Source organism: Aptenodytes patagonicus, chromosome 23, assembly GCF_965638725.1.
Source record: "Aptenodytes patagonicus chromosome 23, bAptPat1.pri.cur, whole genome shotgun sequence".
NCBI classification, from domain to species: Eukaryota; Metazoa; Chordata; class Aves; order Sphenisciformes; family Spheniscidae; genus Aptenodytes; species Aptenodytes patagonicus.
In genome coordinates this window covers 3358924-3430379 of record NC_134971.1, presented here as the reverse complement: position 1 = coordinate 3430379, position 71456 = coordinate 3358924, and the positions used below count along the sequence as shown (strand labels likewise).

Genomic DNA, 71456 nt, shown 5'->3' with positions numbered 1-71456 from the left:
GGAATGAGCGTAATCCCCTGCACGGCTGAACCCACTCATCTGACTCTATTGGACCTGACGCAGCAATGGGGACTGGGAGAGTCAGACCCATGTTGAGGGTCGACTCTCAAAGCAGTTACGAGAGATCGGAATCAATTTAAGCCCGAAGCAAAAGGTTAGGCACGTTAGCCATACTTTGCAGGGTGCGGTGATGCTGGGTGCACAGTGCCAGCAGCGGTGGGGCCAACACTCCGGAGCCATTAGTGTACGGGAAGGACGAGCTGTCGGGCAGTTAGTGGCTCCCCCCTCTCCCCTAACCTCCAGAGGGGTCCAGCTCCCCCACAGACAAGGGGACAAGAACAGAGGCAGCCAGCACAGTCCTGTCTGAAATTTCTTCCCCAGGGAGGCGCGTGTCCATTTCAAACTTTTCTGTATACAGTGAAGAAACAAAAAGAAAATGAAGTGTTTGGGGATTTTTTCCACTTCAGTCATGAGCAATGAACCCCTCCTTCCCCCTTCGCCTCCCATGTTTAAAGGCAGAACTGTCCCAAATCTTGCGTGTTTGCAGAGGGAGACAGCGGTTAATATTTTTCTCTTAAACTGGAAAAATCTCATTGGTAGTTTCCATTTTCATCCACTTTCACATAAAATAAATGCCTAAGGATCTTTCGGTTTTCACTTAAGTGATTTAATAATTGACCTAATATGACCACAATACAAATAATTAATAAGGCTGTTGCTTGCCTTTGGGAAAAAAAATCAATCTCAGAAATAGTCAGATCTGCTCAAAATTCTGTCTTCCTTTAGCTAAAAGAAAGCTCTTTCTTTTCATTCTGAATAATAAAATGTCCTCAGTTCAGCTTTACAATTGAGCTTTTCCCTCCCAATCCTATTCCAAAGCAAAGTGCCATATGTTTTATACTTACAATTTCAAAATTTTTTCGTGCTTGAAAGTCATTTGGCATTTGAGCATCTGCAGTGGCCTGAATTTCATTTGTCCAGAGTAAAGAAAAATATCTATTTTGTGAAAACTTACTGAAAAGCAGCAACCCCCTCCCAAAACCCCCAACCCCAACAATCTAGGTTAGAAATCAGCCTGGAGGGAAATGCAAATATTTTTCTTGCAGATTTAGCTGGAAATGTTTCCTATGCTTTCCTGGAACATTAATGCAAAATTAGGCAGTCTGTTGGACTGACGGGCCCACCGAATCAAATAGCTTTAAAAAAAAACCCAAGTTAACCAAAATGTCTATTTGTTTCATCTATGGACAAATGCTTTGCATTCTGTGCCACCTAATCTTATATGGTCTTAAAGCTCATTAGAAGTAGTCTTGTAAACTATTATATTATATTATATTCTTCTCATCAAAGCCGGGGGGGGGGGGGGGGGCGGTGTGTCTAACCATGGGGATCGGCTTGAAACTGGGTTAAACTGCTGGGGATGACCAGGGGAGAGTGACTGAACAAGCCACCCTTACCAGAGCTGTTTGTACCACACCTCTGTTTTAAGGTGCCTCCAGCAAAACCTCACAGAGCTCGTTACCTGGAATCGAGGAGGTGGGCAGACATTCAGCATCACCGAAATTCAAGCCTGATTTAGCCCAAGCTGAAAGGAATGAGATGTGACACTTGGAATTAACGAATGAGCTGGAAATTGGAAAACAGGTCTGGTGACTAACAGCTAGAAGTTACACACAAATCCAGAATGAACTCCCGAGAGCCCTGGTTCCCACAGCGGCACATCAATGCCTCCTGCTTTCCTCTGGCTGTCGGCAACCCTTCCAATTATTTGAAAACAGCAATAAGCCTCAGCTACAGATTATCATGAGGGAGTAAATCATACAGGTCGCTAGAGTTATCCTTCTGTGCTAGACTTGTATAATTTTACACTGAGGAGGATTTTGCCTCAGCGATTAGTCCTACCCTGAAATCAGTTGTGAGGGACAGTGCTAGACCCTGTGAGCACGGGGGCCAGGATCTGGCTCTGGGGATTTCACATAGTGCAAATGCAAGCTGGATCCAGCCCTGGGACTTAGTGGAGATTCACGACCAGGCTGTTTCTCATCCTGTTCTTTTGCTGAGGTGGTTGCAATCAGTATTGAATACAGACGCTGAAATAATCGTGGTGATACAATCAGCAAACAAAAGCCCCAAAGCCACGAAACACTCACACTGTACTGTCACTAAAACTTTTCCAGTGGCTACAGGAGGACGAGCGCTGTCCAGACCAGCCTGAAAGACGGTGAAGGTGCATCATACGCCACGTGTGCAGACATGAAAAAGCCTATGATAACCTAGCATGCTTTGAAAAATGATGGAGACCAATTTAGGGTAGGGAACATCACCAGTTATTATAGCAGGGTAGAAGATGGGGTTGCGATGACATTTGAAGAAGGACAAACAAGATTTTACTGATGGTCGAGTACTTCTGGGGTTGAGGCTCTGTCTTTGTGCTGCCTGTTGACAGCACCTGGCCAGTGAGATCCCGGCACTTACCTGAGAAGCCCAGGTCTTGCTGCAATAAATGTAGTAAGTGATGAAATTATTATCCAACCTGGAGAGATGTATTTAACAAGGTAAGGTTAAAGCAGAGAAACTTGGTAGCCTGTCAAGAAATGAAACCAAAACTCGAACGCCAAGCTTGATGAATCTAGAGTGGACTAGTTACAAGGTCCAAGCCAGGAGCCTGTTCCTATGAAGGGCCTGCAGTGGCGGCTGGCTTTTGGAGCCAGAGTAGCAGAGCTTATACAGGCACCTCTTGAACTCAGAGGTGAGTGAGACAGTCAAAAAAAGGGAACAGAGGACCTTGGCCACACAAGGAGTCTGGCAGTGATATCTATCACCTTTAAAAGGGTGGGAACCTCCTTTGGGTGACATCTTCTGCCTGCACAGCCTGTGCTGCTTGTGGTGAAAAGGCTCTGCAGCCTCCCTGCTTCCAGCCCAGCATGGCAAAGGACTCCCTCCTCAAGCCACACTGTTCACCTCTGAGTCTGGGGACGACACGACCGTTGAGTGTAAGTTAAAGCAATGCAGAGGCTGCTCTACCTTACACAGGGGTGAGGGGCTGCTCCACGTCTGCTTGGGAAGGCAGGTAAAGATGAACATTACCTTTCCTTCCTTCCCAGGGAAGGCTGCAAGCTCCTGTGCAGCAGGGCTGCGGTGACGGGCTTGCCAGTGCCCAGGAGGGGTGTCACCTCCCCCCAGTTTTCTGAAGTGAAGCTGGTGGCAGTCACCCCACACTGTGCACTTCAGTGGAGGAGAGGGAGGGGTAGAGCTGGTTCAGGTCCAGGTCATGGTGCTAGCTTCACCAATTCATCACAGTTCTTGACTAATGCTTGTTGTAAATCTTTGCTGGGTGTTGCCAACAAGCCATCAAACTAGAGATGATAGAAAGAAATCCCCCCGTGCCAGTTCCCGCAGTCCCTCCTGTAGCTCCCAAACCCTGCTGCTGCTTTGGCTCCAGCTCCCGGGTGCTGTTATCCCAATGTGTAACTCCTAGAAACAGTCCGCCCTCCCTTGTCTCTATCTTCCTAGCTCAAGGTCCTCCTTGCCTGATGTCCCCGCAGGCAGCGAGATGGAGGCAGGCCAAGGGACAATCTGTTCCTCATTGAGGTCATCCTGCAGCTTGCAGCTTGCTGCTGATGTGGCATTTGGGGGATGGAGCAAAAAAAAAAAAAAAGAAAAAAAAAAATCTCTCTTCCTTGCCTGGCCTCAGTTCCAGCGCTGCTGGGGGACTGATAAAGCGTGAGAAGCACAAGGCCAGCAAAGGAAACATAACTCTTCTAGGTAACCCTTTACACCCTCCACCATCCTGCTCCCAGACCAGTGGCTAAAAACCATAGCACCTCACCAGCTGGGCACAGTACCAGGACTTAGAGAAATATTTTCCATCTCCCTAGGAGGTCTTTCCAAGGTCCTTTTCTGTTTTTGTCTCTCCCCCAGCTATTTCAGAGAAGGGGCTTCCCCCCACCCCTGCTCCCAGAGGCCCCCCCATGCTGGAAAGCTCTCCTTCCCTACAGCCCAGCCGAGCTGCTGTGTCATTTTAATGACCCAGCTCTAAGTGCAGCTGCCGAGCTCAGGCAGTTTCTTGGATTCTGGTGAAAAATCACAGCTATCTGAGAGTTTCCTGTTGCTTTGCCTCCCCGCGTTTGCCCTCCCATTAAGGAGGTGGGGAAAGCAGGAATGCAAAAGCTGAGAAGCCTTCAGAGCTGGGAAGTTTTTTCTTCCCTCCAGTCCATCAAAGGCAAGATGCTTCTGCCTTCTCTTCCTGTAGCATGTGGGAGAAATCAACAGCACCTTTTGAGAAGCTACCTGTTCCCAAATCCCAGAGCTCCCAACCCTCCCTCATGAAAGAACTGGGCTCTGAATTTAAAATACCCCAAAGTCTGAAGAGGTTTGGGTCAAACTGTTACTCTGGGGTTCGGTATGTGTCTCGTAGTCACGCTGTGGAGTCAAACCAGAGCCCAGCCTATTAGATAGTGCTTCATGGAAGCAGAAAAGCGTGAAAGAAAACAGAAAGGGGGCACGAGAGCTGGAGTAAGGCAGAGCTACTGCTGGGACGACTGGGAAATTCCCTTTGTTTGCCCAATGCACTGTAACATGAAGCTCAAAGCTTGGCTAAGGACAAAACAAGATGGTCCTGCTTGCAGCTGCCCTGCCAACCACTTGCAGGGTGGGCAGCCCGCGAGTCACCGAGAGTGCCAAGCCTGAGAGAATACATCACACTGTTCGTGGGGCGCTGCTGCAAGGAAGCCTGCAGCCCAGAATTAATTGAGCGGCTCTTAGCGCTGCAGGAGAAATCATGTTCTATTCCCTCCACAGCTTTTGGGGCAGGATTGCAAGAGAACAAGAATCCCTGACTGGGATGGCGCCACAAAAAGGTCACGGCAGTCTTGTCTGTATTAGGGAGAAAAGAGATACCTTTTGCTTGAGATAAGAGGCACTAACCACAGCAGGAGGGAGGCAGAGCCTGGCACTTTGTGCTCTGCCTGTTCAGAGCAGAGGCAGGAGAGCAGAAGCCCACTAAGCACATGCTGTACCCTAATGGAGTGCACAGAGGGGGCCCACTCCCTGCAAGCATGCCCAGAAAAGGCTTCTGAAATGGGGGGCTGGATTAGCAGGGAAAGCTGCACGCCCAGTGATGCCAAGCAGGTTTGTGGCACCATTGGCAGCAAAGCCTGGGTTGTGGAAAAGAAATCTCCGCTTCTGCTCAGTGACACTGCTGCTAGCTGCCCCAGGGAGCAGCTGGGGGGTCTGCCCCAGCCAACCAATGCTGGGGGTTTCCCTAATCCTGACCAAAAGCTGCTCCTGTGGGAAGAGGCCAGCCCAGCTGTACCAGGAGATGAGGAACGACCCCTGTTCCCCAGCTCCAGGAAACCATCCCACTGGTGTATGATTCACGGTTACGGGAGTGTGGAGGCTGGTACGTGCATGTAGCCTCTTGCATGCTAATCACAGCTGAGGATGGAGATGGGGGAGGTGGGAAGTGTAGGCAGATGCATTCCTGTTCCCTGGTATGAAGAGATCCAGACAGCCCACTGAGTCAGCACGGGGTCAGCAGGGTGAGGCCGGACAGGCTTTGATTCCTGCAGCAACTGGCCTTCAGCTGGTGCCTTCCCACCACCCGGCTCAGCCCCTGGCATAAGCACTACATGTACAAGGGGAGCTAGCTTATCCCTTCGCCTCTCTTTCTCGCCGTAACCTTAGCTGGAGCCCTTCCCCACAATCACGTGGCGAATATGGCTCCGTTTCAAGGGACAAAGTGCAGGAGTTTCTCATTAACAGAGAATGAAAACTGCCTGCTGTGATCCAGCTGCAGTAACTCTGTTGGAGGAGGGAGAAAAAGCACTGTGGGGGAATAAGGAGGTAAAAAAGGAAATCAAACAAGCCCAACCACCTCGCAAGCCTGAGCCAAGAGCTCTGAGCCTCGTGGTGTTGCCCCTGCACTCCTTTCCCCATGCACCCTGCCAAACCCCCACTGACCCCAGCATGTCATGCTGGAGAGGACCTTGTTCTGCCCCCTGAACCTCTTGGGGGGTCACAGCTGCAGGGACCTTGACTTCAGTGTAACGCCCAGCAAAACCGCTCTGGACACACAACGTCCGTCTGGGGCTTCCCTGTCTTGCCCAGACACCTGCAGTCCATCCCAGGATGTCGGGAGCGGGGAGCAGGAAGAGCACTGCCTTCCCTGGGTATTTAGGAGCAGGGAACTGAATGAAGAGGAGGAGCAGGAGAAAGGGAAGTGGTTGTTGCGGTGTTTCCATCTCCCCCTGTTCTCCCCCCTGAAAAGAAGAAACTGAGATTTGATTTCCCTGAGGCAGCTCCCAAAGAAATTACCCGGCATTCAAAGGAAAAGGCCTCTTTTTTCCCACCTACAGACTTGGCTGCAAAACCAGCCTCTCTCTCTACAAGAGGAAGAAAACCCATATCGTTAGTGAGAGCCCACTACTGCCAAACAGACGGACCCACGTGGGCCAAGGCTGGGAGTAGGAGTGAGACAGGGAGGGAATAAAGTGGCCCTTTATCTGGTGCCCGGGCTGGGGGTGATGCATAGCTAGCATAACTGGAAAGGTCAAGTTCCATAACAGCCTGAAAAGGGGGATCTTCCTTCTGGGGAAACTAGGGAAGGGATAAGGAGGAGCGTCTGATGAGCAAACAGCCAGATAGTTGGCATTGAGGTGGGGGCAGATGGGGTAGCATTGGGGGCTATTCAGTCCAGCTTCATACCAGTATGGTCATTGACTTGCACGTGGCTTTTTCATACTGCAGGGGAAAGGAGGTATGGTAGGATGCGCTATGTGCATTGCACAACCTGGCAAGAGGACGGGAGAGCGACCCAGCCAACCTCCTTCGGCAGTGGCAGATTCCCAAGCCACGGAGATGAAGGAGCAGACAGGGCAGAGATGGAGGTGGGGAACTGGGTGGCTGTGGGAGAGATGGGGTGATGGCATGGGGCAGAAGGGAAAACGCTGCATTTGGATAAAGCGGGAGCGCTGTTTTCCTTCCACTGCATTGTCTCAGCACCAGAGAAATCCAGTCCCAGGGGAACTGTGTTTGTTTGTGACTGTTTATGTTGAAGTGAAACAAGCTGCTTTCCTTTCACCCCCAAGACACACGTTCACTCGCTGGCACTTTATGCAGCAAGCTAATCTAAACTGAGCAAGGACCTGCCAGCATCTGCTGCAGCTTTCCCTATCCTCCCCTCCCCAAGGGAAGTTACAGACAGTCTAATCATCCTTGCATTCTTGTCCCAGCAAACACCTCTGCTTTTCCCCAGAAAGATGTGGTGGTGTTGGCCAGGGCAGCATACTGTTCCCTTCCCACCTCCTGGTAGAACCCCTTGTTGAGGGTGAAGGGCAGGTTGCAAGAGACAAAGCCCTGATCCTATTGCCATAGAGATGTTAATTCAAGCTGAGTTCAAAGGAAATTGTTCCAGCTAAAGCTAACAAGCCTGGCAGGAAAGCCCTGCTGTCAGTTGAAAGAGGCCAGCTTCTCATAAAAGGGGAAAGGAGGTGGGGTCAGAAAGAGGGGCCCCCTTCAAAACACAAGCTCCAAATAGACGCAGTCCTATTCCCTGCCTTGGAGCAAAGCCTCCCCCCCCCACCAAAGCCACCAGCTGTGAAGCAAAGACAGCAGAAGATGCCAGGCAGCCTTACAGAACAGCAGGAGGGAGGCAGGGGATGGAGGAGCTAGGAGAGCTGCCTCTCCCACCCAGGGCAGACGTGGCGGGCACACGCTCAGGCTGTCGCAGCTCTGCAGCTGGCTGCTGGGCTCTCCCTGGTCAGGTCGCTCTGCTACGGTATATGCTGATGACAATAACGAGCACTGGTCCCAAGCAAGGCTGGCTGCCTCCTGCCATGCACCAGCAAACACTGGAGGTGGCGGGGAGAAGGAACCCGTGACACCGGTGGCAGAGCTCCTGCCTTGCTGCCATGAAAGCATTAAATGCACCACGTGATAACCAACACCTTCCTCGTGAGGCTGCAAGGGACTGCTTGAGGGCAGGACAGCTCTTGCTTAGCTTGTCACTGAAGTCATTCAGGTTTTCATATAGCCAATGCAGTTTCAGGTTTTAGTGGAAGTATTGCATTTGGTGTAATGATTAATCCTGGCAGGTGAGACTTGTTGGCTGGTATAAAACCTTGTGTTCATGCCTGGTGTTTAGGGAATGCTTTGTCTCTGAGAGCTGGGGGTGAATATCCACAGCCCCTCTGAGGATGGGTGGGACTGACCTGGTCATTACTTGGCCCATATAGAGCATCTGGAGAAAAGGCAGGTGTGCTCTCCCACACAAAAACATCCTTAAACTGACAATGAGGAAGCGACTCCTGGGGGTGCGAGAAAGGCAGAGGCCGCAGTCCGGGGCAGAGAGGAGAGAGTGCAGAGCTGCAAGGTCAACAAACAGCTTTGAAAGAGATGATGAAGCAACCAGCTGCCAACCCCCTCCCCTGCCCTGCAGGGGAACATCACCTACCCCGAGTCAGAGCAGGAGTGGGCCTGCTTAGTGCAAGATTTGGAGGAGAATTATGAGCAGCCCAGCTTAGTATTAGAGGCATTAACTGTGTGCTTTTTTTTTTTAAAAAGAAAGAACAAAACCCCCAAACTCAGAACAGACTCTTCCAATTGAGCTAGAATATCTTCCCATCTGCTCCTCCGGTGCCAAGAAGAGAAGCAGGCACTGGAGTCAAACTGCTCCCTGCCAGCCAGAGCAGCAAGAGGAAGAGAGGAAGCTTTTGTCTGTACCAGGCAGCTCTGGAGAATCTCCTGGCTGGCAAAGAAAGGCCCTGAGGGAGTCCTCTGCAGTCCCTGGCCACTGCTGGAACCTGAGGTGCCTCCAAGGCTTGCAGGAAACTGCTGGCAGCACAGTTCCCCCTCCCATTCCCCCATCTCCCTTTTCCCTCCTTCCCATCTCCATTGCCTTCTTTGCTGCTTCTCTGCAGCCCCTTCCTTCTCTTGCCAGCTCACCCTGCTGCTGGGCTCAGAACTACTGCCAGGAAAGTGGCAGGGAGCAGTAAGAAAGCGCTGACAGCCAGTTAGTTCTGCGGGTTTCACATCCCGCTGGTTTAGCAAGACTTGGGCCCTCTCCCACCTCTTCCTTTTCTTTCATCTTCCCCTGCTTCCAGGCTGTAGCTTGAGGCTGCAGCTGCTGCAAAAACAGGAGAAATTTGCTAATGGACAGCAGAGAGATTTCCCACAAATCAGAGCAAGAAATGTTTTCCCTCTCTTTTTCTTAACTTCTTCTCTCCTCCTCTCATCATCCCCTTTTCCTGCCACTTCTCCCTCTCTCTGACTCCTTTCCTTGCCAGCTGGCTCCTCTCCTCCCATGTCACTGCTGAGAGCACGAGGGGCTCCCTCCTGAAGCAATGCTGACTTTTGGCCTGCTCAGCAACGTGCCTGAGCAAGAGAAGAGAAAGTAAGGAAAAGGGGAAGGACAGACCCGGGTTACTATGAGCTATTAGGGCAGAGAGAGAGCGCGCAATGAAGCGGAGGAGGAGACCTGAGTATGCTAGGGTTGGAAATAACAGCAGTGATACTTGGCATCTCTCTAGCCTCGTTCGTCTTTGCAGCGTAATCTCAGAGACGGGGTCACAGCACGCCCATGGCTGCACAGCCCAGTGGCGGGAGAGCCAAGAGGAGGACCCAGAAACCGGACTCCGGTCTGAACTGCCTCTTCGCTGTGCAGTTAGGAAACCTCCAGACACTGAAGGGCATTGCTGCCTCCAGTGAGCCCCACCGCCCCCACCCTGCCACAGACAAGGTGGCCAGGGCACCGCTGAAGAAACGGGCTGTGCAGCGAACTCCCCAGTGACTCAGCTGGGAACCTGCGCAATTAAACCGCAGGGTAAAGCACCTCTGTGGCCACTGCTCCCAGCACAGGCGTCCGTGTAAGCTGATCAGCAGCAGTACTTCTCAGAAGCCCTGTCTCCTCCTCCAGGAATGGGAAAGGATCTGCTGGAGTAGTATTAGGAGAAACTGTATCTCACACTCCCTTCCTCGAAATAGCTCAAACTTCATCCTAAAGCAAGCTAGAGAGGTTTTTTTTTTCCCCAGGCTCTATCTACAAGTTGAATTATTTTAGAAAAGAAAAACAACTAGTTAAAAAACAACTAGTCCCTCCCAGGCAGCCACAATTAATTTCATTTTCCATTTATATGTAGCCTTAACACTTCTCTCCTGCAAAATTTGCTCTGACATCCTGCTGAGGAGTGAGGTGGCATTTCTGTAGTCATCTACAATACTCTCTCCCAACCCCATCCCCTTTTTAATTGTGGGTATTGAATTAGGTGCTCTGGTCCTATGATAACGCTGAGATGACACAGACTTGTTAAAAACCCCGATGAAGGATCCGTGATTTCCTCCACTCTTCTAGAACCAGAGAGAAGAAGGTATTTCCCTACATCCCCCCCACCAGAAAGCGAGCTCTGAATTTTGTTTCTACCAGGAGCTTGGCAATTTCCCTTTGAATACCTTTGCCTTCACTTGCCCCACATTTAGCCCTTTTTTCTCACTGATGATTAAGTCCTTCTGAGGCAATATTTAGACCCGCCTTAATCTCTACCCCGTGCTGATTGCAGAGCATCACCATTCCTTCCTTCCTTCCTTGCTCTTTTTGTTCTGCACCCAAAGAACTTAGGGCTGGTTATTTTAATGCCCATTGCGAGGTTAGTCAGCTCGGCTTTTGACAGCTCTCATTGATTCCTCCACAGGCCAACCTCTAAGCTGCTGCTTTCTCTCCTGATCTGGCCTGTTTCTACATCCCTTGCAGGCATTCTGATTACTGTTAACATCCTTTTGAGGTGGTTATTCATCTAGGTAGAACTGGAAACATCCCTTGGAAGGCGTCCCCACCCCCCACCTCTCAAACATTTTGAACTTCAGGGTTTTTTTACTTAGAAAAATTGCAAGCCTCCTCTGAGATCCTCAGTCCAATTTTCACTGCTGTGGATTTCTCTTAGCCAACAGGGATTTGCCTATTTGAAATCAAAAACCTTATTTGCAGGCTTTGTTTGTCTTTCCATTTCATTTGAATTGAATCAGCAGTTAATCTCTGAATCCAAGGTTACTTTCTCAGTACGGCGCCCTCATCGCTTATCAAAACCCAGTCCAGGGCAATACCTTTCCTCACTGGTTCAGTGAACGCTGGTGAAGAAATTCACCCGCTATCACATGCCAGAATATATTCCCTACTGTTATTAGTGACATTGATTTTTTCATGCTAAGTAAGAGACACTCACATCTAAAGTAAGAACACACTTTCTCAGTCTAATTAGGCAGGGCTCTCTGTCCATGTCCCAGTCTGACCCTGGAAATCTACAGCACAGCTCCTTCACAATACCAGGACCAGCCCATCTTTCTTTCCCCACTGATCTTCAGTCTAATAGATTCCTTTTATGGCATGTCAAGACTTGGAGGATTCTCGCTATAAAGCTCTGTATTGCCCCTTCTACCATATATGCCTTCAGGGAATCATAATTATTTCAGATCTCATCTCAGAGCAAGCTTTCCACCTAGCCTGCTATTTCTGCACCTCATCAGACAGATGTTGCATTGCATGGTGCAATACATCCTCTGCCTGGAAAGCAGGGCATGCTGCAAATGGTGATAAAACGCAGTTCCCTGAACTAGGGATCCACTGAAACTGGCAGGCAGCACAGAATGGACAAGGCTTTACCTTCTCTCTCACTCCTAATTCCTCCAGCTCCAAAAAGCAAAGTTAAAACCCAAGGGTCTATGCTTAGATCTTAAGTTTCTGTTAAATCTTCCTCTCAGTCACCATAACAGCAATTACTAGATATATAGGTTGAAAGAGCTAATGCGGACACAGGGCAATAGTACAAAGCATGCTATGCACCAGTACCTTGCTCTAATGCGTGGCAGGGGTCGTGAAGCAGTACAGAAATTTGCTTCAGTGTCATTCCATCACTGCAAGAAACAAACCAAAGCAATCAATGCAGAACGCCAAGGGGATTTTCTTTTCTCTCTCTTTAATCTGTATTTGAGTTCCTCTCTAAAAACCTTCTCTTTCATCTCCTGATGTTTCTGCCCCCTCCCTGATCTTTAAAGCATTACTTCAGCCTGCTAAGGTGGGCATCAGGCCAGGCTGCTGAATATCATACTATTTGCTTAGTTTAGCACTGGCTCCTGTCAGGGGGAGCCCTGCTGGCTGAACACACCATTTGTGGCCATATGTGGTGTTATTTACATGGGGAAGGGAAGAAAAAATAAATCTTTGTGAAATATTAGTTGAGGGAAGAGAGAGACACAGGCAGAGCGGAGTGGGAATGTGCCCATCTGAGAAAGCCATCCCAGCCCAGACTGCAGGAGGAATTAGCACAGTGCTCACGGAGAGGAACACTGCTTTTAAAGCAAGCTGTGAAGGTCTGCAACAAAGCCTCGTAATGGGAGAAGAAATTGGACAGACTTCTGGAATTGCTGCACGGAAGCTCTGCTACCAGCTGGGAGACTAATTTAGTTTCTGTTTTTCTTCCCCTGCTCCCCATCCTCCCTCTTTCTCTCTTTGAATAGGAGAGCAATGTGGCCAAGGGCTCAGCCCCAGCCAGACTGTACAGGCTCAGACGGGGCAGGCTGGGTCACTCCGCGGAGGAGTAAACACCACAGAAAGCTGAAAGGGCTTTCTTAGGCTGTGCTTGAGCTAAAATGCTGAAGAGCAGCACAGGAAGCACTTGAAATCCCCAACAGGTCCTGGCCTGTCTGCATCCAGCTGCATTACCTGTTGTGAAGTAGAGCAGCCCAAGGACTGCTCTAAATCCCACAGCAGCCGTGGCGGGTAATGAAAGCAGAGACAGGCAGGGGCTAAAGCTGGTGAGTGCTCTGTCGTCTTCCTGCTGCTTAGTACAGCAGCACTCCGCTCTGTGACTGGTGCCCAGCAGCAGCATTGCAATTTTGTCATCCCCAGTATAAGCAATCTCTTCCCAACACAGCCCATGTCAGTACCCTGACATGCTTGATGACAGATGCTGTGCCACTGGAGGTGCCATCTTTTGGAATAAGATGTAAAACCAACTGTCTGACAGCCTGGACTATAAAAGTTCCCTTGGCAGCTTCTGCCAGTGTTCTCTTCCTCCCTCAGCCAAATTCCAGGTTAGAAACTGAACAAAGCAGTAGTGATGAGCTGCCAGTATTTTAATGAGCAGTTCCCACAGACACCTTCCTACCTCTGCCTGTGATGAAACTCCACCGAGCAGGTGCATGTGTGTGCTCCCAGGAAGGGAGCTGTATTTACTTCTCACTTGTTCAAACAGCAGCAGTTACAAAAATCCTCTCTCATAATCATCACTCAAGCAGGGAAGTGGCTTATTTGGCAAGGAAATTGTCATCAAGAGCAGTTTGCTGGAGATGTTTACACTGTGTTTCTGAGGGTATAATGAGTGTGCTGATAAGATAGCGCAGGAACTAGCTGACTTGAATGAGGGGGGAATATGTTGAGGGGGAAGCTGCTAGCTGTATTCCACAAAGTGTTTGGGAAATACCCTGCTAGCACCCTACAGAGGCAATGGCATTTACTCTTGAGCGTTTATTTCAGGCTGCTTAGAGAGAAGGTCTTTCCAGGACAGAAAAGCAGGACTGGGAGAGCTGGGATTTCCAGGATCATGTTTTTCTCCCCCAGGAAGAAATCTGGGGTGTTTTCCCTGCTGCAAACCCAGCTATCCCTTCCCAGCATCTGGGGCATTCCAGCAGGGAGGAGGAGAGGAAGAGGTACTATCAAACCCCCGAGAAGCCCTGGGTACCTGCTGAAAATTAATCGTGAAGGCACTCGCCCCGCCAGCCCCACTTGGGACCCTGCAGGACAGGCATGGACCAGGGGAGCATGGCAAGGAGAGGCTGGCTCCAACACAGGCAGATTATCATTGCTGCTTCTGTGCTTCGGGGCCTGGCTCAGCAGCTCTCTTGCTCCCCCGGGCTGGCTGCATTTCAATGGCAGTGGATTTACCTTTCTAGGGGAGCACGGAAAAGCCAGGAAGACTAGACCTAGTAAAACTCCAGTCCTGTCCTCTGCCCCTGACCTCAGTACAAGTGCGGGGAAGGCTCTTCCTCCTCCCTCCCACCAAGACCTCCAGGGACACCAGGGATGGACATGTCCCTCCGGAACGTGGCCCTGGGCAGGTCCAGGCATCCACCCTACCACCGAAGACATGGGCTTGAGATAATATCCCCCCCCCTACCCTGCTCAGCCCCAGGCACTTGCTCCGACCCCTGCCTGGACAGGCAGGTGGAGGAGGACTGGCCCGTCCTGTCCTGGAGGGATTTTCCAGCATGCCCACATTTTTGGAGGCCCCGTTCCCCGCGGGGCTCCCGACACCCGTGTGCAGGCCACGGAGGACACCTAGCGGCTGGCAAGCCATGCCAGGGTGCCCTCGCCCCACAGCACCTTGCCTGCTGGGAACGGGGCGGGCAAGGCTGCCCTAAAGATGCTCGCCCCATCGCTCACCTGGGGTGGGAGCGGCAGGGCCGAGGGCTGCTGGGAGCTCATCTCTTCCACAGCTCTCCCTGAACTCCCCTCTCCATCTTCAGTGCTCGCACACAAGCCCCAGGACCCAGGGAAATCACGCAGTCCCATAGCATGGAGGGGGAAAGCGGGGCTCAGCACCTGTGGCATCCTCCTAGCCCATGTCCTCGCAGAAGCAGGCTGTGTAGGAGATTATTTGAATGCTACATGGCGTGGGCACGTGGGTGCAGAAGGTCAGCGAGGAGGAGTAAGCACCTCCTGTGTACTCCCAAGCTGGACTTCCACGTCTCCCCAGTATGGTGCAGGGCATGGGCAGGATAAGGGGAGCTGGGATGAGCCAAAAGATGCTGGGGGAGGCTTGCAGATGTGGCATATGGGAGGGAGGATTTGGGTGGCCAGTAGGGCTGCACCAGCTAGCCTGGGGTCTCCCCGCCACCGTTGGGATGCTCAGAGAGCCCTACTCTATACAAAATTTACTAAAAGTGCAGTGGAAGTGACCTCCCCACTCACTGTTTCATTTTCCCCTGCTGGATGGGCAAGATGTGAACGCTGAGCCCAGGAAAAGCTGAGCACTAAAGCCCTCCAGGCGAGAGACGTGGGAACCTTCCAGCGATGTCCAACAGAAACGCCCTTTTACAAATCAGCTGCTCTTCAACTGGGTGGTGAGCGGCACGCGCTCTCCTCAGCGAGAGTGAAGGGAGTCCTTCACGTGCATCCACACGACACACTGCTTCTGTCCCCTTCCTGCTGCAACGGGGCCAGGATCTCCAGGAGAGGTACAAGCAAGTGGGTGAGGGGCAGCCTCCTGCTGCCCCCTCCCCTCTCCTTTAGTGGCAGGGGTAGCCCTGGGTGGCAATGTGTCCCCCTGACATGGGGAACTCGCCCCAAAAGGCTGTCCCAGCCAGCCCAGAGGGCAGGATCATTGCTGCCAGGGCACACAGAGACAGGCAGGGAGTGCGAGACAAGGGCAAGCGCGCCCTTCCCTGTACCAGAAGAAAGCTGCAGCTCCCCCAGGCCTGTAGCTTTCTCACCCAATCTTCCTCCACCCCCTTGGCTTTCCTTCCTGGGTGCCAGCCAGCCCCATGACGCTACGTTAGGCTGCGTTTGGACTTGATGGAGCCTCAAACTTAAATGCAATTAATGTAATAAAGACCAGCAGCTAGTGCATGCATGGAGCCAACCGGAGCAGCAGGGATGGCTCCCTGAGTTGCCCAAGCTCCAGGTGTTCCCTGCCCATGCACAGCAAGCAACATCCCTTTGCCACTCCCTGGCATTCCTGCGGCCTGTAGACCTGCAGTGCCAGCACACAGCTCAGAGCTGCCTGGGAATCTCCCCCATTATTTTACCCTCTTTCACAACTATACCACCAACCAGGAGGCCAAATCCTGCCTCTCTGCCAGCAGCTCGCTGCTGCAGAAGCAGGCTCTGCCAGGAGGTAGCGAGGTGGGGAGGCAGGAATGCATGAGCTTTTGGGCCCTCTGGGTGCTGGCCACTTTCCAAAGCTCACATGCAGCTGCAAAAGAGCTCTCCAACCTGACCGGCCATCCTGTTCGGCGGGACCGGATGGCAGTCGTAGTGACAGTGCTGGCTGACACACAGGGAGCGTGGCAGATGCCTGGCCCGTGCTGTGCCCCTTGCTGCTGCTGCCAGTGTCAAGTCTGCTACCCTGCACCTTACTGTGGGCATTTAACTCACCATGGGCAGCTGCTACCGCAGTGACAAAGCTGCCACCAAGTCCGGAGGAGAGCTCCACATGCTAGCCACACAGAAAGCCCTGTCCTGGGGAGGTAGGTGAGAGGACGGGATGAACAGGCAGGCATCTGTGGGCAAGGATGCAGTGGGTGGCCATGCCTGTGCCACCAAGAAGCCCATTCTCTGCCCTGACTTTGAGTTAGGTCCTGCCGCAGGGTTTTCTTGAGCTGGAGAACCTTTCAGAGGTTCATTTTGCTGGCTGGAAGTGTAGAGGGGAACAGCTTTGTCCGTCACCAGGCCACATAGGAGTGAAGCAAAGAGGCCCTGATGCAGTTGGCAGGAAGATGGGGGCTGGTTACCATGAGGCTGTGAGGGGGATTCAGGGTGCAGGTGACCCTCTGGGCTGCCCAGAGCAGCGAGGATGCATCTGGAGAGAGGCAGGAGCTAGAACAGAGAGCTGGGATAGCAGGATGAGAGGTGAAGTCTGAGCTCCTGCCATTTAACAGTGGGGCTTGGAGGAAGGTATAAACAGGTGCTGAAGGACTGTGAGCTCAGTGCCAGTGACGTAAGAGCTACCTTGATCAGCCTGTCCCCAGATCCTTTCCAAGGCAAACATCAGACATTTTCCATCAGACATTGCTCTCCTTGGATGCCAAATTTCACTCCCATTTGTGCAAGCCAGGGCCGGTGTCCACATGCTCCCGCTGAATTGCAGATCCCTTCCCAAGCCCCAAACACTGAGCGGCCCCTGACAGGAGCGGATAAAGGACCTAGGAAGACAAGCTGTATCAAGGACTGCCTGCCCCCTGCTCCCATCTCCATCTGAATGCCAGCAACCAAAATACGGTCTCTGTGCTGTTGCCTGGAGAAAAGCAGCCTTGCTGGCCTTCCCTGCATCTTGCTGATGCTGTTGTTTTCACCTGGAGAAGGAGAAGGCATGACACAGTTGCTTCCCAGGCAGTTGCCACCACCCTAAAACCAGAGGGTGGGATTCAACTGCAGAGGGATAATGCTGACCAAGGACAAGCAAGTCCAGGCAAGGCATGTAGCAGAGCGCCACTCCTGATGAGTAAGAGTGGCGGATGCTAACCCTCCTCGAGGTCTGGTCCTGACCCTTGCCCTGCCCTCAGCTTCTGTCAAGTTATCCTGTATTTATGGCAGGGAGTAAGGGAGGCTCAAGCCCCAAGTTCTCTCTCTTATCTAGGTTCTACATTTCTCTCCCAGAGTTGTTCTGATTTTTTTTCTCCTTCTCCCTTCTTTTCCCAGTGTTTTCCCTCTTCTTTGTCTCTCCCCCTTCACCTCCATCTCATTTTTTCTTTTGCTGTCCTTTTTTTTCTTCTGTATTTACAGAGAAAGGAAAGAGGGGAGTAAATCAAGAGACACACGCACGCGCGCACACACACTGGATATTTGTCTTGCTCAGTCACAGAGTGAATAAGCGTCCTTGTTTCAACATGTTTTCCCATTTAACTTCCCAGGGGCTTTTCAGAATGAGAATTCCTCTGAATAACCAGACACAAGAGCTGAGCTCACAGTCATTTGCTGCGTGTGGTGGCCTCATTCCTCAGTCTTCCCCCCGTCCTGCGCTCCGATTTCCAGGAACCCAACAATGACACAGACGGGGGCCCACCCACTGCCTCCCCTAAAGCCTGCCCGGCAGGCAGGGAAGCCCAGCGAGGTCAGGCTGCAGCTCCCCAGTGCTGAGCTGTCCCCTGGCATGATGGAGGAGCAGCAGCCCTTGCGCGGGCAAAACCCCCCATGGAGGTTTCTGCACAGGGCAGAAGCCAACAGGCAGCCGAGACCTTGCCTGCTGGGGTTCTTCCACATCCACGGGACTGCTCAGACTGGCCCTGCTGCCCTGGGTGGGTGATGGCTCCTCGCCCCTCTAAGTAACTTCCCTGCAGGGGGGCCCATCTCAGGAGGCTGAGCCTTCCGCAGAGAGAGCCGACTCGAGACACTGAGGCTCTTGCAAGAGGCAAAGAAAGATTCGGGGGAGACAGCACTTGCTCTTAGCAAGGAAGACACTGACCTGATCCAACAAGCTCGTGAGCTTGCCATCGCCCCCAGCCCCTCACCAGCACCTGGACCATGAACAAGCGCAGCATAAGGGGAGGAAGCATCTACCCCCTCCTCTGCCCCACCTGCAGCACGCTCTCGGGGCAGAGGTTGCCCCGTCCTGCTCTCCCTCCCACCATGCTAGGCTGCTCAGTGGTCACGCAGGCCTGGACACCTCGGGAGGGACAGAGCCACAGTTTCTGTCTCCAGGGCAGGTCAGGGCAAGGAGTGCTCCTCCATGCACAGCTCTCCGTGCTACCCTTACTAGAAACAACCACTGCCTGGAGGGAAGCTTGGCTTCATATTGCCAAATACAAAGGATCTCAGAGTAGTTCGTGTGTTAGGGAGACTCTATTAATAGCTCTCTGTCATTTTTCTTCTTTCCCTGCTTGTCCTTGTTCTGCTCTTCTTTATCCATCCACATTTCCCCTCTTTCCCTTCACCTGCTTCCTCCAGGCTCGGCACCATAAGTCACACCTCATCCCATCAGCTTCATTTGTTTTCACTCCCAGACCTCACCAGGGAGCTGGGACTTTGATCTCGCAAAGGCAGAGACTCCGCACTGAGGGGGAATAGCTGCCAACCTGGGAGAGCATAGATGCTTGGAGACGGGGAACCATGGGATTGAAAGAAGAGGATGACCTTTAGAAAAAGACTAAGGAGGAGCAAGTAGTGACGTTCCTTATAACCACCTTTTATCACCCATCACCAAATGCAGAGCTTCTTCCAGCTTCATTAGCATAGAGCCTCTGGATGTCAAGCCTGCCTATAGCTCATGACGTAGACTTCTCAAGTCTCTCCCATCACAAATAAAACTCTTACCAGTGGTACTCTCAACCCTTTCCCAGCCTGGGGTCCATCCCACAGCACCTCTCTCCCAGTCTAGGACCCCAGATATAGCTGTACAACAAGCTTAATCAGCACAGCTCTTCAGAGGGAGAGAAACTGGTCCTCTGCTCAGGGAGGAAAGGACCGTACAGGAACCCTGCCCCAGATATGCCCTAGTAGCCTTTCCCATCTGCTGACACACTGTGCCAGAAACCTCCTCAGTGGCTCAGCTACTGGAACTGTATCTCATGGATCAGTAAAACAGGCTCTAGAGGGGAAACAACTTTTCAAGCAATGGGACAGGGACAAAAAGGTCTCTGTTTGGGGATTTCCAGTCTCTGCCTTTGGGTTGCTGGAAAACCAACGTTTTTCAACTTTGGCAGACCTTAGTTTCCTGAGGCATGAGATAGAGATGGCATTGCCCTGCCTTGCAGAGTTTGGTGCAGGGCATTTTTTGCTGAGATGCAAACCCATAGAGAACTAGACCTAACCTGCTACTGGGGACAATAGCAAATTATGCTAAAGATTATAATTTCCAAGCATCAGAGAAAAAAGAGCATCCTCAAAGAAGAATACACAAAGAGATCCTGGAGGCTATAGACCCATGCTAGCACCTATACCCCAGGACCAAATCTTTTTCTGGAAGGAGTACAATCTATTGCAGCTATCCAGATACCAATAAATTCAGTTCTGCCAGCTGCAAATCAGGGAATGTTTTGTTTCTTCTTCAAAACCCCCAAAAGATTATACAAACTGTCAATTTTACATGAATAATATCTATCTCTTCTAGTACGCTTTGTTCCTGAAGATTCCAGAGCACTTTAGAAGACTACCAACAAGTTGGAGCAGAACAGAGAACAGAATCACGATCTCCCAAGTTCGCATGTGGAACCATCCAAGAAATGACATCTGCATGGTTACTGGGGCTGACCTGAAAACTGCCAGTAACCACACTCCAAAGAAGCCAAAAGAGAATATGCCATCGTACAGCAGAAGGTAAAAAAGCTCCAGCGGTCCTTGCCAATCCAACTAAGGAATATTCCTGATCCCAAACTTGGAGATCGTGTTTTAGTGCTGAGCAGACACCTGAGAGGTGCAACCAGCTCCAGCCAACTTCCTCGTCTCGGGTTGTGCCAATCTCCAGTGCATGAAAAGGAGGTGGAAAAGAAAACAAAAACTGAAAACCAATGACACAGAAACCAAGCTAATCATCAAAGGGGGGGGGGGGGAAATCCTTCCTGGCCTCTACAGGCAACCAGCAGAAGCCTTGAAACACAGGCTTAATTAATTAATTAAAAACAATATGAACATGGTGCAACAAGTCTTGTAAGCACATTGAAGGCATGCAGTATCATCCATACACTGTTATGCAACATGTTGATGACTGTAGCAAGGTCATCTTGAACCTAGTTTGGATCCTGGTGCCCAAGACTCTGTTTCAAAGGCCATCCCTGAACTCTGCTCCTGTGATGTCTAGAAATCATCTTCTAATTTCTAGCCTATATTTTTTTAATGAACCCTATTTGATCTTACACTAGCACTGTCCTTTAATTCAAACAGATTTCCCTCTTTAGCTGGTATTCCTTTCCTGTCCTCCGCATGAATTTAATGCTGAGTAGTCATTCTCCCCTTCAGCCTTTTCAGAGATGAAGACTCAGCATAACCACTAGAAAGGGGTCCTCCCCCAGGTGGCACATATCCTCCAGTTAATGCCCTTGTCCCGTCACACACCCTCTCACTCCTTCTGCACACTCACTGAGTATCGTTGTTACACAACAGGCATTTATATCCTGCCTGTAACTTGTTCCAATAATTAAGATTCCCCATGGTCCAGCTCATAGCCTGCAGGCCTGATTTAAGCCCTGGGAAGCTTGTGTTTGGCCTGCTGTGGTACTGTGAAGGAGCTATTCAGATGCTCACACTACCCTAAAAATCCGAGTCCTCATATCTGAAGCCAGGTCCTGACCATCTTCACTGAGCTCTCAATTCAGCATGCCCCCTAACATGAAAATGCATCCCCGAAATAACTGGATCCTCCTGGTTCAGTTTTCCTTCCCTCCATCACCTACTATGAGACACACAGCTGATTATCATATGGAGGCGGTGAGCCCAAATTGTCACAAATATCTGAAGTTTATGCCATGTAAATTGAGTCTATCTCATATAAATCACAGCTCTGAGTATCTGTAGATCTACTGTAAGCACACCTGCAGCAGTGATGTTTTTTCCCCATGTGTTCTATACCAGGATAGCTTTACTGCTCTATCTGGATGCATTGCTGACTGAATCTGATACGCATGAAAGCAACAAGAAGCCTTGAACTCGTTCTGCCTGCTCTGCTGTTACGCTAGGAGCTGATTAATGCATGGTCATTGCTCAATGGTGTCTACACGCTTGATGGATTGATTTCCTGTGCTTTCTTGTAGCAGGAATGGCGTGCATGCATTTCAGCGTAACGTTTTTCTGAGCTGTGGACTTGTTTTATATAAAGGGGTAAGAAATGAGAAAGGACTGAAAATATGTAGGACGTGAAAGGGAGTGAGGATTAGTGGGTAGAGCACAGAGTAGGCAATTAGCAAACAGGTTCCCCGCTCCTAGTTTGGTTGGAGTAGTTGTGAGAACGGGGGCCAGTGAAGCATGGGCTGGTTGATCTAATTCTCTATGACTCTTCATGACTTCATCAGTCATTGGTGTTTGAAACTCTGCTCTGGAGCCTGTCTAAAGGAGTGCCCTGGGGTTGGCTTAACTGTTTCTATTCTATTTAGTTTGAAATCGACCAAATTTTTTCACTTTTTCCATCCGGTGGAAGTTTTTTTTTTTAGGTACCTACCCATGAAGATTTTTGCACAGCACGTTGCACAGTGGAAACACTTTAGTACAAGCAATAAACTACCCAAACTTACTGGTGTATATACAATGAAAAAAATGAAGTTCAAAACAAGAACAAAAGCATCATGGAATATTAAAAAAAAAAAAATCAAGGATTTAGAGGGGTCACAATCATGAAAAATAAGAATGAGCAAGCAAAAAGGCTGTGTAGCTATTTCAGAAAAAAAGTGTTTCATTTTTGCTGAAAAATTTCAGTCGCTTCCACACTACATGCCTCAGTTTCCCTAATTGCTACATGGGGTTAGCAACCAAGACCTATTTTTGCAAAGGTGTTGTCAAGTTTAATTTGTGAACCTTTGAAAAACGCTCTGAGTTTTTCAGATGAAAGGCACTGCAGATGCCAAACGTGGGTGTATACTCTGAGTCAGAGGCATAGACATGGACATATTGTGTGATCGGCTTGACGCAGTGCACTAGATAGGAGACAGTTGTCCTCTGCAGGAAATGTAGGGATAGCTGGTGCAAAAATCACAGATGATGCTTACACAAGTGTGAACTCATGCTATAGAAATCAGGAGCCACCCTCTGGGAGGTGCAAAGATAAAGCCTGCAATAAAGAGACATCCAGTCTGTACTTTACTTTGGCTTCTAAATAGCCTGAAATGGATGCATGCACACAAGTCTTCAAAATACAGTTGGGAACTGAAGCACAAATTGTCTAACAAACTACCCTTTAACTCCGGTAGTCCTCCTGTGACTCCCAGGCAGAATTAGCCAGCATTGGCAGTGGTTATAAGCACCAATAAGACCACGCGCACCTCAAGTTTCAGACAGGTGTGAACAGTATATTTCCCAGGAGAGGCCAGAAATGACAAGAGAGGGGTGGGCCCCATCTGCAAACAATTTTTTGGCATGAAAAAGACATGATGAGGTGTGATGAGGTGCAGAGAGATGATAGGGAAAAGAGCGGGCTTGGCCTTTGGCTACGGAGCAATGCTGCAGTCCCAGGACGCATGGCAGCAGAGGTGCATTTAGCTCTTGCTGGTCACATGTGGGCCAGCCATGGTTTCACAGGTATTTGCAAGCAGGATGTGCCCAAGGCGCTAATGCCAGGCATGTGGGATGCTGCAAGAGTGAGCTGAGGTTGAAAGGGGACCAGTGAAAGTAGCATTACACAGAAGTGACTGGCAACAGCAGGGAATGTTCCTTACGCACACGAGTGACATCCTTTCTTTCCTTCTGCAGACTTGAGGGATGTTCAGCCCAGACTACTGGCAAACAGATTTTTCTTCAAGAAATCCAGTTTGCACTTGGCTCCATTAGTCTGTATATGCGTATGTGCACATGACCTCCCTCTTTCTGTCTGACACAGAGCATTTAAGCTGAAGATTCTCCAAAATTAAGCAGCAAGGACAGATGCCACTCAAGCCAAAGCAGAACCTGCAGCTTTATGGAACACACCGACTGTCATGAGGACTGACAACAGCCCATCTGACTCTGACCGGAGCAGCATTAGATGATAGACGTTACAATGTCTTACATCTCAAGTATGGCCATACTTCACTAGTACTGCAACAAATGGAGGAGCTAAAGCCATGGCTGGCATCAGGGTAGGTCAGGCAAAGCACAGCCGTAACCTGATTTTAAAAAAAGCTGCAAAATCCAGACCTGGATTTTTTCCTCCACTACTTAGGACACTTCCAACTGGGGTTTCGTTACAGATTTCTAATGAGAAATTATTACAGGCTAAAAATCACATTCTCCAGCAACATTGCATTCTGCGAAAATTAAATTAAGCACAAATCTTAGACATGGTTAATTTACACCCTGGGCATTAATCTCAGAGCAATCTCACTGAAATTCAGAGCATAATCTATGCTGAATTGATATGATATGAGTGGAAGATCAACCTCCTTCTTTTGAAGTTGATGGAATTCACCAGTGCTTATAAAAAGCCTTTTTCTTCTGAAATCTTCTGTGATTCCAACAAGTTGAACATTTCCCAGGAATACAGCTAGTAGAGACATCTATTTTTAAAACTCTTTCTCAGTTCTTTTTTCTTGCGAGAAATATTTTGGCCATCTAGCTGTAAAATATTTCCTCTTCCAGGTATGTTACAGGTATGTCTCTCAGTTCAGTGGACATTTACGGGAAGAGCTACGTAAGATACACCTGAACCCTTATCTCAGTGAGAACATGCAATGAAATAGGCAATGGGGGTTTTATTCTACTAGTCACATTAGTGGAGATTGCATGGCCTGTGGGAAAAACAGGACTAGACAATTTTTACTTCAGGTCAGCTGTGTTCTTCTGATACGTGGCTGGGCTATTTCCAGGTCTAGATGGACAGACCCTGCACAAACCCGACATCAAAATCAAAATAAAGATAATAGGGTCTTTTAAACCCAGCATTATCCATACATTTCCCCTCCCTGTCCTACTGAATACAGTAAGCCCTCCGGGGAACCCAGTTTAAGAATGCTTTATTCTAGGCGTTCATTTTAATTACAACCACAATTATTTTTGTGCATGTGTATGACCCAGTTAACAAACCCATCTTTGGCATCTCATGGTCTCTCCGACCCTGCCCTTCTCTGCAAGGAGGTAACCTCAGCTCCTGGCAACAATGAGCAAACTTATTTTTGAAACAAGCGGTCGAACTGGTTGCTACATCTTAATGAAAATGATTTTTTTTAAAAAAAACATTTCTATGTATATAAACAGCCCTTCCTCCCAAACCTGGTTAGACAAGAATGTTCCTGGGTGTGGACTGCCTTGTATAATTAACTGCACAGCTGTAGCTTCTGATCCCTGGTAACGTCTGTTTCTTCTTTCTCCCTGCGTCTACCTAGCATAATCCAGGCGTTCTCCTCCTCCTTGCAGGAGCTCCAGGTGCGTCACTTGGGCAGAAACTTTACTGCATTCCACCGTCATTCCTTGCTGAGAGAACGACCGGGCAGACATACCCGCTTTGTAGAGGGCTGAGAGACAGGAACTGGAGGAAAGACTGAGCAGTGAAGCCAATTTGCCCTGTTTAGACGATGGAAACGGGGAGTGCAGCAAGGACAAATGGTACCACTGGGAAGCCAGAGGATGTGAAGAGTCCATCTGCCCCCAAAAAAGAAGAAGAAGCGAAGAAGACCACAAACCCTGGTGGAGGTGAGAAGGAAGCTATGAAGGGCACTGGTGCTTCTTTGGAAACAGGGCAAATCAAGAGCTCCCTCTTCTCTGGGAGTGACTGGAAGAGGCCCATCATTCAGTTTGTGGAGTCGTCCGATGAGAAGAGATCGACCTACTTCAGCATGGATTCGGCAGATTCAAAGAAGATGCAATATGCCAGTGGACAGATAGGAGACATGAGGAGACCACCCCTCTCCTTTGCAGAGAAAGGTGACCTCAGGAAGCCCCTCTTCTCCTTGGATTCCAAAAAGAGCTTCCTGCCTAGTGAAGGGGAAGGGAGGAAGTCGTTGTTCTCTGGGGGGCAGATGGGGGACCTGAAGAAAACTTCCCTCCCTCTGGTGGAGACAGGGGACCTGAGAAGATCCACCTTCAACAAGCTTGACAGAGCAGCTGGGTCACGGCCCAGGGTGAAGCTTGAGGATGTTCTGTGTGATTCCTGCATCGATAACAAGCAAAAAGCCGTGAAGTCCTGCTTGGTGTGCCAGGCTTCCTTTTGTGAGCTGCACCTCAAGCCCCACCTGGAGGGAGCAGCTTTCCGGGACCACCAGCTCCTGGACCCCATCAGGGACTTTGAAGCAAGAAAATGCCCTGTGCATGGGAAGACCATGGAGCTGTTCTGTCAGACAGACCAGATGTGCATCTGCTACCTCTGCATGTTCCAGGAGCACAAGAACCACAGCACAGTGACAGTGGAGATCGAGAAAGCGGGAAAAGAGGTAATGCTCTTTTTATTGCATGTTCCCATCAGTCTTTCCAATGGACCTCACTATTACACCACAGCTTTTGCTCTCCAGCCTACAATTTCTCCCAAAATCATGTCTGCAATGTAATTCTGGCATGCAGGGGTCGTGGATGGGAAGTGTTTAGTGGAGAACTGATATTGCCTGGGTTCTACTGCAATGGGATTGTCGTTCTCCTAACGGCTGGTTACAGCAGCATAGTGCTGGTGTTGTGTAGCAGACCGGGTTGGGGGGGTGGAGAACCTGGTTTCCACCCCTGGTTGCACCACTGACTTTCGGCAGAAGCTGAATCAAAGCTCTACATGCCAAGTTTTCCAAAAAAAGTCTCAAGTTTTGACAGTGTTTGTGTAGTGTTATCCACAGCCAGAAAGGTGGGGCGTTGCTCAAGTTCAGGACCTCCAGAATACAGGTCGTCAGATCAGTGGCTGCTCAAGTTACTAGTGGCTGCTAGGTTACTACTGAAAATTGCCATCTCAGCTACTTAGAGTGAGATTATGGCTTTTTGTTTTTCTTTTCTTTTCTGTTACGGATATAATAGTGTCAAGCCCCACCTATGGAAAGAGTTTTTTGAAGGTTAGATGAAGAAAAAATCCTGGTGCAAACACAAAACATTATCATTTCCCCTGAAGTATTACTACAATAGGTTCAAAGGATGGATATGTAAGGAGATGAGGCTGGTATGTGAAACAGTCCTCACTCTTATGAAGTGTCTTCCACCTTTGTTTGCTTAAAGTCTCATGCTGTTTGCTTTCTGGGTGGATGTATGATTATTCCATTAGCTCTTAGCCAAGATCAGGGTCTCACCGTGTTCAGTGCTGTACCTCCCCATAGTAAGAGCATGTCCTGGCCTAGAGACCTTCTGATCTAAGCAGACGGGACAGGAGAGATTACAGAAAGGAGACCCACAAAACAGCAATGTAAAACAATTTGCCTAGAATCACACAGACAGTCCATGGCAGAAAGTGGAAGGGCACTAAGATCTGCTAAATCCTAGTCTTAGGCACAGCCCGAGCCAGCGCTCTGATGTGGTGAACAGGCAAAAACAAGTACCCGCTGTTGGAAATTCTTGAGTTACCCTTAACTTGGAAGAACAGTTTAACTCTTTCTAAGGTGCTAGGAAGATTTATCTCATAAGGCTGAAAGAACATCTTATCTAGAGCTTATGTCTTCCTGGGCAAATTTTTGGTCTTTTCTTGCAATGTCATCTCCAACTTGCAGCCTTGCTGAAACCAGACAAGGTTTCTTCCATGTCTCAGACAGTCGTTCTTAAAGAAATTCCTGCACGGCTTGCTAGCTTGCTGTTTGTTTCATAATTGCTTGTTCTTGTGTTTTTGATGTCAGCTCTGAACATGGCACATGCTTAGCTCTCATAAAGCTGTGTCTAGTGTCTGCCAGGTTGTCCAATTCCTCTTAGCTGTTTCTACCGAAAAGAGGTTAACAGTTGCTCCCTGAGGAACCAAAGCTGGCCAGAGCGTTCTTCCTGTAGTTGGATGAACCTTCAACACCTTGCTTTTAAAGAGCCAACCATAGCTGAGCAGAGAAGACTTTACCTAAGATTTAAATTACTTTTGATTTCTTTCTCAGAGTCCTTGTGCCACTCTTGTTAGCTCCATGCTTCAGTTCCTGTACTGTCTTGTGCTGTTTCTGCTGCTGCTAATCCTAAAGGATTTAGGGCTTTATCAAAATGAGTCATACACATGTGCAAGTTTCTCCTGACAACGAGTTTTGATCATGTTGTAACTTGAGTGAGTATTCACTCAGACAAAAACAATTAACAGGATAGCCGTTGCTTACAAATGTTTATTCCTAGCCCTGATTTATTCACCATTGGTGGGGCCTTAGCCAGAACCACAAAGAGGAATGAACATTTCCAAGTCCCTTCTGTGCACCACCTATTCTTTTCAAGTCTTGCAAATCAGCCGAGCTGGAATATGACCACAAATTGGAAGAGTGGCAAAGCACGGCTGGTGCTGCTGGCCTTTGTGGAAAGAATAAGCAAAAACCCCACATCAGGTCAACCCCGTTCCTGCCCTGTTTTCACAGCTTGGCATCCAAGCAGCTCCAGGGTAGCTTTACTGCCTCCAAGTTTGCTAACTATGCCACCGGACTGGTGACCAGAATACAGCTGTATCCAGATAGACCCTTTCACAGAGTGTTGGTTGTCAAGGAACAATTGGTTTATCTGCAAGGATTTCCCAGTCCCTGGCTGTACTGTGACTCCAAACCTGGAGAGGATTCCAGCAGAACTGGGGGGGTTCTATGCTGTGATGCACTTAAGCCTGTCAATCTGGGTGCTCAGCAATTCGGTGGCACAAAACTGTCACATAATAAGGTGTAATATCCTTGTTTTAGGTACACCTATTCCTTTCGTATTGCAGAATTAATGCAAGTTACAGTCTCTTTCATGAGTTTATCTTTGCTATAGGCCTGTAGGGAAGAGAGGTGCTGTACTTCAGCATTGGGAAAGCAAGGGATAGTTTAAGATCCTTCTGTAGAATTAGGTAACTCTGCTTGCCCCACAACACAGACAGAGACAGTACAGCTTAAGAGAAGAGGAATGCAAACAAGCCAGTATACAGACACCTACTGGTTAGAGCATTTAAGCAAGCAGTGGAAAGCCTGATATGTCTCTGTCTGTGGAAGAGAGGGAGAACACAGCAGCATCTTCCACTTTTCGGGAGCCTGGGGTGAGAGTCAGTCATCCCCCTTCCTGGTGTGCTGCTGAGCAGGCAGGAGTGAAAGGCACAGGAGGTCAGACAGAGACAACTTGGCAGGGAAGACAGAGGCATTTTTTCTGAATTTCCACACAGTGGTATTTGCGTATTTTACCCCGCAAGCCTTTAATGCCTTACCCAGATCCACTTTGCATTAGTTTCCTGCTATAGATTTAAAGGAAAAGTAACACCCCCACCAGAATCAGTACAAGAAACAACCAAGAAAAAGTCTGTGAGGCTGGGTAATAAACACACACAGTTGAAAAGTGAGAATTGTCAACAGCACCTTGTACACTCCAATAAAACCCTCTGGCCAGCTTGATTTGTCAGCAGAACTAGAGACCCCTTTCAGACAGAATCCTTCATTGTGGAAGAGGATCCTTCATTCAAAACCTGTTTTACAGGCTTATTCTCAAAACGAGACAACTTCACGTATGCCTGCCAGTCACAGAGCTGTAAATAACCTGGCGTTACTATCCAGCGCCAGCCTTAGTACTCAGCATGTCAGGTCAGTTCTAGTGAAAAGCACTTTGAATTTTTTTTTCTTTAATTTTTTACCTTTAAAGAAAAGTTCACATTGTACAGCAGGTTTAAAGAGGCAGCGGAGAACTGCCGTGCGGAAACGGGAGCTGGGTGTTCCTCATTTCAACAAAGTGACTTTTAAAAGGGGAGACTTCACAGAGTCTGAACTAGCCTTTGAAGTCAACCGTGCACAGAGATGGATCCAGAGGGATTTCTATCTGAGCCCTCTCTGTATTGCTTTCACTGTCTGAACAGAAAGCAAACAAGAGTGTATCAATGTGCCAGTGGAAGGATTTTTGGCCTTTCCCACTGATGCAAGGTTAGGGCACGATGTGGCTGTGAGACCTTATATACACTAGTTGTGGTTGCTCTGCAGACACAGCTTAAAATAGATGCTCTTTCCACAGAGATGGTGTGGTTACCTGCAGGACATTCTTCCTAGCTGGAAGGCTGTGGAAGCTGACCTGCTGCAAATTATGATTTAGAGTAGGTTTGCCTCTTTGCCTGCATTCTGCATTAATGCCTCTACAGTGAGGGCAGAACCCAAGGAAAATCCACCAGTTTGCAGGTAAGGAATTCTCTTCAAACTGTGCAAAGCAGAGCGCCTTTTCTGGCCTCAGCTCATGCAATGACTAGTGGCATATTTGCAGGATGCTGTCACAGTCTCCAGAGACTGTAGCCCACTGACACCCACCTCTGCTTAACAAAAGCTTAGATGGAAAAATGTCATGGCAAAACCAGCAGAAATAATGTCTCAATTTGCTGATTTCTCAGCCATGTCATTTCCAATACAGGTCCTGTACTGGGACAACTAGTTTAAAAACTTCTTCTCTATCTTCGTTATTGCATTTGGTTGTTGCTGTCAGGTAATTAGCATAGCTCTTCCAGGCTGGTGACACAGGGGTGTTCCTTGATTCAGGGACTGGGTTCCCAGAGCATTAAGACATGATTATGCTTGTATTGCTGCCTTGCAAAAATGAGTTGCATCATGATGCAAGACTCATAATCTTGCATCTCTAGGTCCTTTACAGCACACAGGCTAGGTTCAGCTGTGGATGTTTAGGTGTACACTCTGAACTTTCACTTAGGCCTCTTGACTGTCCTAATTAACTTAGACTCTAATAGGGGATCCTCTCTTAGCTCAAAGACTCTCAGTGCCAGCATTTCTCAACTTGCTATAGTCAAACTGAAGAGTCTAAACCTTATTTCCTAGACCTTCTTCACTGTTACTGTTATTTCTGCACTGCAGGGACTCCCCCCACAATGGGTGGAGCTGCTATATTATCTTTCACTAGGACCTTCTGAACCCCAAGTCTCACCTAATGGATTTGTTCTGGGTGGTCCATCACATAAGGGGATTGGGGATTGTTGACCGTGGAGAATCTGAGAAATATGAAGAAACCTAGGAGAGAAGTTTCTTCATAGGGAATGAAGCTGAGAAGTTGACTGTCCCTAGTACCTGTAACCACCCTACTATAAACGTAACACAGGATATATGTGGGCAGCTAAAGCAATCTTCCAGCCAGGCCCAGACCAAACAGGGCCTTAAAAACATCTTGGAATCACCTGTGCTGAACCCCTTATGTTGTGGTCCATCTCCAGAGCATCCCTACTGAATCCGTCTCCTTGTGCCCATGTCACCAGTTCTTGTACTATTCCATAGTCTCCCTGGACCTCTTTTTAACATTTTTTCTATGGTAAGACTAGTTTTAATGTTTGTACTATCATGCAATGAAACCCCTCCCTTCACCTCCCTTGCCTTTGCTGGTGTCTGTACTAGTGTTTCCTTTTGCCCTCAGTATGGGCGTTTTAACCCAAGCCGAACCTGGATGACTGTGGTATTTGCATTCTGGCTATTGAAACTATCTCTGTAATTTCCATCTGCAAATCATAATTGCCACTCTAAATTGTAGTGCGGGTCTGTTCTTAAATAGTTGTTACATCCCATCCCAGAGGCACCCAAACTACCTTTCTGGGTGAAGGGATATTATAACTGCAACAAGCTGTTAAGAGTTAGCTTTCACTTTTGAGCAAGTAATAGTTTGCAAAGTTCCTTTGAGACCCATCTTAATTAAAAAGTACTATAAAACTATAATATTGTCATCACGACCTTCCAGCCATCACCTGAAATTTTTTCCTGTTACTTTTCTTTTCAAACCCCTTGCGTTTGGGTGTTTGGGAGTGTCTACGTGGCTGTGAAAGGTCTGCTCTTCTCAAAAAAATCCCTCTCTATGATTTCACTCACATTCTTGTCATAAGGACATCCTGATATTTAGGGATGAGGAGGGAAACAAGACCTCCCATTGCTCAGGAGATGTGCTTTTTTTACTTTGCTAACAATTAATGCCATCTGGATGTAGCTCTGTGGCTCAAGGAAACAACTTGCATTATAGTGTGATTTCTCACATTGGTTACTGCAGTGCGATGGATATCTGGATCTAAAATGTTTTAATCTCATTGCATTTCCCTGCTGTGCAAAGATGGTTGCACACCTTTATGTCTTGATGCAGAGGACATCTCACAGCGCACATGAGAATGGAAAAAAGCATGCATTCCTCCAAGTCACTGTCTTGAAAATGTGAAAACGATATGATCAAGCTCAAGCCTTTACTCTCTTGATCAGTAGTAGAGCGAATTTTCTCATCTTGATACCCTTCCATGTCTGCTCTGAACCCCTGTAGAATATGAGCTCATGACTGCATTCAGTTGACTACTGAAGGCTGTCAGGGTGTATGGATAGTATTTAGAGGGCCAGTGCTCTCCTAACTCTCGACAAACAAGGACAGTGACAATGTGAGGATGCAGCTCTTCTGGTATTGAGATACCTTCGAGTACATTTGCCTTTTTTGTTCTCCCTTTCTTCTGTTTTATAAGGCAATAAAACGACTATCAAATTGTTTTCCCTCTATAAATAGAGATTTTTCTAAATTGGATGAGCTAGAGTCAATGGCTCTCAGATGCAGCTGTGCTTGATTCAAGTTCAAGAGGATGTTCAGACACGACAGTGACTGGCACCAAGACAAGAGCCCTGATGGGCTGATTTCCTTGGTCTGAGCTGGTTGACAGTTTGTTGCCTGCTCTTCGTCGTGTGATGCTGTTTTCTACTCCTTGAATGGAGAATTGAAAACTTTTAAACTCCCACCCCAAGGGCAACCATGATCACAAGAGAAGACCCAGGTTTTTACATTGTATTATGTTCTCGGATGCGCAGCAAAGCAGTGGGAACTACACCTTGTGTTTTACCAGCAGGGAGACCTCACTGTGCTAGTTGCTGTAGGAATGGATTTATCCATCCCTCATCTCCTCTGCCTCTAACTGTTGGCCTAAATGTAAGTGCTTTTGGGTAGTACAACCTTTTGCCAAAGGAACCCACATGAACAGCGGGTTTTCAGAACTTTTCTAACGTGACATAGCTCAGCTGTGGAATACAGGTAATTTCTGCCAACTGCGTAGTTCCTAAACAGCTCTGGGGATAAGTGTCCCATAGCCAGATTGCCTGTAGTTATAGTTGTGCTGTGACCAACCTGTACACACATGAAACACAGAAAGATCTTGAAACGCGTAAACAAAGCCTTTGTCGTGATCTGTTGGGCAGGGACGTGGTGAATATGAATGACCAAGGGAGGGGTTGCCCAGAGTTAACGGCGCAAGGCATTACTAAACAGCCAGGTCCTGGTCTGATCCAGACATGTGGCATGCACGCCAACCGGCATGTTACACCGGTGCATGGCTGCCCAGCCCTCCACCGGCTCCAGTTCTATGAACTGCCTTGCATGCAATTGTCTGGTCTGAGCTTCTCTGGGAAGCCAGTGCAAAACGAAATGCAAATGAATCCCAGTGAAGTTGCTGATCTAAGCCAAGCATAGATGACTACACCTCCTCCCTCCTCCTTTTGTGTTTTTTATTTTTTCCAAGCATTCCCCAGCTTCATCATAACATGAAAGCTCTCAATTCAGAGCAAATTAATCCACAATCCTGTCTAAACAGAATTCCTGCCGGAGGCACCGTCCTCTTGTTGCAACACTCGTCAAACGTCATTCCGTAATTACATGAAAACTGTTATTGCTGCAGAGGCACACCCTGGGATGGGCCCTTCGCTGCATACACAGCTGAATTTTGAAACAGGCCTCTTCTCCCTCCAGCTAATGACTCTAATCTGATTAAAAGCGGCACCATGATGGTAGCCTAGTAGGTGGGTGCTTCTGCTGCTGTCTTTGCTGAGGGAGCTGAATCTCTTGACCCAGCCAGAAGCTCTGGGATCTAGTCTAGTGTCATCACATGATCTCCATTTCAAGCAGTGCCAGGAACCTGTACCTCCCAGCTATTATTGTTCAGGGCCAAATGCGTAAGCGGAAGCACAGTGCCTCTTTGAAGTAGGCCACCCTCAGCCCCAGTTCATGAGACTCCCCTCTTCTCACAGGCTGAGCTTTCACTGCAGAAAGAGCAACTGCAGCTGAAGATCATTGAGGTAGAAGATGAAATGGATAAGTGGCAGAAGGAGAGGGACCGTATCAAGGTGCGTATGGGATATTCTTTTAAGTTCATGTCTCTCTTTCTCCTGTACTTGTCACTTTCCTTTCTTTTCCACTTTCTTGCATCTCTCTCCTCCTTTCCTCTATTTCTCTGACATATCCAGCTCTTACTCACTCCATCTCTATCTCATCACTCTCGCCAAATCTTGGAAACAACAACTCCTACTGAAGTCATCTTGCAACATACCCCGCAAGAGATCAAGAAGAGGCAGCACAGCCTTGTTACAAAATGATCCAAGGCACCTCCCTGCTTTGGGTCCCTTACAGTTCTTCAATCACCAGTAGCCAGGCTGATTCGAAAACAAACGTGTGCTGCTTTTTTTCCTGCTAGACCACACACAAAAATAAACTCCAGAAGGGCTCTGGATTGCCCAAACAGAGATAAGGCAACAGGAACAGACGCAGTTACACCAACAAACATCTTATTTATAATGGAACAGCTTATTTCCATACTGATATAGGGCTCCTTTATAATTCTTTCACCACGCTAAGGGTTAGAATATAGTAACGGTGTTACTTTTTTTCATTTATACCCTAACTGAATAGAGCAGTGAAAACACTATTTGGAGACGCCCCAGAAAATTTGCATAATATTAATAGGCAAAGCCATTCTTCTCCCTTTTATGTGGTACACACACATTGGCTTGCCAGTTCTGCTTTTCATCTGCTCTATTATTATTATTATTACTATTATTATTATTATTATTGGAAATATGACCTAGAAATTTTAACTCTGAAAATAGTTACATTCACAGTCCTTCTGAAGAACATTTCAGAAGGACCTAGAGGTCAGATTTGTAAAAAGCGCTTCAGCACATTTCATCCTTTGAAATGGTGGGAATTTGGTCCTCAAATTCTTGAGGAGCCAGAACGATAATTTAGAAGGTTAAACAGTGTTTTTAAATATCACCTAAGAGTGCAGTTCATGAATTGAAATAAAAGATATGCTCTTATAATCAGGAAGACAGCATGCCCTGTAGATTACACACACATAATTATTGCAAGAACAAGTATTACTTCTCTTGGCATAACTTTTCTGGTGCTAAGACTTACATACCTAGAGTCTCCATAGTCACAGTCTAAATGCTGAGAATGCTTGGACACATCTCCCTCTGTATCCCTCTATTAGGAAGTGACTCCCTGAGAAGTTTAATATTTTATTTCTCCTGCATCTTTCCTGCTGCCTCCTTTCTTTACCCCTTCCCTCCGCAGAACTACACCACCAATGAGAAAGCCACAGTGGAGCAGCATTTCAAAGAGCTGATCCGTGACCTGGAGAGGCAGAGGGATGAAGTGAAGGCTGCGCTGGACCAGAGGGAAAAGATTGCATCAGAGAATGTGAAAGAAATTGTGGATGAGCTGGAAGAGAGGGCAAAGCTTCTGCGGGAGGACAAGGAGAACAGGGAGCAGATCCACCAGATCAGTGACTCTGTGCTCTTCCTGCAGGTAACTGAGATTTCATTTTCCTTTCCTTTTTCTCCCATGAGGACAGGATTTGTCCCAAAGACAAATCCCAAGTTGGTGTAAGATGCATTAATCTTCTCCAGTTCAATGCACATGTATGGCAAGAACCAGCCCTGACATTTGAAGCAGTCTCTGCTCTGGTAGGTGAAGAATGAACATAGGCATGCCAACACCTGATTTTTTGTTGATGGCTACAGCTCACAGGCAGAACATTTGACTGCCCCTCCATCTTCACTGTTCTCCTTTGCACTTCATACTATTTGGAGCTAACATTAGCCAGTTCCCTAGGATCTACCCTCTGTCTCACGTTCCTCAGTAACCTCTCCTCCCTTCTTTTTGACAGGAGTTTGGGGCTTTGATGCGGAATTATGTCCCCCCTCCATCTCTCCCAACATACAGTGTGCTGCTTGAAGGGGAGACCATGAGCCCATCTATGGGACTGCTCAGAGATGACCTCCTAAACGTCTGCATGAGGCATGTGGAGAAGATCTGCAAGGCCGACCTTGGCCGCAACTTCATAGAGAGGAACCACATGGAGAATGGTAGAGTATCTGAGATCCGCCCCTTCCTTCCCTCCCTCCCTGGGCAAAGCCTAGCTCAGAGTCAGAGGAGATGAGGTGTGATGAGTGTGCTCTCACAGAGGAGAAAGTAACCAAGGACCTAAGAAAAGTGGGAGAAACACTACCTGTAGCTGAAACTCATTCTGGAATATCAGAGCTATCCTACCAGACCTATGTGGGGATGAAACCAGTTGAACTGCCAGGGATTTAAAGTACCTCATGTGTAGGGGACCCAGGGGTCCAAACTAGCCCTGCTTCCCTGAGTGCTATTTCACATTATGGCTTCGCAGTGTTTAATCAGTTCAGCCACATCCCGTGTGGGACTTCAGAGCAACACTTCTTTTAGAGGTCGAGAACAGTGACCCTTCCCTCCAGCAAGAGGCCAGCAGGGACACTCTGCCTTGTGCCAGGCTCCAACAAGCCCCTGCAAGCTTAGCACAACAGTTTCTACGTGGAAGACTGCACAGATACACTAATGCAACTCAGTGGCTCACTAGGTAAATTGAGAAGGCAGTAGCAGAAATGTGAATGTAGCCATCCCAGTATGGCAATTTTGAAATCCTGTCATTAGCCTATTTGTACGGCTTGGTCAGCACATTTGCTGTGCTGGTATGACATACCATTTTACAACAGCCCGTTTCAGCCACTGCTTGCCTGGCTGGAACATGAAATACCCTGCAAGCACCTGTCACTGAAAATCTAGTAACAGATTTTCCAAGTAAAAAGGTCTCCATTTTGGTGTTCAGGTTAAGCTATGACTTGAACCAGCATAACCCTCTCTGATCATACTTCTCTGCATGTTCCACTAGGGAGAGGTTTGTTTCCCACCTACCCTGAGCCAGGGCATTCAAGGGACATGCAGTGCCAAATGGTCCCCACGCTTCAGTGATGTTTAAGGATAGGTGATCTTTCTTACGTGAATAGAGAGGTCATGGTCAATACTGCAGCGCTGCGAGGAATCTGCTAAGTTTTAGAATCCACTTACTTTCTGCATCTCCCAATTAGTTTTGCAGAAAGGACTTGTCTTGCATCAAGCTCACACTAAGATTAGGAGGACAGGGCACTAGAATAGGACTCCACAACTGAGGTTCACTTCCCAGCTCTCCCACAAACAGCCTTTGTAACCCTGGGCAAGTTACTTAATCCCATGAAATGACCTCTTGCACTAAGAATAATAGGGATTGGAATTAATTGTTATCCCACCAGACTGCTATAAGGATATAATCTATTAATAATTGTGGAACCCCAGATACCAGAACAATAAAGGTCAAGAAGTTGGATAGGTAACCTGAAGATAAATTGCACCCTGCTGTCCAGGAGGACGTGTGACTTGAAAAGATGAAGGAATAATCTCAAGTCCAGTTCATACAACACAAGCAGCTGAGGAACTCTGCTGCAAATCTGCAAGATCACTGTTATTTCATTCAAATTCACAGTATTCGCTAGACATTCCTTCCATATTAATACACCACCTTTTTTTCCTGGGCAACAGCCATGCAAATCACTCCAACTTCCTTCCAGAAAAGACAGATCCACATTACGAGATGATACAATAGAGGAGGGGAAGAAACAACCAAAAAACTCCCCAAACCCCAAAACCTAAAACCCAGACAAAAAGCAGCCCGTTGAAAAGATGCATAGAGGTCAGAACAACATGGGTTCAGTTATTGGTCAACACGCTAATGTTTTTCAGAGCCTGGGTTTTGTGAATCAGCCTGTCTGGCATTCACAATCCAGAGCAGTAAGAATGAAGGTGACACGGGACCAGAGTACATTTAGATCTGTAATGAGAATCACTAGTATTCATCAAGTGACAGCCTGCTGCCTTCCTATGTTATGGAGAGAAAGAGTAAGTCCCTGGCCCCAAGGAGCCTGCACTGCAAACAGTTCATTAATGTTTATCTAGCACCATCATTCTCCATTAGACATGAATTAGACAGACTGGATACTTCTGGTCCAGAGAACCAACCTCTCAGAAAAGTCAGGAATCACATTCAAAGTGCTCACGATGCATAGCAAGAGCCAGATTTTTAAACTCTTCCCTACCCTTAAAGTAGTACCAGAAATTGAACATTACTTGTCTTCCAACATTTAACACTGCAATGTACCTGGTCAAATTCTCAACACTCCATGTGCTAAGATCTGCTGAGAAATTTGGCTATAACTTAATACAAATAGATGACAGGCAGCTCAGATCCAAAAATCACTTCTGTACATTTTTCTCTCTTCTCCTTTGCCCACCCGGAGATTTGCAGAATTTCCAAACTCTGGATGGCATAATGCAAAAGGGGTTTTGGATGCCTGACTACTCACAGCACTTCTGAAAACTAGATGAGTAGCATAAAAGCACTTTGCATTCAAGTTACCATTACTTAGGAAGTTACCTTCCATCTGCTGAGCTGTTTTTTGCCAACCTGAAGCAAATACAATTTACTTGGCCATTTGTGCAACCCAACAAGAGTATGCCTATGTTCAGTTCTAGTAGCTCTGGATAAAGACTGACTACTTCTTGATCACTTTTAATTAGGGTCCCCTCCATGTTACTGATGCCAGAAGTTCTCAATGGTACTTGAAATCCGTGGGATTCAAGTGCCAAAACATTTCTGAGCCGGGCAACAATTAACTACTGCCATAAACCTGGGCACTTTCAGAAACTTTACCAGGGATTTAATGGACACAGCTTGGAGTCTGCCTAACGAGAAGAACAGTGGTATCCACTCAGTTGGGAAATGTTATTTAAGGTGAGTCTCAGAAACTTCAGAGCTCTCCGTTTTTCAAACCACAGTTACACTTGAAAGAGGACAGCACTCTGCATCTAGTGACTGCAAGGAAATAACTCCACAATTACTTAATGGATTTAATTAACTCAGACTCCCCCTGAGTCATTGCAACAAATTCATTTGCAACCGGCTTGATCTTCTAGTGTAAAAAACTTCCCAGGAAGAAATATTATATTAATGGAATGAAACCTGCTTAATAGCAGACTCCAAAGGGAATCCACTTTCTTTTAGTTGTCATAATAGGCACCTACTTAGTAGTGTGGCAAGGAGGCAAATAATCAGAGCGCATCCAGGGAGTTTAAATAACACAGAAATAAATTGGAAAAATAACATGAAAGCTTGTTCAGTGACTTAAGAATCAAAGAATAGAACTATTTAAACATGGGAACCACATTTACCCCCTTTCAGAGAACAATAGGTTTATATAACACTGGAGGCCTTAAAAAAAGTATTTTTATGAACAACTGTACTGATAGAGCATCATTTCATGTGGATCAGTGTTGGAAAACCAAAACCAGGCTGCGTAATACCTGGCAAAAGGGTAGGTTTCATCCACTTTGCATGAAGCCTGAACCAAACGCCCTTGTCCAAGAGCCCAGGAAGTTAGAGCTGTTTGCAACTCAGGTTTAGCATCTTTCTTTAAAAATTGAACAAACCAACACATTGAGCCCTCCCAACACTGACTTTCTTGAGTTTTATAATACTTGCAGTTCAAGATCTGTTGGTTGAAAGCCAGCTCTGCGTGCAGGTTAAACACACAAAAGAAGCCAAACCCAAACCACTGCTTTTGAAGTGGGATACATTTTTAGCCACAGAGCAGTATTTTGGTAGGAAGATGCCTGAACCCTCAAGTCTCCCTATGGATTTTCAGGAGATAGCATATCCACTATGCTATCATGGCCCAATGCTTCAGCTGTGCTACACCTCTGAGGGAGCTTTCTCTTTTATCCCAGGCTGAACCTCTGGGCAGCTACAGCACTGCTTTACGTCCCAGCTAGAGAGTCCTGCAGAGGAATTACAAAAATAGAGGAACTTGTTTCCAAAGGGCAGAACCATCTCTCCTGCAGCACTTGAGGAAGCAATTCCAGTCTGTTATCCCCTTCCCCCTCCTCCCGTCCCTCTCAAGGCCATTAAACTGCCTCCTCCAGCTCACGTCCTGCTCTGCTTCTCCAGGTGACCACCGGTACATGATGAACAACTATGAGTGGAACCAGCCTGACAACTTGAAGAGATTTTCCATGTTCCTGTCTCCTAAAGGTATGGCACCCTAATGGTGGTCAGGTTTCCTCCAAACACAGCATAGGAAAGGAACTTCATTAATGATTATCCCAAAATTTGCTTTCCCTCATATTTTCTGCTGTCCCCCGTACAAGATTGGTCCCTCTGCATTAGCTTATGCCAGGTCTTCTCTGCAGCCTACAGTGCTTTGAGAATTTTTTGCCTTATCATCTCAAACAAGCAGCAAAGGTTCTCAACTCATGGAGGAGAGCTGGAGCAGCTGAACTCTTTCAAGAGTTTGTGAATATAGGGGAGTTTCAACATGTGTTACCGGGTTGAAGTAAGTGTTATGCTCCACTAGAAGCTTACCCCACTGTGCTATCGAGTGTGAAAGCTACGCTAGGCTTGCTCTGCATTAGGATTTTACTTTCACCAGAAAACATACTTTTTCCCTACAGGGAAAGGATAGAAGTGAGGAATGTGTCCTAAAAAAGCAGGAGTCTGGGGTTCTTTTCTGAGCTCTGACACTGACAAGAGCCCTGGTGATTTGCTTATATCCCAATTGTTACATGAACACTACAGGATGAGTCTTTGGAGTGGATGACCGTTTTCAACACATGCCATTGTAAAATGGCAGTTGTCTATTTCTAAATTAGTGTCAGGACCTCCAGAGTGAGAAGCAGAGAGTGCTAAAAGCCTAGGCAAAGCAATGCCTGTAGAAACAAAAGAACAGAAATGGTAGCACAAAATAAGTAACCAAATTTCCTCTGGTCCCTAGAGAGCAAGATGCTGCCTGGGTTTGCCAGGTGTTTACAGCTGCTGTTCTGCAAAGCCAGATGGCAGGCAGGGCGAAGGGATATGCCAGCAATTAGCAGTAGCACTCCCCTGAAGGCGTATTTGAAATGCGCTCTGTCGTTGGGGTTTCATGGGCTAACCCAGATCCCAACACTGGGCCCTTTGTCTGGATTTCCACTTTGTCCTTCTCCTCTGTTACCAGCCCACGCCTGGCAGCTCGCTGGCAGCCCTGCCTGGCACCGTGGGAGTGAGGACGCCATTGGAGCAGATACCAGGCACTGAGACGACGTTCCCAGTTCAGCAGCAGAAAGCCTTTAGCAGGACTGTTTCTTGCAGGCCTCCCAAAGTTAGGGGGCAGCCTCTTCATCAGAGGCTGCAGAGGGGCATTTTGCCAGTGGTGGGTTTGTTTTGCACGGAACCTGTCTCCAAACACCGCCCGGATGGTTATAGCTGCTGTTCTGCCACAGCTGCTTCGGGGCTTTACAGGCCCTGTGCTGTCAGGGAAACACATGTTCTGCTAAGTGGAGCTGCTGATGTTGGGGGGAGACCACAGTCTCAGCCCTGCATCCAAAACTGTTTTCAACATGAAGGGATGATGGAAAGTTAGTTCTAGAATTGCACGGGCTGAACCCATTTCTACTCAAAACATGGGGCTTCAGGTTCGGGTGGAAATGGCCCAACATGCATTTGAAGGGGGGGGGGGCGAGGCTGCGATGGGAGGAACACAGCAGACTGCCATTCTGCCATCACCGCTCCCATGCGTGTCTAGGACAGGGCTGAAACCTGGCGTGGCAAAAGGAAGGGAAAAGCCATTTGCGGCAGTGCCATAGCATGGCATAGCCTGGCTGCTCACTGCTTTGGACCATAGTGCCTGGACTTCCCTCTGCTCCTCTCTGGAGGATCAGCTGCTGAGACCTGGGAGCAGGGGCTCCCCAGCTCACAGCTGGGATCCAGCATTCCAACCTCCTGAAGTATGTGCCAACAGACAGCAGGGATCAACAGGGACTGCCAGATACAGGGTTTCTTATTTAGTGCTGTTCATTGGAGCCAGAGGGGACACTTGCTGGATGCAGTCAGCTACAGAGTAGTGTGAGGGCTGTACAGTGGTTTGCAGTTCAGTGGCCTGTTCCTTCCTGCAATGGACTTTTGAATATACAAATACTGAGGGAGCGTTTGTTCCGCCTACACATCTACATTTTCCTGAGAGCACAGACACGTTGCCTTCCAAAACTACTCATTCTGTATTTTCAACCAACAAAGTTATTTTGTCCAAAAAAACGAAGCACATGATTGCACACACAGTCTCTGCTGAAATGGGGATTGAACAGCACTGGATTCTCCACCAGGGTGAGGGCTCAAGCATCATCCCTTATGGGAACACTTTGATAGAAAAGAACCAGCTGCTGAAACCACACTGACGGGGACTTTGGGAACAGAATGAATCAGCAGGCAAAACGGGAGACATGACCCACTTAGCTTGCATGCTGGCTAGCAAAGGATTATCCGATGAATAATGCAATATACCCATAATCATTTAACTCTCTAGAGTTTTCTATGCTCTATCAACGTGTCATGTAGAAGTCTAGCACTGCCTCTGATTGCATCTTTTCTAAGGAATTCCATAAAATGGGAGGAAAAAAAAGAGGACCACCCTTTACATTGCATAATATGCACAGAATCCTTGAATATCTTATGATAGTTTTGTAACACACCCTTTTTCTTGCTAGGTTGGATCACTGCAAATTCTGCCTGAGGCCACAGCGGCAAGTCTGCTGCATTGAGGAATGCTACCGAAATAATGCTCTGTGCTAATTGCAGTGGCCCATACTAAGAAACTACTTGGATTTGAGCTGAATCTATAGGTTTTTAAGCCCTGCTTAAATTCAAGGAGACTTCCACTGCTCTTGTCATTAAAGACAGTATCACAGAGCATCTGCCTGCAGGGATGACATAATGAGGCAGAGGGGAGACATAAAAGGTTTCAAATGCTGCCTAAAAGACAGAAGAACAATCTGTTCAACTGCTCGACACTCCTTTCTGTCCGCTTCCACTGAGCTTTCTTCTCCTGATGTTGCAAACAGTTTGGCCAAAGCCAGGAGGAGGTTGGAAAGATCATCTTGTGCCTTTGGAAGTCTTTAAATGAGGAGTAGAAGGGACACAGCGCAAAGGGAGGGAGAGATAACTGCTTAAATAGAAACACTGCTTAAATAGAAAACTCAGTCCACAGGATGGCAGCATAACAGCTCAAAGTATTCATCTCTTTTTTGCTCTTCTGGGAGTCCAATGTCTCACAAAAGGGGTACAACAGCACTAGTCTGCATCACAGCATGATGTCCTAGTGAAACCCTGGAGCACATGCCTGTCACAGTGGCTGAGACAGTGTGTGCTTGAGCAAGAAACGTTACTCTACTTGTGTCTCTTGAGCTCTAAATCCAAGCCTCTGCCTGCAGGTCTCTTTGCAGAATAGTCATGTTGAGTAGACAAACCTGAGTTGGCAATTTAATGCAGGTAAAGACAGCTCTGTGGCAGTGACAGAGCTTTGTTCTCTAAATGAGAAGTCTATTCACCATACCCTAGAACCCAGAGAAAAAAGACCAGGCTCTCCTCTACTCCCTGGACCCAGATTTCTGGTTTGGGGCTGCTTCCAAATTGGTGGGGACTGTTTCATAGAGCAATGCCAGGCACAGGCCTTTGAGCCAGCTCATCAGGAGCCAACTGCTGAACTGGATGCTCTTGTTTTACAGCCAGTTTCAACCCACGATCATGGGAATTTTCCTCCTTCCAAGCAACTGAGGAAACACTTGGTACGGGTAATTCCGACTTCAGTTTGAAAGGATCTAACCCCCCGTGCCACAGCTTTCTAGCTGGCTAACCAACCTTTTCTGCTTCCCCTCTCAGCTGTCCTCTCACCTGTCAATCACTGTCTCACAGAACCATCTCTTAGCTGGGTTATCAGCATCGTCTGCATACACCCAAACCCAGGGTCTCACTGCTCTAGGCATATAGGAGGGAAAGGCATCTCTGGTCCTCATTGTTCAGACAGTGAAAGAAGACGACGGAAAACATAGGTGCCCATTTGTAAAGATCCTGAGATACCTAACCAACTGCAATCGATGGGAGTGCCAACGTCATCCAAGGCAATCTGTGGAGGTTGTGGCAGAACCAGGAGAGGACTCCGAATACCCTCAGCCACTCTCAGAAGTACAAGGCTGCTCTTCTCTATTGCATATACACCTTTTACTTAGCTCCTAAGTTCTCAAAGACAGAGCCCGCCCCATGTTCACTGTCTGTATAGCGTCCAGCACAATGGGGAGGGGGTGCTTTGAGCTAGTGTACTGAGAACCAGCAGCAGTGAGTCATGCCTTCTCTTCCCAGATCCCCACCTTCCTTTTTCTCGCCTATATTTTCTTACTTTGCTTTGTTCATGCTCAGAGGGGTCCTGCCTTTCATTCAGAGGCAACCTACAAGCATCCACGGCCACTCTACCTGGGGGAGCTCTGGTGACTCACAGCCACGCCTACGTCGTTCCTGCTTTTCATGCCACAGGCAGGGCTGTCTCCCTCTCATCTTCTCTGCTCTCAGATTCATTCTGGCAGCCAGGGCCTGACCCCACAGAGGCCAGGAGGGAAAGCCTTGCTTTAATTTCAATGGGCTTTGAATAAAGCCTCAACTGCTTGGAGGCCAGGGAGCTTCGGCAGCTATGTAGTTTTGCCTCGTTACTCCAGCCTCTGGAGATGCAGTTCACTTGCGAGGAAGCCACTGCTCTTCCATCACACCTGCACTCTGGCTCTCTCAAGAGAAAGGCGCTTCCCTGCCTGCCTGGAGCATTGAGATCTCTTCACACTCGCACGCTGTGTACACTGGGACCCCACAACTGACTGCTCTCATCTGCCTTCTCTTACTAAGAGAAGAGGAACAAAGCTATTAGTTCCCATTTTCCCCCAAGCTGGTTGAATGTAGTTTTACAGGGTGTGTTTTGAAATGCTTAGAATTCCCCACTGCAGCACACAACACCATGGAATAACGCAACCTCTTCTATCTTCCAGTAGGCAATGGTACTAAGCTGCCTTTTCAGTTCTCCTCGGTGGGACAGAATCCGCCCGGTGACTTCAGCAAACAGTCTGACGGGAGCCTCTTCACTAAGACCGGTACTAGACATTTAGTTTTTTCCCCTTCCTTCTACCCCTTTTTTAGGTGATAAGACATTTAATCCTGTTCTTGCTCTCCCAAAGAAGGCCTGGAGCAGTCCTACACCTGGCCCACATCTCCTGCCCTGACTGTCAATCTCTTAGATAAACGCACGTGTTTACATGAACAACTTACTCTGCTGAACCAGGGCAACAGGAGTTTATTACAGAGTGTTAAAAAGTATTAAAAAGTTATATCTAGTGAATAGTTGAAGGGGTTTTAAATTTTGTTTGTAATGGGTAGAGATGAGAATTTTATATTTTTAGAGGTGTAGGGACCAGGGAGAAAAAGATACTAGGAAATTATGTTCATGGCCATTTACCCCTCTAGCTTCATCAGTGTTTTAAAACAGCTATTGTCCTGAAAGAATAATAGCCACTGAGCACAACCTTTAAAAAAACATATGCAGTAGGTGCCTGTCCTCCTCCATCTGAACCAGAATCCCCCATTCACAATCCTCTTTTCACTACCCACTAGTTCAAGGGCACCAGAGGTAGAATCCAAGAGCATCAGCACCTGCCAAGCAGAGTCAGGTCCGATTAATTTACGAATGGGAGATAGCAGGGAAAGGCCATTGCCTGATAGCACTGAAACTGGTTGTGATTCACAGCAGGGCTGGTATTATTTTTGAATCAGAACAGAGCTGGTGTGGTAGAAGGGGGTTAGGGCTTATCACACTGCCAGAGGTACTGTCATTAATTTCTGACATGAAACGCAGGCCTCAGCTCTTTGCACTAATTAAACAGCCTATAGTGTTCTTTGCAAGAGTCAGAATGCTTAGTTTGGGACTTGGCCTAAACTTAATTGGACTGATTGCAATCCACGTCTCTGCATTCCTCAGATATTTTAATTAGACAGACCTTCTTTACTCCCTTTTCCTAACTGATTGGGTGGTGGAATAGGCATCTGTCTGATGGCTGTTGTGTCCCACCCCAGAAATGGCTGCATTTCAATGTTAAGCAATGCAATACTAATTATGTGGCACTTCCAGTCCAGCTACTCATCTTGATGCTCGCAAGGGGAGACGGGGATGGTGGCAGGGACTGATCTATAACAGGCTGTTTTATGTTGTCACAGCTTATCCTTCAATAGTGAGACATCAGTCTGCAAAGGTGACGCCACAGACATGGAAATCCTCTAAGCAGTCTGTATTGGTAAGAAATATACCTTTGGTGTGAAAGCATGTGCACAGCTTCAGCAAGAGAACTATCTGTTCTAGGGATACCTGAGACTTCAGAGACTAGGGCTTGGGTCCTTTGGAGATGGGAAAGTAAAAGCTTCAAGTCAATAGCTTCTATTATTTTTTTCTGTGGTTAACTGCATCCACAGAGGGATACAGATTAACCCCCCCGCCTCCACATTTCTGGGTTGTAGGAATAATCAATAATTCAAAATGACATTTTGAAAAGATTTTGCCCTGGTCTAAAATTTGATCCAGGCTTCTAGAAGCTATACAAACACTATAGCACACATGCTGCTATCTGTAGTACTTTTCCTCCCTGCAGGGTTATCATACACTCTTAGCAGTCTGTGACATCTAGAAAGTACAGATCGTGTAAATGACACCAGAGACAACCATTTAAAAGTACCTTGCTAATTACATCCTACAGTGGGCAGATGCAATATCAAAGATGAGGGGTCAGACTACGATCAAAAAATCACTAGAACATCTGTAAGTCACTCATTTTGCACTGTTAGCACAAAACAGGTAACAGTGCATTGTAAGGGGCAGAGGACTGATATTTTAGGTCTTGTAATCTTAAATATACAACGTTAACAGTTAATGCATAACCACAGAAACACTAAGTTCATCTGTTTTTCTTAACATCCATTCACACAGTGCTGCATTAAGATCTTGCATGATGTGAATTCAGATCATCAAGTTTTTGCCCCCATCTCTGCAGATGAAATCTATTTTTTTAATTCTGATTGTACCTTTGTGAAAGATTATTTACTGTTCCCAGGAAATAAGACTTGTAAGAAGGAGAGGGTCAAGAATCGAGGGCATTCCCACACTGAAGGAAGCAAACAGAGGAAATACACAACCGTTAGAAAGTGGCTGCCGTAAGGACTGCAGCTGTATGTCTCTGCTAAATTTTCAAGGCCCCACCAGGAGATGAATGCCAGTGAAAGGGATATTCCTTGGTAGACTGTACCACTTTCAGAAAATCCAGCCTTGAGTCTCTGAATGTGCTACAGCAAAATATATCTCCTAGGAACAGCAAGGTTTTGCAATATCTTCTGTCTTGTATTTGATCACCACCTTTCTAAAAGATCATTTACTTCATCATGTGTGTGCTCAGATGGAGACTCTTCCCAGTGATTTTAGATACCAACCTATCCTCCCTAATGGTGGTGTTATAGTGGGGAAGTCTGGTCAGGAAAGTGAAGTCTCTGTTAGCACTGGGCACTGGTGGATGTGAGGACGGTCATCTTAGCAATAAGCACCCCACTGCACGACAGTCAGTGTGCTGTGCTCCACGAACACAACCCATGCTTTCCTTAATCCCCATAGAGAAAGCCTGGGTAACTTCTCCCACATGAAGCCACCAGCCTTTTTCTGTCTCCCTTTCTCTCTCATGCATACACTTGTAGTGGCTATTTTATTTTTATAGCCTATATTCACCAGATAGCCCTGAACCTAACAACTGAGTTGATAATATAAGCATTAAAAAGTCCCAAAATAGAAATACATGCTCTGGACTGCAGTAGCTCTGCAGAAGCTTTTATGGTCTATTGGGCCAATAATCTAGCTTTTAAAATAGTCTTAAATATGTATTTAAGTAATACACATTCTAAAAGCTCTGTAAATATGAATTGTCACAAAGGACTCTACTTTTAAGGAGGAATGTCTTTTTAACCCACAGGGAGTTCTTTAAAATGAAGCCCCCTTCTTCCATCTCTTAATTATATTGGAAATTAAAGCCATAAAATGAAAAGAAGTTCAACAAAAGGGAACATTGAGCAGGAGGTATTGGGAGTCAGCACTGAGCAGCAAGATGGGTTGGGTTTGCTCTGCCCATGCTCCCAGCCTCCTGCCATGCCTGATATTAATCAGTGCGCCGCGCAAAAATGTACCAGCATGTTCCTGTGAGGTCTCTCCCACCTTCTGCAACTGAGATCTGGGCAGTGGATCAAACCTAAGACAGATCAGACATTACAAAACCACAGTTGTTCCTGATTCCTTGGTCACTGCTTCATTGGTGTAAGCATATTCTTATCCAGGCTAAAGATTTTGCCTTAAACAGTGCAACCAGCTATCACAGTCAATAAATTGGCTTTTGTGTTTTGCAATGATTCCAAGCCAACACTAGGCTGCATGACAACTTTGCCACGTGTTTCTTATTTGTAATGGTGCAGATAAGAGTGAAATTCCAAGGGTAGGTCCCGATGAGAAGAGATACAATTAGGGACTGCAGTAAACAGAGACAGGAAAATGGCAATTCCTTTAGGTTCTGCCCCATCTCTCCACTCATGCTTCTGTTTACATTAGTAAACAGAACATTTAGTACTGGGCCTTGCAACATGTGGAGGCGCAAATAAACAATACACCATTGTGCGAGAATTTCCATGTACAAGAGTTTTGGCTTGCCAGCCAGAGAGCACAAATAAATACCATGCAACTTAGTTGATCACTCGCATAATTGTGCATGGCTTTAAGTGTGAAAACTCCCATGAGTTCTCAGGTTAGTGAGCAATTAAAAGACACTGACAGAAGCATAAAAATAAAGGTGACGTTCCTCTTCTCCCGGAAACCTCTCATCAAACCATGAGTCACAGTCTGAGATTTTATATGATGCACAGACTCATTTGGCTCAGGAATGAAGTCCATGCAAAGCATGTGCGTAAATCAAAAAGCAACACCATTTGCATTTGATCACTCCAGCACTTCCAGTAGTGAAAAGAGGCAGTGTTGCTCTGCAAGAGGAAAGACTGAAGATGTTAAGATAGGAGTATATTAAGGTTGGGCTACCTAGGAGGGTGAAGTATAGGCAGTCAGAAAAAGAAGGTAGGTCAAACTCACATGCCCCAAATTCTCCATTGCAGTCACATTACCGCCCCTTTTACGTCAACAAAGGCAATGGAGCCACTTCCAACGAGGCACCATGATTCCTGAAGATTTAGGGAAGAGCTGGCAGCACTTGGAGTGAAGACTCAGCTGCGGATTTTCATGGATGTACCTGCTACTGTATTAACCTTACTGCTCTAATCTCTGCCAGGGAGAGGGAAGGTGCAGAAGGGAATAGCCTTTACTAGAGGAAACAAGGACTTTTTCCAAATCACCTAATCACCTTGAAAGCTCTGCAGGCCTTAACAATGTAACTCCATCCTCTGCTGTCACCCCCTTATTCCTTCTCTGTCAATGCCCTTCCTTTTGCCTCTGCAGAGCGAGCTGCTCTGCTTCTCCTGGGAAGCATGCATGCTTGGGTAGCACCCTCCCCACTCTGCTATACCAGTTGCCCCCTTGTCCTGAGTGTGTTTATACGACCATAGCTATTAAGTCCTGGTGAAAGGTCCCAATCTGGGGGGGCCCAAAGGTCTTCCTGGAAAGGAGAGGCCTCAGCCACTGGGAGCAGTGACAGGCTAAAGCTCTTCCCCATGCCTCTCTACCCCGTCACCCGTCCCTGCCTCAGACAGGGACACACAGCTCTCACTGGGATCAGGTCCAGCGCTGCCACCTCCCCGAGATCCCTGCAGACTCTCTCCAGCCCATGCCGGTGGTGGCACGCTTCCTCGGGGCCCTTCCTCAGCTCAGGTCTCCTCCTGCTGCCTTCCAAAAAAAGCCAGCCAACAGGACCTATTCGGAGCTGCTACAGCCCAAGGCCAGCTACTGGTGGAGGGCAGAGAGGCTTTCTATCCCATTGAAGTACCCCTCCAGCCACCTTTTCAAATTAAGAAATAAAAAGAAAATCCATCCTACTAGTATAAGATTGATTAGATGCCATAGGTGTTGGGTGCTTTTTTGTTTTGTTGTGGTTTTTTAATTCCCCTAAAACAAAATTGATTTATCTATTGTGGTTCAGGTATTTTTTCTGCAATGGGAATTAGTACCACAGCTTTTTGCTTGGGATAATATTTTTTATTTGTCCCCTAGATAGATGAATCACATCAGCACCCAGCCTGCAAACCAGCCAAGGCTGGTTAACCTTTCCATGATCTCGCTGAAATTATTTTCCTTCCCCTTGGACAATGCTGTTGTTGGGTCCATGCTATGCAAAAACCTCCCCAGGCCAGTCAATGGGAGCAGATGGCCCGTTGCAGGATCAGAGCCCTCAAATGGTGATAAGCAGCTGCAGAACAGAGAACCAAGACCTGACAGCTACTTTTCATGGTTTGCTCTGTTCAAGCAGTTTTTGGAATGGCTTCCCTCACCGCTCCTACCCCCAAATGCTTGCAACACCTTGCTGAGAGGTCATACCTATCGCTCCCTGAAAATTACTTTCTTGCTAATCCCCGTGCAAAGATACTCGCTGCTTTTTAATCCAACATCTCAGACAAAAGTTCTGAGGCCCAAAGTTGGTTGCTCCAGAATACTTGAAATGGCACTTATAATTATTTTTTTTCCTTAATGACCAGAGGGGAAGGGGATAGCATGGTAGGGAAGGACGTGAAGAAAGGGAAACTGGGATAGAGTTGCTAGGAAATACACTGAGGGGTTTGAGTATGTGTGTGTGAAAGAATAAGCCCCCCCCCCCCAAATCCAACTGTTTGTTTTGCTCCCGAGGCGTCCAGTAATCACTGGGGTCCCTTATGTTCTAGTAAAAGCTTCCACCGCCTCCTTTCTATTCTCCAAAATGTGGGCATGATCCCTCCGCCTCCTCCAAAACTCAGACGTTAAAATCCATCCCCCTTCTTCCCTGCCCTGAAGAAAGCCTGCTGCGGTGTCAGCCGGGGTCTGCACTGCCCCTTGCCCAGCACACAAACGACCGGCCTGAGGAAGCGAGTGTCCCCTTCCTCCCACTGCCCACTCCCTGCCGGCTCTGCCCTACCCCACCACTGCAGCCCCCACAGCCTGTTTGCTCCCCTTCCTCTCCTCGCTTCAAGGGCCTCACTCAGACCTCGCACACACGACTTCTCACGCTGGCACACTGCGGCGACAGGAACGGAGCTGCTCCCCGTTTCTGTTAGCCTGGGCCTCCCCTTCCAGCCCCGCTGGTCTCCCCGCAGTCCTTTGCCCCACCGGAGGAGTGGAAGACGGGGCACAGCTCCGGCCCCGCTGCACCTCACAGTCCCGGGGAACTAGCAGCGCGGCTTCGAGGTGTATTGTGCATGAACTGTTTTTATCGTGTTTGTCTTGATCAGCAAAGCAAGAGGAATTCCACCTCCTCAGAGAGGACGCGACTGCGCTGATGTAAATGAGGCCCTTCACGTGTGCAACATACTGCAGAAATAAAGGAGAAAGCTCCATGTCTGACCAAAAACCCTGGGAATGAGCTCTCTGTCTTTGGTGTTTGTATGCTTGTAAGAGTCTCAGTGAGGTTAAATCTCTTCAAAATATTCTTTATATGAGCAAGGAGTTTGGAGAACCCGTTTTCCCAACTCCTAGAGGCTTTCTTTTCACTGCTTTCTGGATATTTTGAGTCAGGGTCACGTCAGCTCAGAGAAAATTCCCACATCCTTGAAGGTCAAAGCCAGACTGATGCACACACTGCTAGTATAATACCTTGAGCCTACCCTGCAGATATGCCCAGCTAGGTCAGTTCCCAAACACCAGTGCCACACAAGTCCTTCCCTGCAAGAGCATTTCTAGAAACCCCTCAGCCTGTGGTTGGTTGTGATTTCAGTGCCTCTCCCCTGCCAGAGTTAAACCTCACCAGTTCCCACTAGAGGAAAGCACTTGCTCACATATGCACAGGCCAAAATCAGCCTGGGAGACACCAGGCTGCAAGGAGACCTGCTGAGCTGAGGCACTGTTCTGTCCCAGCCTGGACCCAAGTCTCCCCAGGAGGTTGGTTCTGGGCACCATCGGGGCCCTCCACCCACTTGAACCCTTCTGGGGATATAGGCCTCCGGTTCCGCACGGCTCAAATTTCTTGCCTAGATCATGGCTTCTCTTGTCTCTGAGGGAGAGAATAAATCCTTTGCGGGCTGCTAAAGACACAGATTCAAGGCCAGACACACATAGAGGTAGCCCTGACAGCTGCTTAAAAGAGCAATTGTACACGTGAATCTGTGGGGACAAGAACAGAGGCATGCAAGGTTTATTCGTTTACCCTAGATACACTAAAGCAGGGAGCTTTCCAAAGGATGCCTGGCATATTTCTTCTCCCAGGTACTGGATACTAGCTATTTTTCCCCAGACATTGCCGACAGTCATTCCTGAAGAGCGAGGATACTACTAATTCACTTGAGAAGCCAGTAAATCCTCCTTGTTTACCCCACATGGGAGTTACCAGAGAACAGAGCTCAGCTCTTTCCCATCAATTCCACTCACTGCCTCCATTACTGTTATTACTGTGATTAAAAAGCAATCAAAGAGAAATCTTCTTCCTGTCCTGAAATTGCTGCAAACATCTCAGTTCCACCACTTAAGCATAAGAAGAGCAAGTTATAAGCGCACTCTGCACTCCTGGACTCTCTGACACTAGAAAAAATAATGGAGGTCGTCATCTGAGCAGTCAGAGGCAGTGAGCAGGACTGGCCGCGCCAGCAGCATGGGGATGGAGTAATGAACCTCGCAGCTGCAGGGCTGTGTCACGCCTGCTTAGGGAATCTAGTCAGAGCAGCCCCAGACACGCCATAATGAACGTCGCAGCCTGGAAGTGCGGTCTGAGTTCAGCGCTGCTGCACACCTGGCCTGGAGACCGAGGACAGCCAGCCCAGCTGAAGGAGACAGGACTGCTCACCTCCCTCTACTCGAGCAGACCGGAAGGGTTGGATCTGGGGTCAGGCATCAGCTCTCCATCCCAAGGAGATCCCCGAGAGAAGGAACAGGGGTGATGGGTCTCTCCGATCCAGCCAGCAGCTGCAGAAGGGCAGAGGACACTTGGACACCCAAAGCTGGGCTGTCAGAGCAAGGCTCAATGACAAAATTTACAGTCAGGGCGACTCAGAGAGAAGTGAGCAGCCGTGACCTCTCTTTGGAGGGCCGATGAAACCAAGAGCGGTCTTCTCCCTCTTTCACCCCCAGCAATTTGCAGTTTCCTTAAAGCTTAGGCTTCTGGGTCTAGCTTCTCGGCACAGAGGAGGCGGTTTCTCAGTGCAGACTTTATCTGTAAATCCCTGCTGCCCGCCAGAGCCACCCCAGCCCCTTGCCCCCACCCGACACCGGCCCAAAGCACCCTCCGTGCGGTTCAAGCAGGGTGCGTTACTGCATAACTGGCTGTCTGACTGTAATGGTAGCCTTTAGGCAATCAAAGAAGAAAGTGACTGTCACACAAGTAAGAGCAAGTTTATGCTGGATTTTGCTAGCAGGTATGTAATTCCGGGCTTCTGAACTAGAATGATGCATGATCTCTGCTAGTCCAATGTAAATAAGGAAGGGAAACGTAAATAACATGGGGACAGACCCTCTTCTTGGATATAAATGGGCTGCAATAGTCAGCTAAGAATCAAAGCAAGTAGCTCCAAAAGCTGATCTTCTTTAATAATTCATTCAGCTCACTCAATCACTTGACTTCTGTCCCCAGAGCAAGACAGGCCACTGTTTTATCTTTGTACATATTAACTATAAAGTTTTAAAATGAACAATTCTTCAGGGGCATAAACAAGAATAATAAAATCTAATTGCTTGTGAACCTTTAAATTTTTGCAATATTTTAATGACATATATTTGCCACTCTCTTGCACAAAGATAACACAGAAATAAAGTGTTTGAATTTGCTAATTAGCAAGCATAAAATACAGGGACACGTCCTCAATAAAACTATTGGGATGTTCAATCAAAGACTATGATAGCTTCTGAATTTTCATTGCCAAGAATCTGATCTTTAGACTTTTAGCTATTCAGGTTACAGATCTTGAAATGATGCAGCATAACAGAGCATTTCCTCCAGACCAGGCTGGAGCCAATGGCCACAGTGACACCAGTTTCAGACCCTCAGTCAAGACCAAATTCGGCCTTGAATATTTCATAATCTTGGGGGCTAGCTCAGGACCTGCCTTCAAGAGATCACTTACTATATGTAAAGTTAAATACGTGCATGTGTCACATGTGGGACTGGGGCTGGAAACGAACAGGAAATACTTAGCACCTGCAGATATGGTACAACCGGTAATTCTGCTACCTCAACGTATCACAACAAAAAGCTTTTTCATCTCGGTCAGCTCTCCTGGACCAGCTCACCACAGCTCACAGACAGACAAGCAGAAAACACTCTATTGCCTGGTACAAGCGAGGCCCATGTCTCACAGCACAGTCATTCAGACAGCACCCCAAAAAATAACAATGAGAAATACAAAACTGGTTCAATATGTTCTTTTAACCCCAGCTTTTTCCTCTACTTGGATGTTTAAACAACTCTCCAATTAACTCAATGGAAAGAATTGTTGAAATAATTCTTCTAAATAAAAAGAATTTTAAGGAAACTCCTTACAGGTTAATATTTCCCTTAACCTGGGAAAAAAAACATTTGAGCCAGATAAAACATGCATGGATAGTTGTGGTAATTAATTTGCACATTTTAGTGCACTTAAACTAGTAATCTTACACACTTTCATCAATCTTATATCTAGTCCTGGAATAGCTGCCATGCACTGTCAGACAAAGCTGCCTGCATGTTAGAGTAATGAAGGATAAGCTTTTTGCCCTATCACTTGTTACTACAGGATCTTCAGATCTTTGCAAGATCTTCTTGCAAATAGGAGTTTTCAACACTTTCTCCCCGAGAAGGTAGGCAAGCATGGCCTGCAGTTCCCTCCTCAGGAGACAGAGGCACAGACCAAAGGGAGCAGCTTCTCTGGCGTTGCTGATGCTGAGCTCCGTGCTGTTGGACATGTTTCAGGGAGGACTTAAGGCAGATTCTGTCAAACTCTTACCTTGGTCTGTTCGTTGACTCTGATAAGGCCTGATACCAGATGCTTTACGACAGTGTTAGCCAGTCTCCCTTGGATTGCAGTGTTGGACAATCTTCCTGTGGCTGGCACCCTAAACCTGGTTAGTCCAACTTTGACAAGCTCTAGGAAGAACTCGACAAGTCCCAGGTGACCCAGAGTCCTGCTGAAGTTGGAGTGGGCTAAATGGACCAACAGATCCTGAGTCACCAGGAAGAGAGTCTGCTTTGCCGCTGTCAGGAACTGCTCATCAACCCCTTCAGCAGCAGCATCAACTTACACTGAATTTTACTAAATAGCCCAGCGCCAGTTGCTTGTGAACTGCTTTTGGGTCCCTGCAACTCAGGTGCCACAGGACGGCTGTCTTGGTTTTACAGGGACACGCAGAGAAGGTCTTTTTGTGGGATCCTTGAGAGAGACCTGTCTCAAACCCCACAGCAAGAGCATTAGCACTCAGGAGTCCAGCCTTGCATTTTCCTGCTCCAGCAGTTTGACAGACCCCATTACCTTTTCACATGCCATTTGGCTGCTGTCAGAAGCAAGAAAGCTTCTTAACAGGGAAACCTTTAAAGGCCACAGCCTGTATATGTGTGCTCTTTACGTGGAGCCTCCTTCAAAGAAAAGATTTACTTCACATTTTCTCTTCCCGCTTAGGACCTCCAGGGGACGATAGCTCCATAGCCATGCTCTCCTGCCTACTTATGGATTCTGTGAGCACCTTCCCATTGCAAATCCTGGAGGATTTAATATCCACTCTGTAATCTACTGGCACCAACAGGCATTATCTAACTAAACCTTAAATTGAAAATGCTAGTCTTTCCATTTTCCCCAAGCCGTTCTGAAAAAGTCGGGTTCTCATAGTCCGATGTAATTTACTCTCACTCTAATTAAAATACACCAGTCAGCTGTTCCTGGCAAGATACTCAGCTGGCTGATGCTGTGAGTGCCAAAGGCACATCAGGACCTGTGCGGAGCTGGCAGCTGGGACAATGGTGCCCCAGGTCTCCCAGACTGACTGCTTTATCATACCTGCCTCTGTTCCGTCTCCCCATACGCCAGCAGGAGGAGCATGCTGAATTCTCCTCTCCTCTGTTTTGCTGTGGCTCTGATCAGTCAAGTTTTGGCTCTGCTGGGGCCAAGGATTGTCATTGAGGGCATCCAACTCCTTGTCCCAACCCATTACCAAATCTCAGCAGCAGTGATCAGCAAGGAAACTGTTTAGTGTGTGTTTGGTTCTGTAAGCAGTGGGAACTGATCAGTGTCCACAGAAACACCCTCCACCCAGCTCACTTCCCGGGCATCTGATGGCAACGAGAGTGGCTACCTGGCTGGGCGTGCAGTGGTGACTTGGTGGGGAGGAGAACAGGCAAGACAGACCTGAGATACACATTTAATGCAGACAGACGTAGGCCAGTCATACAGATTTGTGACCTTGACTTTTCCGTGCTGCCATGTGCTTCCAAGATAAAGAAACAAATTTTCTGTAGTTCTTCCTCCCTCCCATTCATCATACTCCATTTTGGCTAAATCACCAAAGTCTAAACCCCAGCCAGCAATATTCATTTACGATTTCCAATTTTATTAGAAAAAAATAAAGAGTCTCAGAGTCCCAGTCAAGCCCGGTGTATGTATCAGGTTTCCACAGGGACAGGGTATAGATTCTGCTCTGTAGCAATCAATCCCCACTGACACACAGCAAATGGAAAATGGAAACTTTTAGGGGGAAATCAGTCAGGAGATGCAAGAACAAAGACAGTGTCAGAGTGAACTGCAGAGCAAGTCCATCTGGTTCAGTAACCCATCTGACAGTACCAGATGCTTCGATGGAAGATGCCAGTAGACAGATGTGGGATAAACCGTGTTTAGGGAGAGCTACTTCCTCCTGACCCCATCAGTCAGTACTTAGCTTATGTCCTTAATTAATACCACTTTTACTATTTTTAAATCCTATTAACTACATATCTGATGGGGCTCCCTATTAGTGTAACAGCTGAGCATCAGCATCAGGATCTCTGGTGCATTTGTTTTCCCAACACTTAGAGCAAAAGTGAATCCCCATTTTACAACCAGAGGGAACAGAAGCACAGAGAAGGTGAGATTTGCTTAAGGTCAAAAAAGGAGTTTGTAGCAAGGCAGGAACTTGAGGTCTAATCTCCAGCCAGGAGAGGATTATTTTCCTCAAATCCCATTTTGAATCCCCTTGTCCCTTAGCTCAGGAGTATGCGACAGCAAGGAGTTCTACAGTCTAGTCTCATAAAAATACTTCTTTGAGAACTGTTGTGCAGGCATCTTAGCACATTTGAAAACCACTTGGTGGATTAAAGGTGTTATTAGTGCAGAGAACATGGTTACAGCACAGCTCCACCTTCTATCTGAAGAGACTGCAGGCATCACTGGGAACCTTGGCTTTGCCAACGAAGGCGGAGGACATGAGGGATGTAGGGATTTCCTCCACCCTTTTTGCTCCGGTGTAGCACATTTATTGGGACAAGAATCATCCAGGCTGAAAGGTCACCTCTTGATCAAAATGAGGGGGCTGGCAAGGCAGTATTGGGGGGGCAGCTGGACGTCTGCAACATCCCTTTTGAATTGATATATAAACTCACCATGGGAAAACAGTGCAGACACTGATACGCAGAATATGGTTAATAAGGTTATTAGCATTTTGTGTGCAATGTTTAGGAGATGATGGAAAGATGCGATAATACACACAATCAAAGAAGTAGAGAAACCTAAACAGAATAACATATTTTCTGAAAAAAAATTAGTATGAGAAAAGGAAAATTTTCCCAGCTGAAACATTTATTATTTGATATACTTTTAAGAAAAATAATTTCAGGGAGATGTAATGACTGAATATTCCCAAATCCATTAGCTTCTGCTAAAAGAACAGCTGCACAGGAAATACAGGGAAATAATCAAGAAGAAAAACCTCATCCCAGCATACTCTCATGTTCAGTAGGCATAAGGGACTTTTGCCCTTCATAACTAACATAACTTTGTGTTTTCATTACCCAGAGAAATGATTAATCCCCATGTGGACCTCTCTGGATGCTCCACTTCCATCACATCTAACGCAGCAAGTTCCACTGAAATATGTAGAATTAAAAAAAGGTCTAGGACAGAGGACTGACTTAGACTAATGAAATACATGAACAAGGTCACAAATCTCTTTGCATACAAATAAATATGCAGAGCTCATCTCTCCAACCTAGGACAGCAATTCTGGGCACCCATCTCTGTTACCACAGGATCAAACTCCTCAGTTTGCAGTAAGACTCACAAAGATATTCTGTACTGAACCGGCCATGTAGGAGTTCAAAGCTGTGTGCTATATGATTATGTTTTATTAGTATGGCTGTTAGGAACATAGGGCATCACTTTTTATCATATGCTGATAAGAGTTATGGCCAGTCAACTCAGTTATGCTAATCATTAGAAGTTTTTTTAAGGGTAATATCTTTTCATTTCATAGATAAGACAGGCTAAGAGTGTGCACATAGTCACAGTGGCTTGGCTAATGAGCGGTAATTTGTTAAAGGAGCAATTAATTTCAATAAGCAGTCCATACTTTCCCTGGTGAAGTTCAGACTCTTCAGTTCCTGAGACACTCCTGTCACTTGCAGTGAGGAAGAATTTCTCTTTTTCTGCTCATTGCAAGTGACTAAAACACAATGGGGAGAAGTCGCAATGCCAGCCAGGCAGTAGCACAAACCGATGCACATAAACCGGCCAGTTTCGGCTCTGACAAAATGTGATGGCCACACATCAGTGCCCTCTGGGTGACCAAGGCACTGACCCTTTTCCCTCCTGTTTCAGGCAGTCTCAAGGAAGACAGCAGCCTGCCCGCAGCAGCTCTCCCTTCCAACTCCCAGATGGGTCTGTCTAAAAGAGCCCAGCCACAGCAAGGAGTGAGGCTGCAAAGTTCCTCTCCAAGACAACTGCATATCAGGTAGAAATCACACAAGGACTCTTGATGAACAGCAGGCAGCCCTGCTCCTGCCAGCTAACAGGATTAATCTAAATGCACACAGACACAGCTGGGCAAAATCAAAACATCGAGCAGAGACTAAACTACACCACTTAATGGCAAAACATCTTTGAGGCTCTCACTCCACTGACTGCCTTTCCCCTTGCTGCTGTAGCCATGCTAAGGAGGAGAAGCCACGTCCCTGCCCCTCCAGCCCTCTGGCAGACACCAGTTCAAATGACAGACAGACCTCAGAGAAACCCAGCCACCCAGTTCTCATAAGAGCAATGGGCAGGAGAGAGCCAGGTCTTCATGGACCTGGAGTCCTAGCTGCCGATGGTCAAGAGATTAGCTTCTGAAGCAGTAGCAACAGCAAGGTCTCTTACAAAGGGTGAGGACATGGCTCCGTGGTTAACACCACAAAAAACCTGGGCTCTTCTGGCTCTGCTGCCAACCAGTTAATGCCAGAGTGAGTTACCCAGTGCAGCGCTGAGCCTGCGGTTCACCCAAACCACAGGAAGCAATCTTTAACACCAAAGAGAAAAACCTCCACGCATTTCAGCAACAGAGTAGAGGTGAAATGAAAATAAGAAGTGTATGTTCAAAAGGCTAGCCTAATCTTTACATGGTTGAAAGTAAAAGCCACTGAGGCAGTGCCACACAAGAGGGTCTGTGGATTTCCTCCTCCTCCTATAAAGGCCAGAGGATCTTGAGACTGAAAAAGATGGAGAAGTTCTATCATAGTTTACCCATGTTCAGGTCCCTGCCTATACAGTGGAAGGGAGATAGGAAGCGATACAGCTGCAATCACGACTGTGTTTTGAAAATGAAATTTGGGCACAGGGATTGCCTTCCTGACTTCACACCTCAATTTCATCCTGTGCATATCTCATTTATCTTGGTTCTCACTAACTGCTTTGTAGAATTAAAGAAAAATCTACCTGTCATGGCTAATGCCCCAGCATCAGTTTCCCAGAGTTTACGATGCTGTGGGCCAGGAGATGCAGAAAGTATTACAGCAGACACCAGCTGGATGTGTCTAAGTGGACAAACTTGTCAATGCTGGAAATGGTTTGGGCTGGCTCTGCCCCATAGCCAGATCTCATTTAGAACCAGCAAGCAAGGCTTTGTGTGGGCTGGCTCCATTCATATTGTGCTCACTAGAAACAAGACTAGCAGTCATCTAGGAAGCAATTGCCTGACTCACCTCATGTGAATTTTGCTAGCAAGCAGAGGCTGAATCTCCTGCCCCCGAGAGCACAGAGACCTCAAGATGACCAAGAAAAGGTCATATTAAGCTGTGGCAAGCTGCCCTCCTACTGGCTACTAATCCAGGGCAAGTTATGAACTCTGCTTGAACTCCAAACGTGAGCGAGCTACTTCCAAGTGTTTCCTAATGATACCTGTGCACTTAAAGGGAACTTCCTTCATTCTCCAGAGACAATGATAATGTCTGGTATGATAATACCAGAACCTCTGTGGTTTCAAATCAAAGAATTCCAGAAACACTCCTAAATTACTGTAGCACATTACAGAGGTCAGTGAGAGATGGGTTTCCCCTTAGCAGAAATGACAAGCATCATCCTCTCCTGAGCAGCCCTGAGAAAGCTCCAAGTAGTTGTAGAGCGGCGACGGGAGGTTAGATGAGAGAAGCAATGACCAGATTTTGAGAGATTTTGTGAAGAACACAGAACTCCAAAATAGATAGCTGCTTACCAGCTTTCCAAACTAGCAACAGAAGTAAAGCTTCTGCATTTAGTATTGTAAAGGGTAGTCAGTACTATATGCCATTAAAGTTGATCAAACTAAGCTCAGCAAGAAAAAGCTAACATTGATAAATTAATACTGGTCAACATGATTATGGCTAGTTTGTGGCTTCTGGATAGAATCTCCTTTTAATTTCATGAATATTAATTATGCTGCAGAGAAAACATGGTCACGGGGCAAATCAAGTTTCCAGCTCAAAGGATGTTATTGTCTATTCCCTTTTTCTTTTCCTTTCAGAGCATTTATAATTTTGCTTGTGGGATGCAGTTCAGCTGCTAAGCATCTTCCTGTCTGGAAGTAGGTCCCTGGTGGGCTGAAAAGATAGAGCTGGGGCTCAAGCAATGTAGAAACTCACTTTTGTGCAAGTGGCTGTTTCCTCTTTAAGGATAACTGTAAGTCTGTATTTCATAGCAGACAGGAAAGATGCTTGCTATTTAAAGCAGATAGGTTAAAAGTTGTCCTGGTTTTGGCTGGGATAGAGTTAATTTTCTTCACAGTAGCTGGTACAGTGCTGTGTTTTGGATTTAGCATGAGAATAATGTTGATAACACACTGATGTTTTAGTTGTCGCTAAGCAGTGTTTATGCTAAGTCAAGGACTTTTCAGCTTCCCATGCTCTGCCAGTGAGGAGGTGCACAAGAAGCTGGGAGGGGACATGGCCGGGACAGCTGACCCCAACTGGCCAAAGGGCTATTCCATACCGTGTGATGTCACGCTCGGTATATAAGCTGGGGGGAGTTGGCCGGGGGGCAGCGATCGCTGCTCAGGACTGGCTGGGCATCAGTCAGCGGATGGTGAGCAGTTGCATCACTTTTTTTTTTTTTCATTCCCTGGGTTTTTGTTTTTCTCTCTCTCTCTCGTAGTTTTACTTTCCATTACAATTTATTATTATTATTATATTATTTCAAGTATTAAACTGTTTTTATCGCAACCCACGAGTTTTCTCACTTTTACTCTTCCAATTCTCTCCCCCATCCCAGCGGAGGGTGAGCGAGCGGATGGGTGGTGCTTAGTTGCCAACTGGGGTTAAACCACTACGAGTTCAGAAAAGGAAGATGAAAAGAGATCATGGGAGGAAATGTTCTTGGAGACGTAGGGATTTGAGAGTGGAGATAGGCTGGCACTTGGCAGACAAGAAATTACACAGGGCAATTTGTACTAAGAACTATTCTGACCCATCTTAAATCAGTTCTTTAGAGTCTCCCCTGAGGTACAATCGTAATTTCCTTCAGCTTTTACTCAAAGGCCAGACTCTCCTCTAGGCAACTTCTTTTTCACAGGTTGTTTGGGTGATCTTAAATGGCAATTGCATTACCAGTAAGACCAGTTTCCTTTATTTCTGCCAATCAGCTTGTTACATACACTGTTACCTGTCATAGAACACAAGTTCCTGCCTGGGGCTGTTGTTTCAGCAGCTTTTAAAGCCCCAAGTCCCACGTAAACTTGATGCAATGGCCAGATCCGCAGCTGGGCTGAGGCTACCACACCTCATCGCAGCCTCCTGCAGCAATTCAAAGAGGAGCCTGTTTGGCCTCAGCTCAGGGCTGCAGGGCAGGATGCTCTCTGTCCTGGGTGACCCTGAGCACATCACTAAGGGTCCACTGTTCAAAAAGTACCTAAGTACCTTGTGGGTCTAGCCTGTAAGTCTTTCCAGGTGCCACGTCTCCACCAGAAAATGCTGTGCATGTCTATGGCATTCTGTATCTGGACATACAGTACTAGGACGCAGACAAGGTCCTTAGGGACACAGAATGAACATGTACCCCTCCTGTCTGTTATTCCTTGCTCCATTTTTTTAAGCAGCACTCGTTAAACTGTTCTTGCCAGGCATTTCTCGTTCTAACTAAAAAAGTGTGTCTCATTGCTTGGTTTCTGTAGCAGGGGGGTGGGGAGCACCTTTATTGGATCTATTCGTATTGTATATCTTTCAGACATTAACTAGTCACACCATGTTTATGTCCAGGTGCACGGTGTTCAGAAAGATCAGACTGCTGATCATCTTAGAGACCTTTTTTTTTTCTTTTCCTCATATTCCTCTTAATTGAGTGATGCTTACCTGCCCTCCCCCTTTTCAGCATATTTGAAAAACAAAACCAGACAACCACTGGTTTGCTTTGCATGTCATTTTTTTTTTCTTTCCTAAGACACCACAGAGATAAAACTCACAGTCCCAGCAGCAAATCAAGAAATCCTGCAGTACAAATACCTAAAAATATTTTTTACAATAGTCGACTTGGTATTTACATATTTGCTCCCAGTCTTCCCATTTAATTAGACTCCGAATCCCATATTCACTTATGCTGGCAGATAGCTCCATTGTTTTCATGTTTTGGGTCTGCGACTATCTGGAGGGCTACAGTATAATCCCATTTACACCTTTGGTGGAGGATGAGGCAAAAACAAAGACAATTGAATATTCGAAGTGAGGAGGAGCCTATTTGCAAAGGCTGAGGATGGCCAAGGCAATGCTAATGCAATTGATACTATGGGGCCTCTGGCAGGGCTCAAACATGGGGCGAAGACTGACCACCTCATTGAATTTGTAGATCTGTTTGAAGATCTTTCACATGAGCCAGGAACTAGACAATTACAATGCAACCCAAAGAGAAGTTAGTGGGCACCAAAAGAAAAAATATCATTGGCAAAATCTGTAGATGCAAGCGGAAACATCAGCAACAAACAACAAGGACAACAGAGGCAGGAGGAGTTTCCAGCAGGTTGTGCAGAGACCTGGATTATCCATGCATTGAGAACTTCAGTGAGCTGCTGTCTCCACATGTGGGACAAAGCCAAGGGGAAGAGGATCAGTTCATACATGAGCTGTCTCCTATGTTTGTGCAACATGAAGCAAGCAACCTTGAAGCAAAACTGGAGCAAACGTGGCTGTTGTTTCACAGCTCGGATAAATGATGGGCTCGCAGAGAAGCCAAGACATGCTCGGGAGGAGCAGTCTTTGAGATGCAGCCATAGAGACACCAGTTCAGTAATCGATGAAAGGCATTTGGCATGACAGCTTCTCAGCTGGATTTGTGAGCTGGGTGTTGGCCAATTGTTATAGCTTCAAGCGTGTTAGCACGGATGTGGTCATAAATCAGTATGTTCCCAGCCCAGCAGCAAGTTGAGTTGCAAGGACCACACCAACTGACACCAATGCTCAGCAAAGAGCATTAGGGGATTTCCCCCAAAGCATGATAACGAGTAAAAGAGAGAAAAATGCCTGAACAAGCCCTTAGAATAAACCTGAGCTCTCCTCTCCATGAAGTCGAGCAGCTAGATCTAGCTTCCTGACAGCTGAATCTCTGTCCCAGTATCAGGGTCAGGCTTATTGATTCCAAAGTAGAAACGTATTCTTTCAAGTTAGATGACTTGGTCTTGATTAAGGGCAAAGGGGAAGGAGAGGGGAATAAGCCAGGGAAGAAGCTGTGAGAAGACAGCACAAAAATGAAACGATCTGAAAAGATGTGAGTTGGGAAAATTTTGTTCTAACTCACTGCTTCTGTTTCCCTGCCATGTGAAAGGATGATAACATCTACATCTGAGGGATAGAAGCAAGCTTGCTTGAACAGTGTGTGCAAAATCCATTTGCCATTCTTGCATGAAAGGGGCTATTGAGATGTGTGGTATTAACTGAGCCTTTATCTGATACCCTGCCAACTTGTTTGAAAGTCTCTTTTTACCCACAGCAGGGTCAACAGCCACTAGCATGGCTGAGATAGGGCTGTGCTGCTGGCACAGAGATCCCATCCTGGCATTTTGTCTGGTACAGAAATAAACATATAAGCTTAGGATTTCTCTCCCCTTGGTTAATGCATTAGTCAGAAAAACAGCCAAGAAGGAACCCTGATGTGCCGTAGACGGACCCAAGGGGACCTAATGGCTAAAGAAATTAGCTAGACGCTAAAGAAATTCTAGCTCCCCAGTCTTGACCTATTTGTTTTCTAAAACGCGGAATCCAAATCACTTTGATTTTTAAGTAAAAGATGCTCCAGGGACGTGCATTGGCTCAAGGGGCAGACAAGAGACCAGAAAGCCTTTCCGCCTTTAGGTTAGCAGCAAACCTGCCCTGCTTTGTTAGCAGCAGGATGTCACAGGGGGCTGACAACCTTGTAATCACCAGTGGCACATGAGTTTTAGGCTGCACAGTACCAAATCTGTAATTCGGTAATCTCTGCAAAATGGTTGTGGAGGCTTGGTCAGAAAATGCTAAGCAGTGGGGAGATGGTTGTTGGCAGAGAAATCCTCTCTGTTACTGCTTGTGCTACCAACTTAAAGCTGACTTTCTGCCCAACAAGTCTCTCTGTTATGCTGTCCCTGACCAGGGGGGGACGGGGAGACCCTTGCTCAGTGCATTTGCTCTGTGATGGGAATTATATGCCCAATTATATACCTTGCCAATCTACTTAAATTGGGATCTTGCTGACCCTAAACAAGGAAAGGAGTTTCATAGTATAAGAACCCTTACATACTTTGGGACTACAGGGGTATTCAAGGAACACAAAGCTCTTCTGACAGTAAAGCTATGAAATACTAGCCTGCCTCCGTGCTCCTCTCACACTGATGGGAATTGTAAAGGAGGCAGCAGCATTAATTATTGATCCCAAATAGAATTAATAAAGAAAGAACATTTACTACACCTAATAAAATGTTCCATGCAAGATCTTTATCCTCAGGTCAGATGCAGAAACAAGACAATAGCATGCACCCTGGTTCATGCCAAACAAGACATGATACGTTGTTTCTCACAAGGCAGAAAGACTACAGAGCTGCTCAGGATACAGAGAGAGTTTCCATCATGCGATCAAACTCGAGCTGCGCCACTACCCAGTGCAAGCACTGGCCCTGTCTTACAGCTCTGGGGAAGTGATCTGCTGCCCTAACCCTTGCAAGCCGGCTGCAGATTTGCAGGCAGACCTTGGAGCAGGCAGCTACGCCAGCAGAACTGGCCAGATTCTCTCTACAGATAAATAAGCCCTCTGCTCAGAAGGCAGATATAGGCGAGGTGGGGATGGGGTTGAATAAGGCAGCTGAACCTATGCAGGCTTGTTGCTGGTTGGACAAGCATAACCATGTCTCATGGGAGGAGATGGAGTGGTACTTGGGGTTTGGTGGTGTGCTTTACTGAGCTTTCAGGAGAAGCTGTCTTTCCCCCTTGCCACAGAATTTCAACAGCAAACCTCTCTGGGTATTATTGCATTTTGAGGCTGCACTGTGTTCAGGCACAGTATTTCTCACTTTTGAGGTTAAGATGATTTCTCATTTAGCTTGGATAGAGAGCTGCTTCCCAAGGCAAAGCCCCTCTGGAGACCAGAGCCTCTGCTCACTATGGACATCTCTGACAACGATAAGATTTTTTTCCCCATCCTCTTGGTGTGCACACACAAGAATCTACATAAATATTGTCAGTGCACATAAATCTACATAAATTAGCTCCCCCCCCCCCCCGCCTCAATGTCTAGTAAAGCTCTAATCAGCAGAAAAGAACAGATTAAAGATAAAGGACTAGATAGTCAGATTGCATCAAGTCTGTGCAATTCATTGAATTCTATTGAAGTTACTCTGGTTTACACCACCTGATGGAGTAATGCAAAGATTCTCCCATTGCCTTGAGTCAGAATGTTTTATGACCTAGTTCTATTTATTTGTACCCACAAACTAAACTAACCTGCATTATAAATTATAGCAAAGGGAGGGGACATTTTTCTCCTTCTTCCAGAAAGCTTTACATTCATCAAAGTTAATTGTAATCGTCCATTAGCTCCCATAAATAATCAGATATATTGCTGAGACACAGAATAAATCCAACCAAATTATGCTAACGAGTAGGATTTTGAAAAAGTTTAATCAAAGTTTTGATATGGAATCGCAATCAGCAGAAAACTGCCAGTTCTTAAAGCTCCCCTGTCTGCACTCATCACAAAATCCCTAAAACCAGGAAATAGTGGAAGCTTCAAGGGTTGGGTGTTGGAAATCAAATCAGCAAGGCACTAGTCTCCTCTATATATCTTCAAGTCTATATTTATATTACCAGCAGCAGCAGGACAGCAGTACCATATGTCTTGCTGCTGCCTAAACAGGACCCTAGGAATGAGGAGATTTAAGTACAGGATAACAAGGTTTTGGGCATCTATTCTAGACATGGTTTTATACTGCCCTCCTCCTAACAACCTGCCTATTGCACGGTGAAGAACAGCAGTAGTCACCTTGTTTGGGCTTTTCCCCCTTAGCCTGTAGCTCCAAACACCAGCTCAGTTTCAATCCATCACTCCTGCTAAGAGCTCCATTTTTCAGGTCAGCTCCCATTCTCTCTTACAAAGTTTTTAAATGAAGATGGGTGCCCCACAAAGCCAGGGTGGTCTCCTCCCCTCTACATATCAAGAAGCAGAAATGGGATATTTCTGGACTCTGAGTACCAGGAGATGAAGGCCCATACTCCCCCAGTCCTTGCTGGCTGGGTGATAAAAACTACCACTGCATGCTCCTGCTGCCAGTGTTGCTACAGCTGTAGTAGTGGGGAATTGCCCATGTAGAAAATGCTCACAAACAATTTCTGTGAAGTGGATGATGGGACTGTAATTTCATGTCTTATGTTGTCAGGGAATCACAGCAAACTCAATTAAAAGTTGAGACAAGAAGAAAGAAAAAAAAAAACCAAAACACCAAGAAAAAAAGAGGGGGATGTGTGTATACATATATATGTCTGTGTGTGTCTAGGACAAATATGATGATTGAAGTGTCCCTGTGCCCCAGAAATAGGAAGTGTCTGCTTTTGATGAAAAATGGGGGATTCAGAATGTGCTGAGAAAAAACAGGAGCATGACCGGGAAGGAATCCAGCTGGCAAATTACATTGAGAAAAGATCCTTCCAGGCACGGGAGGCAATGAGTTGCAGTTCTGATTGAATAGACTTGTTAATAAAAATACATTGAACAAAAAATGAAATAGAGAGCAAATCCTTTCAAATAAGATTTCAGTCCTGACTTAAATCCATGGCTTTATTTATGAGTTCCTCTGTCCTCGCTCACTCAGCAGGACAGTAGAAGAAGAGAGAGGTGAACACAGACTGAAGCATGTCGTGTCCCTCCCCAGGTCTGACACACAGCGATCTAGCTGGGGGCAGAGGTGAGGGAGTAAGCCACAGCAGTTTTAAAACATCTTTCCCCTCCAGTTGCTTTAAAGTTACAGCTTGTTTTCATGGAAGTGGAGACACCTATAAGGCAGCAAATCTTATGCTGCCTTAAGCACGAGGTTGGTCGCTGTACTGTATACCTAGTTCTGTCCCATAGCAGGCCAATGTTGCACCTTTACAGCAGCAACATTGGTCTCAGCCCTTTGTTTCTTCTGCTTTTGTGTTTTCCCCTACATCCGCACCCTAGAGATCCGTGGCAGCTCCCCGTTGTTGGATATAATGGATAGAGAGCTCTGCTAGCCAGGAATGGGAGTTCCATCAACTTGTGTTGGGGCAGCAAGAGAGCGCTCTCTGTGGTGACTCTTTCTGAGGGATTTCTGGGGACTCTTTCTATGAAGCACCAGGACTAAGTATTTTGCAAGCCTCGAGCACTGCACTTGTGCATTACACAGGTTTGGTTTTTCAGTTGCTGGACTCATACCAGCTTCTCAGCTGTGTAATGAACAGGCCAACACTGAGCCTCAGTAGCACCCATTTCAGGTCCATGATTTAATTGTCAGCTTTGGAAAACACCTTTAGTGTCATGTGGGGAGCATTAGAATTGGGCCATGAGATGGGGCAAGGGAAGTGCAAAGACACTGCAAGGAGGCATGAGAAAGGATGTAAATCGTGCAGGGCTGAAACTGCTTTAAGGCATGCACCTCTGCTATCTGCTGCTCTGAACACATTGCACTCGTAGGCATATGAGTCCCACTAATTTACCAGTCTCTGGCCCAAGGTCTGTCTGGGTTTCTCTCTGCCCACTCCCTTTTGTCCAGCCCCTCTCCCAGTCTGACCCACAGGGAGTTTCAGCAGCCAAAATCAGTGACCACGGCCCATGGGATGAAAAAAGCAACAGAAATCCAAGTGCATTTCCAGATGACTTCCCTATCCCCCTGCTCACAAAGCCTTATACCTTGTGAAGCAGTTTTTCTGCCTCTAACACGCTGACAAACTCCTGCTCTCCAAGGGCCCATTTGCCACCTGAGACCCATTTGCACATTACTTCCCAAAAGAGTTTAATGGAGCAGACGCTGTGTGCACAGGAGCAGGATGAGGGGGAAAAAGCTGGAGGGTTTCAGTGTTTCAGAGCACTCTCCTTGCATGCCTGGAGGAAAATTTTTGCTTCCTGCAATCCTTCATCCAGTGGGCCTGCACCAGAGAGCAATACTGCTAGGGTGGTCCTGTGCCAGCTCCCAGCGCTCCCATCTCACTGAAACCCGTTACAGAAAATCCCCAGCTGTCCTGCCCAAACTGGCACTGTTACTCTTGTCTCAGACCATCGAGACTCACATCGTACAAAAACTGCCCGGCCTATCTGTCCTTGCTTCACATTGCTGCTTGGACGGCTTTTTGCTCCCTTCTTTGGCGCAGAAACATGGTGAGCACCACTGGAGGGCCCACAAGTTGTTTGAAGGAGCCTATCCTGTATTTGCCACCCCCGGAGTTAAAATATAATGAGATCTATAAATAATAAATAAATCAGCAATTCTTTTTCATGTCTTTAGAAAGGCTATTCTCTAAGGCTACATAGCTTTTAGAATTTTTAATGGAAGTGCAAGGGGGGAGCTATAGAGTTTTTCTTCTTGATTTTAAAGATAAACACATGATTCATGGAGGTGAAGCTTTAAGAAAAGAAAAATCAAGAAAATGAAATCTGATTAAAACATCTCTTTCAGTCCAGTGCAGAGGAAAGAGAGAAGGAGAATAGTGGACTGTTTTGCTTAGAACCTCCTAAGAGAAATATTTACTCCCACCAGACAAACAGATCAAGCTTTTTTAATGCATCTATACATAGCAATTTGAACAATTCCCTTACATGCAACAGGGTGTTTGAAAAATATGAGCTCAGTGTCTGACAGATCTACAAAGAGGGAGACTAAATGGGGAAGAGAAAACTGATACGTACTTATTAGCATGGGTCTTGCGAGTCTTTCTGTGCTGGGGAAACAGGACAGACTGCCTTCAGGGTCATTCAGTTCAATGTGCAGGGCAAAGGGCAGTAATAGTACAAATCCCCCCCGTACCTGAAAGATGAATATACTAGGTCAATTCAAGCAAAATATCGTTGATGAAACTAGCACATCTAAGTTGAGAAAGAGCAAAAGAAAAGCCCATATCACACCCCAGGTTCTGTCTCAGCAAAGCCTGCTCTGCCTGCTTCCTTCCTAATGAGCCATTTTACAATGCTGATGAGAAAATTCCCTGGTGGAATAGAAGCACCAGGGTGGGGACTAGGGATACGCTGAAATTTATATACAGTAAGATGAAGGCAGGCACACAGGAAGGGGAGCAAAGGTGGGGAAATGGAAGGGAATCAAGTTGACTTGCTCTATTGCACAGACCTTGACATTTGCAGTGTCTCTTTACTTCTGTCAGCCCCCTACTCCCTCCTAGAGAACAAGCCAAATCAATAGAGACCTGTGTTTTTTATTTATGAGAACCTTCTATTCAGTACCCCTAGTCCAGCAGAGCTTTTTTGCTTTTGTTTTCCCAAGCATCAGAACCACACTGCTAACTCTACAGAACAATATTAATGTAATCAATATGATTATGCCCACGAGAGAATGTCAGCCGCTGTAAAACAACACAGCCAAAGGGATCCAGTAACAGAACAAAAACAAGGACAGGAGCTTATTTTTGGATTTGTTTTGTTCTTCTGTCATTTTCTATCCATTTTTCCCTGTACTATGTAAAACAGAAATAGATAGAGTGGGAGCGTGGGCAGTGCCGGAGAAAGCCAGCCTCCTGTTAAGGCCAAATACTAGAGAGAGACCCTCGCTTAAGTTTGAAAAACATACCCAAAACTACGACTTCCCCGTTGAACCCCAGGTAAGTGCTGCCTAAGCTGCCTGGCAGTCAATGTTTGGCTGCTTAATTATCTGTACAGTATCGCTCTGACAGGGAAGATTATCAAACCAAGTCTATTACTGCTTGACTGGCTGGTACGGGCAGAGCAGAATCTGAGTGTTGCTGTCCCAGGACAGCCTTTCTACACAGACTGTGAATGATTAGCACAGACTGGAGGCCTCGCTTATAGGTGGCAAGCGCTAGCATTTCTTCACGCTTGAAACAAACATGGAACAAGCAGAGTATCCGAGATCTTGAAAACACTTCCCCACACAACTCTAATTAAGTGATTTTCTAGTGCTCCCACAGCCATACCTGGATGAGAACTTGAGTCCTGTACTCATGTTCTGAGGCTATATTTGTGGAATGAGTCATTTACTGCCAATTTGGGAAAACCTGGGGTTTGCTTTTGAAGGCACGGAGCTTGCTTTCTTTAGTACTGCAGAATGCAGGAGCTGGCAGTGGGGATTTGTCTCAAATAGAGCTGTGTCTGCACTTCGGGTTGCTAGGCAGGTTCTTAAGCGTGTTCACTGCTCCGATAGTAGCTAGCAGCCGCCCTGCTCACAGCTGCATTGCTGAGAAAACTTCTGTTGAAGTTCCCCTTTTGGGGGTCAGCATCTCCTAGTCTGCACAACCAGTCCCTTCAGTCTTTGTCTTAATTTTTTTAAATCTCCCATTACTGTTTCTTCTAAAAGCTCTGAGATGGTCCCCAGAGGCCATATAAGAAAACAGAAATGAAATGAAGATTAAAATGCTCATCTAGAGCTGCTAATGCCCCTCAGGAGTTACACAAATATCCACTTGGACTGAGTCCCATCTGGATAAAAGCAAGAAATATTCAAGAACAAACCTTGAAGATTAGTTAACACATTAGCTTTCTCTAGATCTCTCATCCTCTTTGACTTTCACCCCTTTTCCCTAGCTTTAAGGAACGGCCTTGAGACCACACGCAGTAAAGCTCTGACAGTGGTTGCAGGGCTTTGGCCAGGTGAAAGCTGCCCCTGCTCTGGGGGCTGTATGAGCCACCGATGAGCTGAGAAAGCCTGGACGCTCTTCCAGGACATGAGAGTGTCTCACGCATGACTGGCCAAGTCCCCTCACCTCCCTGAATGTAACTGTTCTCAGAGGGCGAAGGGCTATGGCATAGCTAGGAAATCAATGCCATTTA

General features: G+C 46.9%; 1 protein-coding gene across 7 annotated transcripts; it reads left to right on the top strand.

Moving 5' to 3' along the window:
• The first annotated feature begins 24613 nt into the window (after nt 1-24613).
• Nucleotides 24614-50965, top strand: TRIM29 (tripartite motif containing 29). 7 transcript variants are annotated; one of them, XM_076358481.1, is made up of 9 exons: nt 24614-25746; nt 33427-33522; nt 34751-34984; nt 35346-35544; nt 39516-39599; nt 43100-43159; nt 44405-44503; nt 45621-45697; nt 48591-50965. In XM_076358481.1, exons 1-9 carry the CDS (start codon nt 24892-24894, stop codon nt 48651-48653), a joined length of 1767 nt encoding a protein of 588 aa, XP_076214596.1. In that variant the 5' UTR covers nt 24614-24891; the 3' UTR covers nt 48654-50965. The 7 variants fall into 7 exon arrangements, with proteins under 7 accessions (XP_076214596.1, XP_076214597.1, XP_076214595.1 ...); XM_076358482.1 differs by having other exon boundaries at nt 44402-44503; nt 50847-50965; XM_076358480.1 differs by having other exon boundaries at nt 44402-44503.
• Nucleotides 50966-71456: the final 20491 nt, after the last annotated feature.

Excerpts from the sequence above, each read along its gene's own strand:
- TRIM29 (XM_076358480.1), top strand. The coding sequence starts at position 24,892 with ATGGAAACGGGGAGTGCAGCAAGGACAAATGGTACCACTGGGAAGCCA. Across the intron at positions 33,523-34,750 it reads AGGAGAGGGACCGTATCAAG|AACTACACCACCAATGAGAA; the intron begins GTGCGTATGGGA and ends TTCCCTCCGCAG. Across the intron at positions 35,545-39,515 it reads GAGGAACCACATGGAGAATG|GTGACCACCGGTACATGATG; the intron begins GTAGAGTATCTG and ends CTGCTTCTCCAG.